Source organism: Cornus florida, unplaced genomic scaffold, assembly GCF_030987335.1.
Source record: "Cornus florida cultivar Cherokee Brave unplaced genomic scaffold, ASM3098733v1 CherokeeBrave_3.0.0_Hap2_Chr08, whole genome shotgun sequence".
Lineage (NCBI taxonomy): Eukaryota > Viridiplantae > Streptophyta > Magnoliopsida > Cornales > Cornaceae > Cornus > Cornus florida.
Window position 1 is genome coordinate 5,166,952 of NW_026775578.1, and position 59,172 is coordinate 5,226,123.

Genomic DNA, 59,172 nt, shown 5'->3' on the forward strand with positions numbered 1-59,172 from the left:
AGTCCTAGACAATTTCCCTCAAGTTGATGAAAATTTCTGGTCGGAGGTGCTCTCTGCTGAAAATTCCGGCAGCACCAGCGATTTTCCTGCAGTCACGGCGGAGGAACAACTTCAATTTCCTTTGTCACCGTTTCATGCCATGGAATATGTGTACGACTACAATTCAAGCGTTCATGATGGCATGGACTTTTGGTACAACCTTTTCACAAGAGCTGGGGAATTACCAGAATTACCAGATTTTTAATTAAGGATGCAACGATCATGTCAATGTAACTCTTTTTTCTTAATATTTAAGCTTCTGCTAAAGAGCGAGGTTTGATTTATTTGTCTCCGGATTTTGACCGTTAAAAAGTTGGGATGCAGAAAAATCTTTGTTAATTGGTTCCTCCGTGTAACAAAAAGAGAACGTGGCATTCATTTTATTCAATGAGTACTCATGAAGCATAATTATTAATTAGACTAGTATGATGGTGATTATTTTGCTTGCCAATCCATTAAAGAATGCAATTGGACACCAGAGCACAAGTGGCAAATAAAGAAGAATTTTAAGCCACGCATTTATATAACTTTGTGCATGTATATACTTGCATTCACTCTAGGTTTCACTTTCACATCTAAACCCGATAGAGGATCAGATAGGATTCGAATAAAAATATTTGTGATCTCATTTGATATTTTGATGATTTATGTGTCAATGAATCTATATCCAACACATTTATATTATATAAAATAAAATAAAAAAGGGGGAAAAAAAAAAAGGAAAAAAGGAAAAAAAGAAAGGAAAGAAAAGCAATACGAGAAGAATTAAAATTTTCAGTACCATACATGTTAAAACACAATGTAATCAATATTTTTGATTTATATATATATATATTTATCAACTTTATAACTATTGAATAACAAATAATATATGTATAACACATTACTCCGTATAAATTATGTCTTTATGCATATCACTGACTGTAATCCATATCTAATATATTAATTTAATATTTTAACAATTTTGAATCATTAACGATCAATTATTCAATCCATATCCCAATTATCATTCAGATTTAATCTAGTTACATGGAACAATTATTACAAAATTTTCTACCACCCCTCCCCTTTCTATAGATTTTGAGACTGATTCAAAGTAAAATTTATGAACACCACATAAATCTCTTCCTCTGTGTATTTAAATTTAACTTTATGGGGTCTACTAAAAAAGCACCTTTAGTAAGCATTGGATTTCATTGGGATTTAATATTAGATTTGGAGCTATCAACGTTCCTTTTTATTCAACAATCCTGAGTTGTCATGCTAATAAAAGAAAAGATTGCATCGGATGCATCTCTCCTCTTTTCCTCAATGTGATAATAGCTTCATCCATACTAATACTGCTTAGTGAATATTATGTGAGAGAGATAGAGATAGATGTTATCACTCCATAAAGCTGTCCCAAAAAAAGAGCTGTCTACATGGATTTTCAGCATTATATGACGAGATTCCTTTTTAAAGCCGGATGTGATTTCATATTATATATACACATTCTGTAATTGCTTATGTGTGACGCGGATTCATCAAATCAAAGGCGTTGTAGACTTGTAATTTAATGGTATTTCTTTCTTTTCTTCCGATCAAAGTGAATAATGAGGATTTAATTCTTTATGTGGACAAATGGGTGTATGAATTTCTTGTTAAAAAAGAATAAAAAAAAAAAAGGACATAAATGCACAGTGATGAATTTACCGTCGGCTTGATGGGAGTATCCCTTACTGATTTTTTTTTATTTTTATATTATATACTCCTGAATTTTTATTTTTTGTATTATATATTCATACAATTTTAAAATTATTCCCACTAAAATTACAGAAAAACCTTAGTTATATAAGTTTGTGCCACTGACATAATTTTCTATGTCCGTGGATGCATTGGGCTGGGAGGTGTAGACTGTCATTAAATTGTTATTAATTGAATATGTACACTGAAATCCAGATTTTTTTGTCATTAATTGAACGCTGAACACGTAATTTGAACACGTATTAGGATCCGAAATTCTGAATATGTACACTGAAGTGTGAACTCTTTACGGGACTAAAAAAATTGGACACTGCAATCCAGTCCAATTTACGCTCTAAGTCGGTCCATTTAACTTAACCCCATTAAAAAGTCGGTGGCCCAATAAAACGACATATTTATGAGCATGGGGTTTAGGAAATACATCATTCGGACCGTGGCCAAAATAGGAACCCCAATCACATTGGAGTGGCCCAGTGGGCTATGTCGGTTGTCCTTACCTTGAATCCTTGTCCAGAAACAAGTTTCAATCCATCAATCCATCGTTTATCTTCAATCCATCGTTCATAAAACAATATACCATCTCTCCCCGTCTTCGTCTCTCTCTCTAGGTTTCTCTTCTTCTTTATCTGGGTTCCTTTACATTCAGGGTTAAACATGGCGACTGCTTCAGGTATTTCTAGTTCACCTTTTTTTTTTTGTTCTATGAATAACTTTTTCTATGATTTTTCTTCATTTCGATTTATTTTTCTTCTAATTTTGATGACATGAAAAGTGATGAATTCGAGACACGCTTTGGTTATTCAGGCTTGTTTGATAGGACGGAAAGTTATATACTTTCCGGAAAAGTTTTCTTCGAATTGATTCGAATTGGGGAAATTTGTAAACATCTCTTTTAACTACCCTTTGGATTAGATCTTTCTTTGTCTTTGTTTTGGTGATTTTAGGGCCTTTTGGGATCAACACTGCGGTACTGTAGTTTTTTTCATTTATAATTGTGAATCCTTCTTATTGTTAGTGTTGATTACATCGCCTATGATGGAAATCAACCAGTGAACTCCTTGTACTTTCCAATTTCCTTTTATGATTATTTATGCTTCTGTTTTGGTTTCAATCTTTGAAATTAAGATAAGAAATTTGTGTTTATTGAGTCTTTTCTCATTAGAGTTGATTATATTAGTATGATAGAGATCAACCAGTGCAACCTATATACATTCATATTTCCTTTGATGATTATCTAAACTTCTATTTTGCTTTGAATTTTTGGAAAAAGAAATTTGTGTTTGTTGGGCCTTTTTATATTTATATAGATACTAAAATGCGCACAGAAATTTATATTATAGTAGTTGTTTCTTTTTATTGTTTTTTAAATTTAGGTTTTCCAATTCTGTTTCACTCTCATTCTTACCCTGAATGAGCATGCTGTATTTATCCTCATAGAATGAGCTTTTTATAGCCACATGTGGGATTTTGATTTTTGGTTACATTGTACTTGCCCTGTGTTTGTTTCTTAGAAAGATGAGGAACTCCAATTGAAAATGGTTGATAAAAAGCCATTTCTATGTATTTTATTTCAAGTTGAAATGCCTGAGAAAACAAATCTACTTCTATGCAAATTTATTTTCCCTTTGCCTTTGTTATTTCTGAGAAACTAAATGATCCTTAATATTCAACTTCATTGGTTTACTGAGTTTTGTTTGGTAAATGAGTATCTAGGTTTGTTGCTATTATTATGATGACGGAAAATGATTACCTTCCATTATGTTTGTGATACAATTATTACCTTCCATTATTTCTTCTGTTTGACTATATTTTTTTTAATTTTTGTTAATCATGACATTTTTTGTGGCTGCTTCAATGCACATCATTGTCTATCCTTTTAAAATTTTAAATTATTTACGTATGTCGGATTGTGGGGGTTGCAGTGGCATTCAAATCCAGGGAGGACCACCGGAAACAGCTGGAGTTGGAAGAAGCACGGAAGGCTGGCCTTGCTCCAGCTGAGGTTGATGAGGATGGAAAAGAAATCAATCCTCATATTCCTCAGTATATGTCATCAGCACCTTGGTATCTCAATGCAGAGAGACCGGTATGTCTACTTTTCACTGTTTGAGCACATATCCAGTTGTTTACAAGAGCTAGAAATTGAACTTTTTGGTTATTTTTGTGTTTGTTAGAGCTTGAAACATCAAAGGAAATGGAAGTCAGATCCCAACTATACAAAATCATGGTACGACCGAGGGGCAAAAATCTTTCAGGCTGAGAAGTTCAGAAAGGGTGCATGCGAAAAGTAAGTGAAAATATATCTTATTCTCTCTATATTTGAGTTATTTTTGTTCTTTATTATGGAGTTCAATCTTAGTAAGATGTAAATCATGGAATGGCTCAGTGTAGTCTTGTCTCGAGTACTACAAAGTGGCCCAACATAAAAAAAGTAGTATTTCTAATAGTAAGTAAAATTAAACAAAAGGACTACACTGGATATATGTTTCCTTAGAGATGGGGAAAATTTCAGGAAAAAGAAAATTTACCGTGATTGTATTGCACGTGGGTGTTCTAGTATCTCATGTTGTACAATAAATGACTAAAATAATGTGACATGCCACCTTTATGATAATTATGAAACTTGTCTCGTCCTGCAAAATATGGTATTTGTTTTTAGCTAATTTTTTGTTATCTCAACTTGCACAATAATATTTTCTCTGCACTTGATAGAAAATTGGGGAAAAGGTACCTGGTTAACTAGAAATGTATTTATTAGGAAAAATAAAGTCTGATCTATTGGAACTCAATACTCAGTGGCCCCATGTATAGTCTGGTATTTGCCATGTTATCACTTATTCCCAATACTTTTGGGAAATGTGGTTGAGGTAGTGAGTTAGCTTTCTCTCTCTCTCTCCCCCCTCCGTGTATCTTTCTTTCTGCACTATCATATTAGACACTTTTTAGTGTATAGTTGGCATGTTGAGGTCTGCATTTATTATGCATGTTCTAAATTCATGATATGTACTTTAGTAAATGGCATATTTGAATATTAAATTGTGGAGCATGCCACTTTTTATTATTACTTTTTGGTGGGTGGGGGGTAGCGCAGCTAACTGTGGCAACCTGGCTTATTATGGAAAATGGTAGAAGAAATCTAATTGTGGCAATGTGAACAACACAGTTCTTTTATTTTTCTTATATTTTTATAAAATCAGAAAAGTTTAGCTCAGTACTTATGAGCATCTTATGTGCTTTTCTGTAGCTGTGGAGCTATGACACATACGGCTAAGGCTTGTATGGAAAGGCCCCGGAAAGTGGGCGCCAAGTGGACAGACAAAAATATTGCACCAGATGAGAAAATCGAGACGTTTGAGTTGGATTATGATGGCAAACGTGACCGATGGAATGGTTATGATGCGGCGAGCTATGCTTATGTCATTGAGAGGTACGAAGCTAGGGACGAAGCTAGGAAGAAGTATTTGAAAGAGCAACAGTTAAAAAAATTAGAGGAGAAAAACAACCAGCAAAGTGGTGAGGATGGAGTTAGTGATGATGAAGACAATGAAGATGCTCTAAAGGTTGATGAAGCCAAGGTTGATGAGAGCAAACAAATGGATTTTGCGAAGGTTGAGAAGCGTGTTCGTACTACAGGCGGTGGGAGTACAGGGACTGTTAGGTGAGTTTTTTACATATATAGTTATCTAATGCCTACTTTTCATATTATCTTATGCCTCTATTTATTTATTTTTTTCTCTTCTGGATTACGGAACTTATTAGTGTTCATTTGTGCGTGCTTGTTGGTCTCTGTTTTGAGAAAGCTTTTTTAGCTTTCATACTTGCCACTATTAATGTATTTTTTGAATTAAATAAAATATCAGGAACCTGCGAATTCGGGAGGACACAGCAAAATATTTGCTAAATCTTGACGTCAATTCTGCCCATTATGATCCGAAGACCAGGTCTATGCGTGAGGATCCTCTTCCAGACATGGATCCGAATGAGAAGTTCTATGCTGTGAGTATCTTCAAACTTTTTGACATTGTATTATTTGGTTTTGCATAATTATTATCTTGTAAATTGCGCTCACTTTACATTACAGGGTGATAATCAAAATAGATTAAGCGGTCAAGCACTAGAATTCAAACAACTCAATATCCATGCTTGGGAAGCCTTTGATAAGGGACATGATATGCACATGCAAGCAGCACCCTCCCAAGCTGAATTACTTTACAAGAACTATAAAGTCAACAAGGAGACATTGAAGGGGCAGGTGAAGGAAACCATAATGGAGAAATATGGGAATGCAGCTGCCGAAGAACAGCTTCCTAAAGAACTTCTGCTTGGACAAAGTGAAAAGGAGGTTGAATATGATCGTGCCGGTAGGATTATCAAGGGCCAGGTAAGTTTTGGATCTGTCTACACTTGTTTTCTCTCTTTTGTGTACTCATCATAATTTTTGAGAATTCTGTAGTTTCTTCTTCTTTCTTGTTCTTTTAATCTATAGTTTTGAGCTTTGTATTAGGATTTAGGAATGCCAAATGAAAAGAAAAAAGAAAATAATTAGTAGGACACTGAGCATGATTTAGATAATGATTTGAAGTTTGAACAATGCAAAACTTTTTATGAGGAATCAAGATTGTGTCCCACCACAGGCCCAGGTTGCGGCTAAGACTTCAGCACTTAAATTACTGAGACAGAAAATTGTAGAAAGGGCATGAGATGGGAAAAAAAAAAAAAAAAAAAATTGGACTTTATTAAAGTTTGGTTAGCAAGAAAGGGATAAAATTTCAAAAATTAAGATTTCCATAGCTGCTTAATTTTCTTCACAACTTTCCTGCAAAAAACATGGGAATGTGGTATTTCTTGTAAACTTCTTTTTTTTTTAATAAAGTAAAATAAAATCATAGAATGGTATTATTCTAGAACTTTTTGGTTAAATATTTATTCTAAGCTCGAACTTATACATGACATAAAATTTGTTCTCTTCATTCACTTACACTTTTATTACCAAAATTGGGTTCTTCAAAACCAAGCAAAGCCTAAAGGAAATAACTGGTTCCTCATGCTACAACCTCTTTTAATCAGTGATCATAGTTCAATAGCGGCCGGCTTGAATTACTGTATAAACATCTAGTTTCAGTATGAGGCTAGAAGCAACAATATGCTACTACAATAAAGTTTATATGAGAAACAAAGATACAAAAACAACAGAAGTGACATAAACACAATGTACCATATAATAGATAGATACATCATCTGCAATGATTCAACATAACAAAGAAGATTACGATAGATGCTGTCACAATAATGCAACATAATAATAGGATGATATATATCCAATACAGTCACAATAATGCAACATAATAATAGGATGATATATATCCAATACAGTCAAAATATATTTAAGTGTGCTTTTATGCAAGTATAATGTATAAATGTAAATTGAAATATTGACTTTGTCGATACCACATTTGTTACACCACGGTAGTTGGATGATATATATCAAATACAACATAGATATTTATAAGTGTATGTGTGAGCATGTAGTATATATCAACAATTATATGGTGTGTATAAATGTTTGTTTATCAAAAATAAAAAGTATTTTCTATGCTCCTATCTAGTTGGACAACTAGGAAATCATGTACATTTCAGTGATCCCACAAAAAGGTGACTGTGTTTGCTAAAAATATGAATTTGCTTTGTTTGGCTATCTTTGTGATAGTTCCAATGCGTTCATTAATTTTTGGAACATATAGAATATTAGGAAAGCTGTTGCTCAGTTAAAGACTTAAGGTGTGTTTAAGAGGCATTTTGGGAAACCCATTTCTTTCATATTGAGGGACCTGGGTCACTATTTACTGTTTTACATTTTTATGCGAAGATATCATTGTCACTATATTGATCTTTATTCACGCTTCCAGAATTTATAATGGGCATGTAGCAAGGCTGTAGCTTAGAATAGCTAAATTAAGTTATTCATTGCACCGTTTTAATTTTAAAGTGATACTTCATGCTGCGCACATGGTTAATGAGATATGGCATTAATGGTTCTTGACATATGCTGTGAATTGTGTGGTGGGAGGAAAAAAGTTGATCTCAACAACAGGTCTTCATTGGAATCTTGCATTGAAGGATTTGAAATGAGCTGATCTATTTTCAATCATTTAAAAAATTTTAGCATAAATTTAGAGCCGGTAATTTAGATCGAAGTTTTAACAAATGTGTGTATATTGATTATGGAAATGCACATTAAAGTAAGATGGGGTAAGAAATTGTGTTAGAACTTTTTGATATACTTATCAAAAAAAGAAAAGAAATTGTGTTAGAACTTGTCGACCCCCATTGGTTATTGGAATTGCTTCCATGTGAACACAGGATGATGATTTTGGTGGAAACAAATTAACTCTCTAACCCTTACAGTAAAAAGTCAGTTGATATGCATTTGATTTCTATATGTTACTGTAGCAGATTTAACCTGGGGTACTAAATCCATTTACAGGAGACTTCCCTTCCGAAAAGCAAGTATGAGGAAGATGTTTACATTAACAACCACACTAGTGTGTGGGGTTCGTGGTGGAAGGATCATCAATGGGGCTACAAGTGCTGTAAGCAGATTATCCGAAACAGTTACTGTACAGGGGCCGCTGGAATTGAAGCTGCTGATGCTGCAACAGATCTAATGAGGGCAAATATTGCTCGTAAAGAGGCAACTGAAGGTTAGTATTATTACTATCTTGATATGCTGAAAGAGATAGGATTAAGGGTATGTTGTTGCTTCTTTCGTTGTCTGACTATTTCGAAGTATGTTCTGATTTATTGGCATCATCAATTTAGTGAATGTTTTGGTTTTTTGGCATTCTCAATTTTTGTGCATCTATTCAGTTCATTGCTCAATTACACTATTTTACTAGCAAGGTGGAAGATATTTTAAATGTTGTTAAATTTTATAACAATATTGGTTAAAATTTTGTGTTTTCTTGACTCAAATTTCATGATGTTAATGAAAGCAGATATACCTGCACCGACCGAGGAGAAGAGGATTGCTACCTGGGGAACTGACATACCAGATGATTTGGTTTTAGACCAAAAATTACTTACTGAAGCATTAAAGAAGGTAAACTTGAGTTACATTCTTATGTCCTCTCTCCCTCTCTCTCAAGGGTCCCACAAGAATTACAATCATAATAATTATTATTTTTGGATGTGGGGGCAGTTTGTTTATTGTTCATTGATCTTCATGACTTAGAACATTGAAGAGAGAAAATGACAGCATATCTGCTTTCAAGGGGGGCAAAGGATATTGACGGTCTCGGTGTATTATAGGATGATGCCCTTATTATTCATATAAAAAACTGATTGAGGATTATTTAAATATTTAGTTGACTTGGGTTTAGTTTCTCTGGTGTGACTTGCGCTTATGTTTGGTCTTGACAGGAGGATGAAAGAAAGAGAGAAGAGAAGGATGAAAGAAAGCGCAAATACAATGTTAGATGGAATGATGAGGTAATTTTATTTTATTATATTGTTAACTTAGCACTCAATTGTTTTTGCTTCTTTCTTGCAGTTTTCCTTACCAATTTTTGTATCATTTGCAGGTTACTCAGGAGGAGATGGAGGCATATAGGATGAAGAAAGTCCATCACAATGATCCAATGAAGGATTTCTTGAACTAAGCTCAGCAGCAGATTCCAAAACTTGCAAGTTTCTTTTTACTGGAAGCTGGATTTAGTTGTGTTGGCAGTTGTTCCTCAATAGTGCAAGCTCACCTTTATATGATTTCACTGTGAAATTGAAGAAAAAATGTCTGAGTGGTGGCACTTTATGTATGTAGCACAGTATGACTGATTTGTTATTGGTTGGGAAGGACCAAAAAGTTATGTTGTACATGTTGATATTTGGTGTGTGTTTTTGCTGTAACTATCCAAATTGATGCACATTATAGTTTAGCAGTTGTAGTTATGGCAAATAAACTTGCTTCTTGCAACAAGTTTCAATTTATGTCATAATGTCGAGCAATTTTTTTCTTAAAAGATTTGAAACTTGAAACCCTTCTTTTTTTCTTTTTTTGCCTTTGATGTTTTCCGAGGTGGGTGCAGGTTGTTCAGAGGGGGTGGTTATTTCCACTGACGAATTAGACTCTACAGCACTTTGGGATTAAAAATTAGCCAACCTTTGACATTGTTATCTGTAATATATGCTTTTGTATTCTTTTGGTTTGGCTTACTCTCTAAGAGCTCTCTCTCTCTCTCTCTAGTAAAGTCTCTATAAGCCCTTGCAACATAGATCTATATTGTTGGATGCTGCTGCTGTTACTAGCGTGAGTTGTAAAAGGGATCTTTCGTAACAACATTAACAAATCCAGTAGCAGCAATAGGGTGGGTATATTTTTTGATATAGCAGCTTTAATGAATTGATTACTTAGTTGTTTATTATGTGTAGTATTAAACTGCTACATTGTCATTTCTCCAGTTTCCTTGTTACTACTTGGGTGACGTATTCGTTTTACTTTTACACAGCAGGTCTATGTTGGGTGTTGATCTTTTTACTGGGGACATGTCTTTGTAAGAAAATGAAGTCACTTTTGGGATGGCGTAATTTAGCCCTTATCTTTGGTTTGATATTGCAGATGCAAGCAAAAAGTTCACCTGAAATTACAGAGAAACCCTCAAGAACCTCACATTCATGTCATTGATTACCATACGTGCTCTTTTCCAGCATCTTATTCAGAGAAAACAAAGGTACGTTCTGAACCAACCTTGCAGACATATCCTCTTCTTGGAACCATGCAACAGATGCTGATTGCTCGATTCTAATTCTGGTGATACTTGTATTATAACCGTGATTCATTTTCTTTCCTCCTGCTAGCATGGCATGGCTTCTTGATTATGGAGCTATATATTGCTCTTTCACAGTGAGCTGTTCCTGGACAGCCATTGGTTCTGTGCGATCGTGGTTAGTGATGCCTTATTTCCAACCATGATTTACGATTGCTGAAGAGCGTATGGAATCATAGAGTCATGTAGTTTCTTTCAAATATAGAGGCTTTGTAACAATATTATTGCGTAGTTTCTCGTGGCAAATTGGCAATCTTTACCTTGAGAGGCTTTTGAAACATATGATGGGGCAACTAGGTAGGTAATTAGGGGTAGTATAGTGCCGCAATAAGCTAAAACATAGCATGTGAGACTGTGTCCAACCGTTGCTGTTGAGTAAATCTCATCCAGGGAGTGTACAGACCAAAAGATCTGAGCTGATTTTGTTGTAAGAACATAAATACTAAAATTACTTTATATACATCGCAGACCTTCCTGTTTTATTGTATTTTCCTATCTTTACTCTTTCAACTTGATAGAAAACAGAGGAAAAGGAAATCCTAGCTAATAGAACATAACAGCTACTACAAATGACGAGCCATCGTCTCCTGAAGCTGCATCTCCCCACGGAATCTGGTGATGAACTCTTCTGCTCTCTCATTTATTTCATGCATTTGTGGCGATGCCAACGCTAACGATTCCCACATATCATCAGCTGTATGCATCTTTTCATGACCTTCTGGTTCCCTTATGCTTGTTCCTGGAACATCAGCTTGCTGGTTGGCGAGCTTAGTCTTGTTTGCACTTGGTGGTGTTTGCACTATGGCCTTCTTGCTTGCTTCAGCTGTGGTTGGTTGTTGGAGATACTCCTTCACAATTGGGACAGGCTCTATAAAGAGCTCATCAATAAATACTGGTGCCGGTTTGTTGTGGACGCGATAATGGTGGTGGTGGTGGTAACGTTTTTCGCGTTTAAAACGGGGTTGAAGAGAAAAGGCATGCCATAAAGCAGCTTTGTTGGTGGTTTTGCCGAGACGTTTCTTGGGTTTCTTGATAGCTTTGGATCTATGTAGCTTGTGCAGTTTGGTCTGTAATTTGGTGGTGAAGACCTTCCACGCCTTTCTAGCAGGTAGGAGCTTCTTTCCCAATTTCAGCCAAGACATGAGAGAGAGAGAGAGAGAGAGAGAGGAGTGGGTTTAGTTTAGTTTAGTTTAGTTAGCAGTGCTGTGAAGAGGGTAGGATATGAGTTTATAATATGGGCAGAGGATTGGTTCTCTGTGGATGTATGAAATGTTTATTATATTAGACTCATTTGCTTTGTCCAATTCAATGGACTTGGTTTTTACGCTACGTGTTTGACGCAAAAGGTTGATGACCATGAAGACCTACTTTATTTTCCATTTTCATACTGTATATTGTATGTACAGTCAATTAGGGCTTGGACTGGACTGGAGCTAGCTTTGTATCTAGGCTATCTTTATTTTTTAATTATCTGGAATATATATATATCTTTATACCTTATCCTTTCTTCTGAAATTCGAGTATCAATTTTGGGACCGAAACAATTTTATAAAAGAAATATTAGAAATTAAATTCCATTTCATTCCATTCCTCCTCTCCCCTTTTTTTTTTTTTTTTTCCTCTCCTCAAAATTGATTGCAAGCTCTTATTATATTTGATTGCAAGCTCTTAATTGTGGATGTATGAAATTTTTTGTTTTTCTTGTCTACTCATTTTTGTGAGCTAATTGGTGCGTGAAAAGTTAGGTAAAGAGAGATTCAGTGGAAACAAGAACCTTGAGAGGAGGGTTCTTGACTTAGTTTAGTTTACAAGAAACCCCACACGGATATGAAAAGCGGAGGATACCACCTTTCATGTCTTTATCTATTTCCCACTCAACTTGTAGTTGTAGGTGTGGTGGAGGGAAAATGGATTCGCCTCTGTGTTCGTCCACTTGTAGATTCTATCTGTACTTGCTTACAAATTAAGTTGATTATTTCTTTTGGATTGACACGGAGGACCCAACAAAATGCGATTGAAACACGTTTTGAGGTTGTTTACTAAATGCAATTTATCTATCTATATATATATATATATAATTGGTAGGAAGCAATGGGATTAAGGTTTTGGAATGTTTTAGCTCACAATTTTTAACGAGTACCCCATGTTTGCAATCTTTTGATGGTATGGATTATCGTAATCTTCATTACGGTCTAAAATAGAAAGAACATAACTTTTTTGAAAATTTTATATCCAATTAATTCATCTACAAAAGAAAATTAGATCCGGATAGTACTGCTACCAGAATTTTAAAAAAGAAGAGATCCTCTTTGGTATCATTTTCGTCCACTCTTTAAATCAATAGTGAAACAAGTATTTAAATGTGTTAAATTTTCTATTTGATGGATGTGATAAACGTTGCAACGTCATGAACTATATCACATGGGTGTCGATCTTCGATATAAATATGTTGCATACAAGTATTTTTTTTTGAATTGCAGCATAGATGTTACATTTTGTAATGTAATTATATTGCATTATGATATAGCTGTATTGTTCTGTGATATAATTGTACTGTAACAATTGTACTGTATGGAGTAGTGGACTCAGATCAGCGTTGGTGGATATTACGTCAAGCCTATATATGTTCTGATAAGAAGCCTTTGAGTGGACACAACTAATGCGAATCTAACTAGTCTGAAGCCCAACCCAATCAAGTGATATCCAGTTTAAGACGGTCACTGACTAAGCCCAGTTAGCTAACAGTAAAACTGGCCTGGCTCTCATCAATACTTTGTTTTTTAGTTGGTGCAAAGATGAGAATCCATGGGCAAAGTGTTCGGTAACACTCCCCACATCTACCACGTAGAGGATGCTATGGACAACACATACATGCACACACAGTGAGATGTGGCGCGCATTAGTTCACGTCACGACAATCCTCATGCAAAAGAAGCAGACTCAATTGCCACACGGCCCACCACATGTCATTACACCACCAAAACACCCTCCACTATAAATAATGGACTCAGAGGCCCAACCCATTTCATCACATAATAATCTCCATTACCGTCCTCCTCCTCCTGATTTGAGTGCTGGCCATGGCTACTAAAATAGTATTGCTAGCTATCTTTGTGTCTCTGCTTGCTTCGGCTGCATATGGGCAACGACTACAGACCCGACGAATGAGCCAAGCCCGCCAATGCCGCCTCAACCGACTCACGGGGAGCCAGCCCTCTCAACGCATCGAGTCCGAGGGCGGTGTCACCGAACTTTGGGACGAGTATGAGGACCAGTTCCAGTGTGCCGGCGTTGCTCCCATGAGGAACACATTGCGCCCCAATGCACTCTCTTTGCCCAACTTCCATCCATCCCCTCGCCTCGTGTACATTCAACAAGGTAAAGACACACAGTGTGTGTAGTGTGTGTTTTATGAAAGTGGTGAAATTGTCGGCCCATACATATTGTACTGGGATGTGCTAAGTCCAAGAATTCATTGGGCCTTTCGGTGGCCCATAGGCCCAAAGCCCAACACAACTTTAGAGAAATTTTCAAGAGAATTCATTTTTTCTGAAATTTCATGGCTTTGAGCCTTTGACTCCATGTGATTGTAAAATCGTGTCCAAAAAGTACATTTATTTATTTATATATATTTTTTAATTCCCCAAAAATTTGTACAATAACATGAATGAGTGAAATGGTACAGGTGAGGGGCTGTTGAGCATAAACATCCCAGGATGTGCAGAGACCTTCCACTCGGAGCCATCAATGGGGATGCGAGCGGGTAGAGGCCGTGAAGAAGAGGAGGAAGAAGAAGAACGGGGACGTAGCAGTGGGAGAAGAGACCTCCACCAAAAGGTGCTCCGCATTCGTCAAGGAGACATCATAGCCCTCCCCGCTGGTGTCTCCCATTGGTGCTTCAACGATGGCAACGAAGAGCTTGTTGCCGTCTCTATCAATGACCTCAACAACCAGGCCAACCAGCTTGACCAAAGATTTAGGGTAATCATACATTTAATAGTCACTTATGTTCCTTTTTTTTCAAACTAAGATACGAGAGTCATGTTCAAAGAGTTCAAGTACAAATAGATTCCAAACTCACACAGGTTTGCGTGAATTGGTAATAATTATATAATTTTTCATGTGTGCATGCATGTAATTGCCTATATAAATACATATATGTGACCGTGACCGTGACCATCTATGTACAGGCATTTTACCTGGCTGGTGGAGTGCCAAAGCGAGGGCAGCAGAGCGAGCAGACTCGACAGAACTTCCAGAACATATTGCGTGCCTTCGATTCAAATCTTCTAGCTGAGGCCTATAACATCCCCGAAGACTTGGTGAGGAGGCTGCAAAGAGAAGATGACCGAGGTCTCATTGTCAATGCCCGACATGGAATGAGTGTGATTAGGCCTGATGAAAATGAGGAGCTGGAAACCGACCAATCTTCTTCAAACGGTTTAGAAGAAACTATCTGCTCCTTCAGATTCCACCACAACATGAACAACCGGAGAGAAGCCGATGTCTACTCTAGGCAAGCCGGAAGAGTCAACATTGTCAACCAGCACAAGCTTCCAATCCTTCGCCACCTCGACTTGAGCGCCGAGAGAGGCAACCTTCTCCCTGTAATATAACTGTGTCCCTAGCTTCTATGTCTTTTATTCAGACCTAATAGTCTAACCGAGAAGGCAATTTCCATCCCTTCTCGGTTAGACTATTAGGTCTATGAATCATCATCTCTACTATTTTGATTACACAATATTTAATTTGTTACTTACATGTACATGTATTTTGCAGAGTGCAATGCACACCCCATACTGGTCGATGAATGGGCACAACATTGTTTATGTGATTCGAGGTGATGCACAAGTGCAGGTGGTGGGAAGCAACGGGCAGACAGTGATGAACGATAGGGTGAATCAAGGGGAGATGTTTGTGGTTCCTCAGTACTTTGCTGCAACGTTTAAGGCGGGAAGGAATGGGTTGGAATATGTGGCGATGAAGACCACTAGCTTGCCCATGAAGAACCCTCTTGCTGGTTACACTTCAGTGATCAGGGCCATGCCACTACAAGTCCTCACCAACTCCTATCAAATGTCTCCAAATGAGGCCCAGCAACTCAAGACCAACAGGGGAGGCCAAACTTTCCTGCTATCTCCAAGGAATAACTAAAGTTTTGTTATATATCTATATATATATAAGTAGTATATATTAGTATTTTACTAGAATGCTATCCTACGTAGGGAAAAGGCCCAAGTACTCCGTGTATGCATGTTTGGTGTGTGCTGAGAATAAATGTAAATAAGACTAATTTAGTCTTATGAATAAATGTGGCCTTTATCAATAAATATATTCCTCTCCTATTTTTGATGGTTGCTTTGTATGTCATATATGATATATATATGTCTTCTTTGAGTAAAACCACAAGACTAACCAGAGACTCCATGATGATGTATCGACAGTTGATAAAGCAGTCAATGATTAATTGGTGAAATAATTTCGGATGAATATCATCAAGCACAAATGCATATTGTTAAAAAAATAAATAATTTCGGATGAATATCATCAAGCACAAATCCTCCCCTCTTTTTGATGGTTGCTTTGTATGTCATATATGATATATATATGTCTTCTTTGAGTAAAACCACAAGACTAACCAGAGACTCCATGATGATGTATCGACAGTTGATAAAGCAGTCAATGATTAATTGGTGAAATAATTTCGGATGAATATCATCAAGCACAAATACTTGCCTTCTCTACGGAGTCAATTCTGCTGAGCTTACATGGCATTCAGGAACCAACTAGCTTTAACCAGGATTTTTTCTGAGTTTCACCTTTCCGTTTATACAGACATAATAGCTAGGTTAGATCCCATTGGGTCATATAAGTCAGTCTCTTCAATTAACAATGGCCAAATCAATAGCAGCCAGATAGCCAAAAATCTCCAGTTGCCAGTCTGAGTTTTTACTTGGGGTTAAAATTGTTAGCAAAATCCAATGATTTTAATGCATAATACAAGCCACATTTATAGGCTGCTTTGTCTATCAAATGATTAAATGGGACTCTTCCAATTTCCCATGGTTCAGTAATTTTGTATCATAATCTTATTAAAGTCGATCCATCCAGGACAAGATGACACAAATTCAAGAAAAACCAATTAAAGTAATTGGCTCAACCATTCAATCAACTGCTATTGACCAGGTCTCCCATTCCATTTATTCTCAAGAAATAAATGGCATCAAGAGAATTGGATTTGGTTAGAAAATGTTGGTGGTAAACAAGGAAAGGTTTTTTCAACAAGGCATGGAATGTATCAATCAAATATTCATCATGATTCCACAACATCTAATTTCGTAGCCAATTGAAAGAATCTTGTTACCAATCCAGAGATCACTTGGATTCCATTAGTACCATAACTTTATTCCTTTCAAGAATCTGGTAGTTTCCATTTTTTTTTTTTTTTTTTAAACAATGGTAGTTTCTATTTGTACATTCACAAATCTCAAGATTCTTCTCGATCCTCGGTGCCCAATAATTCCCACACCAGAGGAATAATGCCCCAAAAATATAACACATAAGGGAGAACAAGAAACTGCAAAATTCAATTAGACAAATACTTTCTTCAAAATGGGCCAGTGAAGTGTGTTTCCAGGTATCAATCTTTACAAAATAATACTTTTAAAATATCATCACATAATATAACTTGGCATGTAATTATGAATACTCCTGTAAAGGTTCCGATTAGCAGATGCTTATGAAAACAATGCAATGTTGTCTACCCGAACATTTATAATTTATAAGTGGCAACAAAAGTATAAAAGTCCAAGAGAAATAAATATCTATATGTATAAATAAATATAAATTATAACCCATTCCTTACTGGATCAAAATGAATAACAAAAATGGTCACTAAATTTTTTCCCTGGCAATGAGAAAACAAAACCCAGAGAAGGCAGACCCCAAACAACCATCCATCGGCATGAAAAGAAAATGCAAAATTTAAATTTAGATAAGGGCCTGAATGCCAAGTTGTTGCATTTCTCTAAGCTTCCAAACTGGATATACAGCACCTTCTCCAAGTTCTTCAGCACTGATTTGCTGCATAGCCCACGCATAGTATACAGTGTGGATTGTATCCTGATAAAAGCAACATATATACCCCCGAGGGTTGATTAATTTTTATAATGCGGAAAAATACATTACTGAATCAATGAAGAGCTAATGTTATTCCAGCAAAAGGAAGTTGAAATTTTCCCATAGAAAACCTATCATATAAAGCAGACTGAGCTAGTTTTGACTATATCAAGCAGTTCTATTAATGTGAGATCCAACAATCAAGTTGCATGGCTCTACAATTGACATGGATGATAAAACAACATAGTAAATTTCTAGCTAAACCACCTACAGCGCTAGTTGCATGTGTGGGCATGCAATTTGGACTGTTGTATAAATAAACTATTGAAAGTAAAAGGTACAGCATGTACCTTGCTCCCGTCTGTTACTGAACCTTGTCTATCACGTACACAGTACACCTGCTGTGTTTGGAACTGTGACAATTCCAAGGAAAAACGACCATCAGTATCAGCTTTTGGTTCCACGATTAAGAGAGATAGAGAGAGTCGTTGAGAGAGAGAGAGAGAGATGTTAATAATTAAGTGCCTACCACCACAATGATGATAGGAGTGTCTCCCATCATTTTGGTCTCCCTTACTTCTGCCTCAGATATGTGTAAAATCTGCATTAAGAAGAAGATGTGAAAAAAAATTCGACTTCAGATATCTAGATTACAACTCGGGTATGCAATCTGATATCAATCCAACATTAATCTGCTGCCTGATTTCTCCCCAAGTTCAATGAAAGGAAAGGCTTTATAACAAAATGCTATTCCAAGTTTTCCCTTCATGAAACAACCGAAGCACGTACAAATAAAGATTAGAACCCCAGTTCCCATTGGCCCTTTTAGATGACAGGCCTCCATTGTGTTCCTGTGCTACATCCTCTCTAGGAGCATTTTTGTTGAATTTTACTTCAAATACTTGAACAGGTATTAATTTTTATTATTATAGAACAAAAAACGTTGGTAAAAGTTGTAAGATATTTAGTTTTAATGATGTCAAATTTTGGTGTCAAGCCCTTGATCGAGTTGTATTTTAATTTCTATTTCGAGTCTCAATTGAGGGAGCTGAACAGCGAGTAGATATGGTGCGCTGCTCTCAACTAATTTAAGTAGTGCATTTTGATTGGTTGGGCATACCAATGACATGGTATCCCCAGTGCACCCTATATCTACTCCTGAACAGCAAGTGTCTCTATATGTTGGATCAAATGTAGACATCAATTAAAACAGGTATGTGAATGAGGACATCGTGCACTTTAGTTGGGTAGAACTAGGGCTTCGAAAAAAAATATTTTAAAAAGCTTTTTATATTTGTTTTTATCTTTAAAAATATTTATTAAAAGTTGGTTTTAATAATTTATTTTTATTTTTAGAAGTCCAACCAACAGGTCACGGCTTCGGAGACCTGCATTCTTGTATGTATGATCCCACCCCCACCCCCCCCCCCCCCCCCCCCGCCCCCCCCCCCCTCAACGGGTATTTTGAGTTTTCAAGGTTCAGTTCAGTTCCAGTTACAAATTGTCTAGGCTGTTCGTCACGAAATTGCCTAGGGGGGAGATTGTGAGATATTTAGTTTTAATATTAGAAAATTTCGGTGTCAAAACCTGAAGATTGGGTTGTAATTTTTTCTATTCTAGGTCTCGAACATGGAAGAAAAGCAAGTGCCTCTATACCATTGGATCAGATGTAGACATCAATTAGAACAGGTATGTGAGTGAGGATATTGTGCACTTTAGTTGGGCTGGAATAGGACTTCGGGATAAAAATATTTTGAAAAGCTTTTTAAATTTATTTTTACCTTTAAAAATATTTTTAAACATTGGATTTAATAATTTATTTTCATTTTTAAAAGTCCAACGGATTGGACTTTGAGAAATCTTTTTTTTTTTTTTTTTTTTTTTTTTTTTTGACAAAATTTCATAAAAGACGCTCAAAAGGGGAGCGCTCCCAAAGCAAACAACAGCCGCCCAGGACGACAGTATAGCTTTAAGCTATCATTAAAATCCAAAAGACAGTCCAATGAATTTTTTTTTTTATTTGTTTACCCTTTAGAAGTAACATCTCTCAAAGTCCAACTGGTTGGCCTTTCCACCAATCGATTGAATTGCTCTCAAGAGTTGTGGAATTGCATACCTGCAGAGTCTAACCGGTTGGGAATTCGCCGACCGGTTGCACTTGTCCTGATGCATACCGGACTTTATTTTTTGGATAGAGTTTTTTATTCCTTTCCCAACTAAAATTGTTGAGCCGTCCAATGGAATGTAGACAACACTTTTTCAACTTATATTTGAAATTTCTTGAGTATTTAAACGTCTCTTTTGCCTAACGTAGAGTTTTTGAAGGATACAAAATATTTTTACACACCATTGTTGGAGCTTAGAGAGAGATTTTAAGAGAGACATATTTTTGATAGCACACATGCACGATAGTGTTTTAGGATGGTGCTTTTCATCTAATCGAAAAGATTTTCATAGACAACGTCAGTTTACTCAATTCGATCGAAGAAGCATAATTTTCGTGAGTGAAAGGAAGACGAGATCAATCACTTGAAAAAACGGACTATCGTGAGCTGATTGCATTGGAGTGGATCAGCAATGCTGGTGGTTCTGAAGGAACTGAGATTGGAGGACACTGAGAGTCGGAGGTAAATCAATGGCAGATGATTTTGAAGGCACTGGAATCATAGACTCTTGTAGAGAAGACCAGTTCCGAAGGTATTGGGAATCATTGTACTCTTTCTTACCACAATGGATTGATTTGCTAGACACAGCTAGTCTCCGTGGTTTTTTTTTTTTCGCTAGGTTTTTCCCCGTTTAAAAAGTCTGGTGCGTTCTTTCCTTTACTTGCTTTACTTTATTGTTCATTTCGTGATTGGTTTAGATTTAATTGTTAATTTATGTGGGTAATTAATCAATCATAAAAATTAAGCAAGAAGACCTATTCACTCCCCTCTAGGTCTTAGGATCATTGTCTTTCACTAAATTTACTAACAACTTCCGCACCACGCAACTCAGAAAAGTGACCCAGTTAGTTCAAGCCATCTTTCAAAAGAAATGGCAAGAATAACTAAACTTTTGGAGAAGCGACAGCAAGAAATACATTAGTAGTTTGTTCTGCCTCACCTCGTTATCAACGAAGATACTTAAAGATAGTAATTTGTATTGTTGAAGAACAAAAGACCTTGGAATGAGCTTGATATTTTAAGCCATCTTTCAAAAGAAATAGCAAGAATAACTGAACTTCTGGAGAAGCAACAGCAAGAAATACACTAGTGACCTGTTCTCTTACCTTGTTATCAAAGAAGATACCCTGGCTTTCATAAGCCCCGTGCTCCGCTTTACACCGCTCAATCATTTCTTTACTACAGTATTTCTTCAAAACTTCAGTATCTCCCTGTAGTCAGTGAACATAAACATCTGTCATCCAATGAGTTGAACCCCCTAACCACATCCCCTCCCTTTTAGATGCCAGCCAAAACATTTACCATTGCACTAAAATAGCTTTGATATGTTATTACTTGTCAGATAGGTAAAAGACTCTAATAATGAACACGGGAATCCAGTCAATTATGACACGAGACGAAAATGTAAAGATGAAAGAAGATGCCCCTAAGAAAATCTTTCCTTCTGCTATAAATTCAAAAATTACCTTGAAGTAAGCATTAAGAACTGGTCTGACCACGTCCTGAACCTCAACTATGAATTCTGGCAAAGAGAAAGATCTGAACAGTAAAAATTATTACGTTAAATATGTAACAGATTGCTAAAAATAGATGATAAAAAAATATTGTAAAACAAAATCCAAAGGGCACATCATCTTACGGATCACGGCGTCGTATTTCCTTGAATGATAGTGCAGCAGATGTTTCTCCAAAGACACTTTCATTGATGCTGCAAAAAAGAGCATCATCAAACTATTACTTACAGTTTTCAGCTAATGATATAATTATGTGCAAAATAGGAGGTGAAATCAACTTGAGCAGCATACTCCTGAATTTTATGAACAACTGGATGATCACTTGTCTCCCATCTTTCCCGCATGTCTTCTGCAAGCTGCAAATTCCCACCCAGACAACAATTACAACAGATTTTGAGAGGAAAAATATAAATATGAACAACAGTACAAGATGATAATCATACTGCCAATCACAAAAACCAAGGAAAACTGAATTTGAAATAACACAACTATATGTTACTAGGACAGAAGATACAATATAGAATACAAGATATGCATAACAAAGTTTAGAAGACAAAACTATTCAAATAAAACAACATATAGAAAGAACATGAATTGTCTAAGAAAGCCAATCAAAATGCATCATCACAAATTCCAACAGCCTCCAACTGGAAGATAGCCCATGAAAATGGAAACAGTAATGGATAGTTGATAAAACTTGGAGCAAATGAATATACTTCTAGAAGAAAATATATATAAATAAATACTCCCTCCATCTCAAAATTCTTGTCCATCTTTCTATTTGAGATGTCCCAATATACATGTCCCATTCCAAAAATGGATGTACTATTTTTTATAACATTCCCAAACTATCCTTTTGACATTAACTTGATTAAACAAGTGGACTAATTACACAGTACTCCTTGTCTTTTAACAAGGAATAATTTTGAAATTCACTCTTATCAATACAATAAAAAAATTTACTAAAAACCCACAACCATAACAAGTTGGATTCTCCAAACACCCCAAGAATTTTGGGATAGAGGGAGTAAATAAAACAATATTTTCCATAATTTGCCAATCATATTTGGCTTTAATAGGTTATTTATTGTAAAATAACAATGCGTTCATACTACAATCAGCAAGAGATGATATATAGATATGTGGGAAAAAAATAACAACAAACAGGCTAAGCACATGCTGCTACTAAACCTGCAGTTTTCCCTTTTTCTCAGATAAATAAAAGAATAACCAAATAAAAAGCCAAGGGAAGCTGTATCAACCGTATGAGGGGTATAAAAGAGACTGCAAAAACAGAATAGCAAAAGAAAGAAAAGGTCTCATCCCTATTCACTACTCAAGCTACCTAGAGAATCTACAAAAGAATTAGAATTTAGAAGAGATTGCATATCTATATATATATATATATAGAGAGAGAGAGAGAGAGAGTAAATAAAGAACTACATGCTTCAACTTAATCCCGATTTCCATCCACTCACTATGCACCCATTCCACCTCTTCCGAAATGCTCCAAAGCAAAACACCTTCCCACCTCTGAGCAATCCCCTTCCCAGAACATTTAAACTCTACTCACTAAACTGGGTGTAACCCAGTAAACTTCAAAGGGTTAAAACTAAATACCACAAATCTCTAGCCTCTAATCAATGGACCAAAATATGGTTTACCATCCCCTCAGAGCACCTCATCATGCAAAACCAATTCAGAAGGATTTTTCCATTCGAAGCTCACACCCAAATATTAGTCATCAAAATCTTCCAAAGAAGTATCTACACAATGAATGCCGCTTTTTATGGCCCTCCAAATTCCTTTTAAGGTAACTGAGAAGCTCCTCTCCAACCAAACTCTTAATCTTAGACCCTTCTAAAAGACAAGGGATTCAAAACAAATCTTCTATCGGTAAATCTCGCATACTCCCCAGCAAATCCCCCTTGCTGTAATATCAAAAGGCTCAAAGGAGCTTCCCCCTCCCCCCCCCCCCCAAAAAAAAAAAAAGCTCAAAGGAACTTCTAAGCAACGTCATCAAAACAAACAATAGGCCAAAGGCACAACTCTCCCATCCAGCCATCCCCACTGGGAGACCATCTCCCTCTGAAATCCAACAACCCCCCCCCACCACAACCAAAACAACAAACCCCCCACCCCAAAAAAAAAAAAAAAAAAAAAAAACTCCAAATCCCTTTGAACTTGCATCATACAAACTTGTTACTTATTTGAAATTCTAGCACGACTATACTCAAAGATTCCCTGACCGCCATCCTTCTAATGAACTGCATCCAATTAAAGCATATCACAGTAACAATCATGCTTATCAAAATCGCAATCTGGATCATAGAATTGTACGATCCTATAATGGTCATATAAGAAAAAAGAAAAAAGAAAAAAGAAAAAAGAGGGTTTAGGATCATAGTGCGATTGTCATATGATCACTTACGATTGTGGAATCGCCACAGTACTCTAGTAGAATTGCACAGAATTCTTGAGGATTTCAGATGTATAACTTGTCATGGTGCTCGGAAGATAGTGTAAAGTGGGTTGGTCTTATACCGTTTCTTAATACTGTTGGTAATTATGTCATATGTCATTGGTGCTTAGAAGATTGTACGAAAGAATTTCTTCATTTGTTCCATTAAAAAGTAATTTAGGCATCACGAAATTTATATTTTTAAAAAGGAAAAATGCAAATGTAAGGATTTTAACCACGATCTCCTTATCACAACCTTAAAATTTGTAGATTTTATGGTGTTCCCTTTTGAGTTACATTATCAAATATACTTGGGTGAATATCTGCATACGCAAGTGTTTGATAAATTTATAATAACTTTGTTTATGTTTGCTAGTGATTTAGGCTGATTCTATGTCATTTCAACAATTCTTCTATACATATATATTTAGTCATTTCTTCCTTATTTTGGTAAGTATCTTACGATCCTTGATCCTATCCTAAAAACTAGTCTGTCCAATCAATCAAAAGCAGAACCCTGATCCTGAGAACCTTGGTAACCACTAACAGCCGAAGTTCCCTCATCACTTAGCCACCCTTCTTTCAACACAGAACTCAATCCACCAAATGATGTTTGAATTCACCACCATCCATAAAATTTCCTTCAACTCCTGTCCCTTTGGTTTAAAGGCTACTCCAACCTGCCAACATTTCCTCAAATTGCCTGATTATTGAATCACAATCCCAACTCACTTTCAATTGTGAGATCCCAAAGACCCATATATGAAGTGAACAGAAGTCAATCCTTAACTACAGTTAGAAGAAAGGTTTACTGCCCCAAAACCTCCCTAGTAGGAATCAACTCAGATAGGACATAATAACTCTTGAACTTGACTCAGCCTCGAAGCATAACAACACGCATTAAAAATGCATTCCTAACTGCAGTTCTCCATTGAGAGAGAAAAAAAAAAGGAATAAATAGAAGAACTCAAGTGGTAGCGAGCATAGGTTCAGGCAAGTCATTATATACACGTTATTTCCAACAAAGTACCAAACACACATTTTGCTATTGTAATCTAATATAAGGGGATTTAATAGACAATTTATGAATCTAATAAACAAAGTCCTCAAATTGAATCCCTCAATGTGTTTTAACTGAATATATTTCAATCACTTGTTATTTAGAGAAACATTCAACCTGACTTACCATACAAACTAATGATAACATAAACAGATAAAGTCCTTTAATTAAATTCTTCCATGCATTAAATTCCTCACATCCCAACCACATTTCGTTGCATTCAACAAAATCTAAACATATCAATATCTCACCATCTTCATCCACTAAGTTCCATATAGGATTTCTTGCATATGGCATTTAATGCCAAGAGCCTTGTCCATAACAGAGTATCCAGATATAAATGACAAGGAAAGACAAAAATATAAAACAATTATGAAATATAATTGCAGAAGGAAAAGGAACTTTATTAGGATTCTGGATTGCGATGTACCTCCTGACTTTTCTCCACCACAGGTTTACTTATCACGCCGATCCGCTTGAACATAGGATGGCCTTGCATCTAAAGGTAAGGAAACCATTTCAATTGGCAGGAAAAAAACTTAAACAAAAATAAACAAATAAATAAAATGTTATTTTCAGGAGAATTCGCAAGAATATTTCATTTACCTTCTCTCTTAGCGCCTCCCACTTCTTGCTCCACTTGGACTGCTTTGTAGGTACAAACACCACCTCAGTTCTTGTGCTTCTTTCTCCTTTTGATGAAGTAGTTGAGGGAGAAGCTGCATAATCAATGTGCTTTCTTCTACTTGATTTACCACTCAACTCATCCTTTACAATGTCATACCCTTTCTTAACAAGGTCAATGGGCTTTGCTTCTTTCAATTTCTGGAATGCAAAAGAAACCTTGGGGGAAGCATGAGACATGCCAGACTTAAACTTGCCGAACAATGTCTCTGCAGTGTCACTAGGCTCAGATTGCTGCTGTTTGTCTTCTCCAGTTGAAGCCTTACTTTCATCTTTCACATCAGCACCAAATTTAGCTGAAGAACCAGTAGAGTTTGAAGACTCTTGTTTTCCAATCCTGAAAGTCTCTTTGACCTAAACCACCAAACAAAATATAGACTACAGAATCATTTTAATGATCTTACCAGTTCAAGTTGAGGTAGTATATCACTGATAAGCTAGTACTACTACTACACATAAAAAAAGTGCTTACCTCATCTGTGGCAGCTGAAATTTTCTCCTTCACATTAGCAGAAACCTGCAAACAACAAATAACCAGCAAATATGATAAATATAATGTAATCGGAATAGCAAATACTGGTTTGTTTTGTTATTAGTAAAAGGCCTTTAAAAAAAGTTGCCATTATAACTGCTGCACGGAAGAACCAGAGCTATGGTAAGATTAGAAGTTACTAAAATGTCCGCATTCTAACTGGAAAAACAAAAAAAAAAAATTACAGAAGTTAAGAACTGCATAAAAAAAAAATTAAAATAAAAAATTAAAAAGTAAAAACAATACAAGCACAAAAACGTTTATCATCTTCATAGACTAAAACTAACTGCTTTTAAGCAATCACAACTTCCAAAGGGCATCACTATCAAAACAAAATAATAATAAATAAACATTTCTAGTAAGCAACAATGGCAAACTTCGATGATGTATTTTCAGAAAATCTTATTTGAATATTACGATCCACCAAATTCTGGATACCCACATGCATTCACAACCACTGTCTGAATTACCCTTTTTTTTTCATATAAGTCACAACCATTGTCTGAATTACATCTGGCAAAACCTGGAACTAACCTGCTAATCCGCTAAATAGGACAAGAGTCTAAGTCCAACTACTAGACCGAGATGATCAACAGTTTATAATTATAATATTTGAATCTTCTAATGGATACCCACATGCACTCACAACCACTGTCTGAATTACATCTGGCAGAACCTGGGACTAACCTGCTAATCCGCTAAATAGGACAAGAGTCTAAGTCCAACAACTAAACCGAGATGATCAACAGTTTAATTATAATATTTGAATCTTCTAATGCATTTTAATATTTGAAAAATAGATCCGAGTGTTCACTTGTTTTGGACCCACAGCAATTTGACATGACCCAACCCCACTTCTTGCCAACTCAAGCCCCAAGTTGCTGACTATTGAGATAACCAACAACCAGCATCTTAGAAATTGAAGAAATGCACAAGTTTATCAGCTATTAAGAGTTAAAGATGAAAAATGTGTAAGCAGTAACCAAAACAGAACAAAACAAAATTGGAAGTTTAAGTTGTAATTAGCTGAAACTAATATAAACAAAATTAATTGAAATTAAGAAAACAGAAGAAAAGTTCAAATATTAGCAAAACGGATGCAAAAGGGAAATGGCTTAAATATGTCAAAATCGTATATGAGGTGATAATGAACACCTTAATAATAAAGATAAAGATAAAATGACAGTTCATAAGCCCCATTTTTCTTCTTAAGAAAAAATTCCATTTTTGGCAATATATGACATGCACAGTTTAAATAAATATTTTTACGGACGCATGAATGCATCCATGTACGCACATTACAAATTTCTAAAACAAAGCATCGAGGGCTCTATGAATGCACACCACATAAAAACATTACAAGCTTGCAAATGAAGCATTAAGACCCTTCGTTATAAATGCTTACTGATTAAACAAGTTTGTGCCATGTAAATTCTCAAGGAACTAGATGGTGTAGGATTGAAGATGAAAACATGTATGAAATTATAATTTGTCCAGAAAAAATCGTTTGAGTTCAAGCTGGATGGTGATATGGAGTACTGCAGATGTTAGGCATATATAAGGACAGGTTCCAATCAGACCTTCTTTGCCGTGGCTTCAGCCTCCGTCCAAACGCCATCCACATGCTTGTACAGCTGCTCAGTTGTCTGCTTCGTTCTGCATTCGCCAGTTCACCATCTGAGTCCCCATTGGAAGTTTCTGCCCAGCCTTGACATACAGCAGTATGTCTCAGCCAATAAGCAAATAAAATAGGAATTACAGAATAAAAAAAGCCAATTTATCACACAAAATTTACCTAACTTTCAAATCTTCTTTCACCCCTTTCAGCTCTTCTGTTTTCTCCTTCAGTTCCTTGACTGACTGTTGGAATTCCTGATTTCTGGGACCAAATGAACTTGGTTAATGAGTAGAGATAGCATCCAAACAATTAGAGCATGGTTGGAAGTTCATGGAAATTGAGTAACCCCGTCCAAATCTAAAGTTAGATAGCATTTCAGGGTAAAAAACAACCATCTTGAATGATGCCAATGGGAAAAATGACAGCTATCAAATTAAAATTTTGACTGTTCTGAAGAAATCTTAAGAGGATCACATGTGACATGTCAGGAGATAGGGTGAAATATCCTATTTTGTTAATGTTCCTTTCCATGTGATGGATTTTTACAGCAAAAGTCCCAAAGATGCAACCATGCTGTTCAAATTCAAGGACCCATCCAAACATGCTAGTTGAAAAATCAAAAAGAAAAAAGAAATAGAGTTGGAAACAATGAGAACTAGCAAAATTGAAGAAATCAGTCCAAGAAAGCGCAAGAAAGGGAAGAATCAGAACTCAACAAAGCCTTCCCATCTCAAAAATTTATAATTCCAACAATATTAACATAACGAATAAGACACATATCACTAGAGAAAGACTGCCCAAAAGAAATACATAGCACCCAACCAAACTCAAGCTTCACAAGCAACCACTTAAATCAATAAAGCAGAAAGTTTGTTACATATTAACAAAGTTAAAGTTAGAGAGAACTATAATGGAAATTGGTTCCCAGAAAAAAAATAGGTACCTGGTAGCTTCTTTAACTTGCTTCGAGAACTCATTAAAGATACTGAATTGACGATTACCCTGATGCCCACTTGCTGATAGCAGTCGTAATCTTGTAGTTGAATTTGATAACTACAAGAAATAATCACAAATCCATAGAATAAATACAGGACTATACAAATACATATGTGTGCATATAACAAAAGATTTCCCAATATCTAGCGGACTTTAAAACCTAGGTTAAAAAATCACAAACCCATAAAATAATTACACGAATACACGTGTGTGTCTATTTCCCAAGTATAACAAATATTGCCCAATATATTAGTTGAAACTGAAACCTTTGAAAAATAATCACAAACCCATAAAATAAAAACAGTAGTACTAATAACACAGATTACCCAATACATTACTGAAGTTGAAACCTAGGAGAAAGAATTATAAACCCATTAAATAAATTCAGTAATATGCATATACATGTGCATATGTATGGAAAACATTGTGGATAATAGAGATTTAAGGTTTTAGGAAAACCTGTCGAGATGTTAGCAGGTGACGATGAAGGAACTGTTTGGAGAGAAATAAATCTCGAACCAGTTTTCGACTAGCCATTAGAGGAACAAAATCTCTCTCTTCTCTCTCCTCAACACAAAATAAAAACTCTCTTCTATGTCTGTATCGTATGTCTTCTTCTTGTTCCTCAAGGTAAAGAAGCAGTAGGTTTGAGACTCGCAAACCTATCCGAAATTTAGGGCTTGTTTGTGTCGCACACTATTTTTGGTTTAGAAAAAAAGGTTATATGTATATATACATAGAACGATCGTCGCAACTCACAACCAAACACGGCCCAAGCCCAAACAAACCCAAGCCCTAAAATAACAAAGGAGGACAAGGGGTCAGACCCAAGTTACATGAATCCAATGCATCTCAATTCTCAACCCACTCAAAAGTCTCAAATTGTATTAATTTCAAGGATTTCTCGAGGTACTCTGATTATTTAAAAATAATAATAATATGGTAATAAATATAATGTTACAAAAAAAAAAAAAAATGGTAAATATATGAACTAAATACTGCAACTTATATATATATATATATATACAACTGACTTGAAATAAAACTACTAAAATTTGTAAAATTCAACAATGTTCCTTCATTTTATAATTTGGAAAGAACTCAAAAGCTTATATTCTTTGTTATATTGTTTCTTAATTTAAATTAATATAAATTATTATATAATATTAGGAGTTAGGTAAATGACTACAAATAATATTGCGCATTTCGGGTTGCTGGGTCACTAAAACATTTGTTTAGATCCTTATTTTTGGACTTTGCTTCATTTGTTTTGAAGGTTTTAATATAAAACTTTTTCAGAGAAAATATATTTTTATTTTTATTTTTCGTTTGTTTGACAAAAGTATTAAAAATATATTTTTCATTTATCTCTCACGGGTTAGGCCTCACCCATTTCCAACACCTACTATAGATACTTGGGCACAACCAGAGGGATCTAAAATAAGTTTTTGCTTTATGGATATGATATATCGACCTTCTTAGTAAGCTTGTCACTTATTTTTCAAACTAATAATGCCACCATATTCAATCTTTTTTTTTTTTCTTTTTTTTTTTTTTTGGTTCCTGGCCACTCTAATAAATAGAGTTCAATTACAATAGATAAAAATACACTTGTTTTCTTTCTTTTTAAGTGTTTCTATCAAAGATTATCACAACAATTAATATAAAAAATTGATTGGCAAAAGAAACAATTTTTCTATCCTCTTATGCTAAACAAAAAATTAATAAGTAGAATGACATAACATGCCATTTTATCATATCCTGACATCTCAATTCACAAGCTTTCTTTTTCTTTTTCTTTTTTCTTTTTTTTTCTTTTTTCTCATGGCCAACCAAAGGATGTTGATGAGTTCTTGACAATTTTGGGCCATTTAGACCCGTTAGTTCACATTCTTGTCTTTGTTGGATGGGCCGGTTTCAGCCACCAATGAATTATAGACCAGACCCAAAATGGCACTCACCCTTTAGGCCTTTTTACTCCACGCATTGGACAAGGCACTATCCGGGATGACAATTGGATAGATTTGGACGGTTTTTTAGTGAGTTATGAATTATCAGGTCATCGTGACATCTCAGTTCACAATGCTTAAGCTGTCTTTTCTCCTGGCGAACCAAAGGATGATCATGAGTTCTAGACAAATTTGGGCCATTTAGACCTTTAGTTCACATTTTTGTCATTGTTGATGGCCCATTTCAGCCACAACTGAATCCTAGACCCGACCCAAAACGATACTCAGCCTTTTTACAACATGTGTGTCTTGTATCAACAACAATTTGAGTAAATTTAATGATTAAGAGCATGTTTGGTATGCATTTTATTTTAATTTAAAATAAAATAAGTACTTTTGTTATAGAGTATTTTGAATAGTAATTAAAAACATGTTTGTCCATTTATTGCAAAAATTTTGGAAAAAAAAACAAGAAGGCATGTTTAGTAAAAAAGTGTTGCAAATTTGAAAAATATAATGATTAGTTTTAAAATATCATTTAAGAGTTTTCAAAAAAAAAAATTTACAGATCATCAATACAGTACCAAACGTTACAATGCAGGCAGAAACATATAAAAACATGTTAATATAAATTTTTCGAACACTCACCATCCACTTTAAAAAGTAAAAAAAGATGCTAGCAAGCCACAAAACCCTTAGGCTCAGTTTGGTGCAATGGAAAAGGGAGGAAGGAAAGGTAATGTAGGGTGATTAAAAAATTATGTTTAGCATAAATAATTAGAAGGAATGGAAAGGAAATGAATGGTTTTGGAAAGATATCACAAGGCTTAAATAATAACTTTCTTATCTTTCAAAAACTGGAAGAAAATAGGAGGATAGGTTTGATGTAATCTTTCTCATGCCAAATTTATCCTAAACACAAAATCAAATTCACACTTGATTCTAGGGCATGTAATCAGTTTGCCGAAGGGGCACAAATGCGCCAAATTTCACTGATGGTGGAAGACAATGGCGTCAAAATTCACTGCTAGCTAAGGAGAAATAAGAGAGAGAGAGAGAGAGAGAGAGAGAGAGAGAGGGAGGAAGTGGGTTCATGTTGTGGTCTCGCCCAAGAGGAGGAAGTATAAAGATCTTATCCGTTTGGATGTTGGAACTGTAAGAGCTTTAAATATAGTGCTAATGGTGGTTTGTCTAGGGTACTATTGATCTTATTGGTGGTTTTACAGTGGATATATAATTTTTTTTTGGTCACAAACCAATCAAGACGTCGTTGATTTATCAGTTGTAGTTGGTTGGAGTTTTAAGGTAGATTTTTTGATATATCAAACAGCAATTGCAGCAAATTCGCTGAATGGTTTTCTTTGGGGTTTGAATTTATGTGTACTTAAAAATATGAATGATGATTGTTTGTTAGCAGTTATAACACATGCATTTATTTGTATATCACACAAATCTATAAATTTGTCTTTTTAAAATATAAAAAAGTATAATAGTAAATATATAAAAATAATTTTTTTTAATTTATTTTCCTTATTAACCTTTCTTATCTTTTCTTAAAATTATTATTCTCTTTTCTTTCTTTTCCCTCCTAACTAATTTTATCTTTTTTTTCTTTTTCACTTAACCAAACATAGCCTTAGCAACCGGAGCATACAGCAAAAGCCCAATAATTTGTCGAAGGGTACCTAGTTTTTCCTACTAAAATTTTCGTGAGCACTTTTAAAAGTGACAAGTGATATATTGGAGGAAAACTAAAAAAGTAGCCTGTCTGGATGCCTCATCAGTCATCCCTCCTTAGTTATTGGTCTAGAAATGCCAATCAAGCAAATACCTCAAGGTTTTATCCTTCAATTCCATGGTAACAAAGAGAAATAGTTTTGCTCCGGGCCTAGCAGTGATGGTAAGGTGTTGGTTTGGGTACTCACTCGCCCAGGTTCGAGCCTTCATTACTCCCTGCTAAAACTTCGACTCATCCGGTATTGTGACTATGGGGCTGGGCTGCAGTATTTCCAGTTTGGTGCCTTAAGGTAAGGTCCAAGGAGTCTTGGCTTGGGGCGTTCTAGGTTATCCAAAAAAACAAAAACAAAAAAAATTTTTGCTTGTTTGTTTAAAAGTTACAAGAAGTTGAGACACATGCAAGATGTGAAACCTACCACATCCTGTCATCCACATAAACACGCTAAGCGTACACCATACCATCACAGGAAAAAACAAATACTAAATACTAAGCTTTAATTACAAGCCTCATTGGCCTCGGAGAAGCGTTGGGCTTGAACAGTTGCGGCGTCTTTAGAGACTAGAGCTTGGATGAGCAGAGTCTTGACTTCCCAAGCAGTGTATGGAAATCCCTTTCTGGCGTAGGAGTTGAGCAACGCCGCAGTAGACTGCTTCACCAGATTCGCAAAGGCATTGTCGCCGTCGTCGTTCCTTGATGCCGCTTCCAGCAGCGTCAGGTCGTACCTGTACCGTTCGTACGCTCGAGATCCGAACACTTTCGAAACCGTTGATGTCTGTGGAACCATCCTTGGCCATGCTTCTCTTCTGCTGCTCCAAAACCTGCCCCCAACCGCAACTCAATCCACTCAGCCCACGACTTTATGACTCAACAGTCAACACAAACAATCACTGTTTACCGCTTTCCGTCTTCCTATTTATTTATTTTTACTCATTCTTTTAAAATAGAAAAATAAATAAAATCAGATTGAAATTAAGACTGTTTGCTAAATCTCCAACGATTTTATGCACTAAATGTCAAAAACATTAATACTAAAACGTTTTATTCTATTTCTTTTTAAAAAATTTAAATTGAAATGATTTTGCTAAAAACTCGAATGATTTTATTGAAGCTCGGTGACTCAGACACTTTGGGTAAAAATCGAGAGGATTTGGTTCCGATTTGAATTCAAACAAACAATATCTCTCCCTTATCTTCACATGTCTGAAGAAACCATACATTGATATAAGATTTAAAGCAGCTTTAGAGAGATGAGAGAGAGAGAGAGAGAGAAATCTTACTGGGGTGTGCACAGTCCTCTGTTACTCGTGTAGAGAAAACCGGGTCTACGCATCTGACCTGCTGCTGCTCCTGCTCCGCCCAAGCAAACAAGGAAGAGAAGAAGAACGAGTCGACTCAGCAGTAGAGTAGAACTCTCCATGTTCTTGTAACTCGGCCTAATTCCTAACCTTTCATTGTCACTCTGCACTCTGTCTGTCTGGGATTTGGATCTGATGAGTGGTCTCTTCTTCTCAAACGTTTTGGGTGGGCTTTAACTTTTTAAGATAAACCGCCTCGTGACTCGGGAAACTTTTTAAAATGAAGACAGCAGTTGTTCTGCTTCACCATCTGAAATAATAATTTTAAATTGAATTTTATAACAGGAGTACTTCATTGGATGACTGAGGCTAATATGCAACAGTAAATGACATATTGGTACAACTTTACTTTAGTAAATTACGTTGAACTTTAGTGAGGTTTTAAACAGCTACCCCTGCCTCAAAAATAAATGACTGTTTTGGGACATAGTTTTTTAAACGAGAAAGTATTATTTTGACATTCTCCAACCTATTGTTATCTTTTTTACATTAGACCAAATTTTATAAAATAATAATTTTGGTCTTTCTCTTTATATTATAAAATGTAATATAACATGTTACTATAATATAAGAGTATTATTAATTTTTTATATTTAAATTCACTTTTCCACAAGTTTAGGGAAATGCTTTGAACAATTTCCTTGTGTGTAAATTTATCCAAAACTTCGGTATAATTTACCCATAAAAATCTTTTTTATTGAGTACTTAACAATCCTTTAAAATACTACTTCTATAAATTTTAAGTTTTAAAAGATAATTATGTCATTTTTATGTTTATCTAGAAAAAATAGTTTATTTTTAAAAAACTAATGCAAACAACTCTTAAATTCCCTAAATTATGCTTGAAAGCCAGGATTTGCTCAAAGGGCAGCTGCCCCTTCAAATTTCCAAGGTGGTCTCTTGAAACTTTTTCCTCCCTTACCATAAATTTTTTTTTTTTTTAATTCATTCCCCCTTTATTTATTTGTTTATTACTTTTCTTCTTCACATTTTTTGATTTCCACAATATATATATGTGTGTGCGTAATTTTTTATTCTCTCTTTCTCTAATTTTTTATTTCTTGCACTCATACATATATGATGTATGTGCACTCTTCTTTTCTCTATTTTTTTTTTTTATTTTCCTTCAGTTAATTGTGCACCCAAAATAAATTCCAAATGAAGTAGAAAACTTCTCAAAATTAATGTGAATTTTAAATTTTGTTCCGTTAGTATACACTATAGAACCTTGAGATAAGGGCAATATTGAAGGAAAAGAGTAGACTAATACATGTCTAAGAAGTTGGGACACTCGAATAGAAATTTAATTTAAAACCGACTAAGGGTTAATTTAATAATATACGATGAGAATTTTAGATAAAGCATTATATTATCTATTCAAAATTAAGAACACCTCTTACATAGTTACAAAGTAGCATTAACGAAGGCATATGAATGCCTGTGTCTTATTCTCTGCGTACGTAGCAGCAAAAACAAACAAACAACAAACTAGTAGGTAGCCACATTTACATTTTTAAACAGAAGCCCTCCTCTCGGACCTAGAACCACCGAACAAAGTAGTTTCATCCCTTTCAAACTTGAGCCTCCGTGCTTCTTCCCGAGAAATCTGGTAAGCATTGGCAATAACATCCACGGGCAAGGCACGCAACGCCGAAGTCCGTCCTGCCAGAGTATTTATCATGGCATTGTCATTGGTCTTGAATGCCACCCATTCAAATCCACGTTCTCCGGCCTGCTTCACCACTGCAAAGTTCTGCGGCACCACCACCACCTGCCCCTCACGGAGATTGTCGTCAAACACTGTCTGTCCCCGGTTGTTGACAATCTGGCACCGTGCTTCACCCCTTGTGACGTATACAATACTGTGCGCATTCATGTTCCAGTGTGGTGCGAAGATACCATTCTGCAACCGCAATTTAAAGGTTATTTTAGTAATTTCATATTACTTTATGTAAATTGTTTTTGTTCTGATACTAGCAACTCCACGGCGGCGCGTGTAAATGACGCGCCTCCTTAATTAAATGGCTCACCCTGTGGAGGACACCTCTTTCGGCACTGAGTCGAAGGTGGCGGAGAATAGGAAGATTGAGGCTGTTGACGGTGCTGAGGCGTCCAGCTTGTGGGTTGTAGATGTCAGCGCGTGAGGGATCGTTGATGTTCTCTCTCAGCCTGGCGGAGCAAACGGTCTCTTCCAAGCCGTTTCCGCGTTCTCTTTGCTCCTCCTCACGCTGATCTTGTGGTGGTCTTACAACCTGAAGCCCACGTTCCACTCTGATAATGCTGCCTCTCCGATCATCTTCGCACTGAAGCTTCCTCGCCGTCTCTTGGTCCACGCCAAATGCCTCTGCCAGAACCCGAAGGTCAAAACCTCGGAAAATGTTGCCGCTCTGCCGTTCATGGCCTCCTCGCCTGCGGGCTTGCCCTTGCCCTTGCCCTTGCCCTTGCTGCTCTTGTCCTTGTGGGTTTCCAGCAAGGAAGAAACTCTACAATATCAGACAATTATATTTACTTTATTCACTTCTTTTGCAATTAAAAACTATAGTAATTAATACTACTTATTAAAATAAATTGTGGTAACAAAAATATAAATTACGGATATATAGCTAGCAAGCATTGAATTAAGTTTGTTGTGGTGCATGTGTTTGTTACCCTGGGATCTTGGTCAAGTTGGTTGGCATTGTTGTTAGTGTCGAGCAGAGTAACAACAACAAGATCTCTCTCGCCGTCATTGTAGACCCAGTGAGCGACTCCAGCCGGGATAGCGAAAACGTCGCCCTCTCGGAATTGTCGGATCTTCTGATGCTGGTCTAGGGATCTCGTCGGGCTTTGTTCTCCATGTCCTCGTTCTTCCTGGGATTGTTGAGATGACTGGAACGTTTCGGCACAGCCAGGAATCAAGGTCCCCTGAATACCCCTACCTGTCAATATATATAAGTACATGTTTATATCAATCATCCATCACATATAATAATACAAAATCAGCTCAATAACACAACAACGTACATGAATATAGAATATTGTTTACTGACCTTGGATAATATATGAGAGTTTTGGTGCATTGGAGTAGGAAGGCAAGAGAAGGCCTCGGGGTTGGATGATGCGACGAAAAACGGCCACACCGGCGCACTGGAACTGCTCATTGTCTGAGTCCCAGTACTCGGTTAGACCGGCTTCGGATTGGAAACGGTCTGAGGGTTCTTGAGCATTGAGGCTCCGGATATCGCACTCATTTTGTTGTTGAAATTGGCCGGCTTCTTGTTGCCTAGGGCTACCTTGTTGCCTAGCAATGCAGCTATGGAAGGACAGAACAAAGCAGAGAGAAAGACAGAGCAAGATAGACCTATTAGCCATGGCAACACTTGGGAGGAAGGATTTAAGTATTGCTTAATTGTGTTTTGTGGCGAGTGGGAAGTGAATGTATATATAGGAAATGTGGGGGGCTTGAGACTTGACACATATAACCTGGTTGGTGATGAGTATCGAGACATCTTGCACTTTGCATGGCTATAGAACCATATTCTTTTACACCTAATAAGGCCAGTTTGGGCAGGTGGCTTCATCTGTTTGCATATGGGCTTTGTCCTCCATGTCCTCGTTCTTCACGAGAAAATACTGAGAGTAACTCCATGTACTAACTCGTGGTGAATGATAATTTCCTATTCATTAAATAAGGTAGTAATACATTGTTTCTACTGGAGACATCTCTAATAATTTTTGAGATGTGATGGACAGCTCAAAATAAAACAAAAATGACGACGTTTTAAGCTCTACTAACACTATCCACTTCAGATAAGATTCGGTTTCTCACCCATCTTTAAACGTGTCCGTTCCCTCTTCTCATAATCCTCTTCAATTTCAATTCCATCAAGTTAGTGATGCAATTAAAAAAAAATGTTATGAGCTGAAAATCACCACTTTTTTATAGGGTGTTTCACTAATGGAACTACACCATTGTTTTCCTGGAGATTATTTTGATTCCTCTTTGTCCGACTCTAGTTCGAATCCCAGTGTTTCAACCAATTGAGACCTTAAATTTTTGTCCTCGTGCAACAAGTAATATTTAACCATAAAGAAAATCAAGAATGATGCAGAGGATTTTTTTCAATTTCTTTCAACAATAATTGATTTTGCAATGTTTTCTTGCAAAGTCTGAAATTTTCTGTTGAAGGTCCATTATTTTGTTTCGACTTTCATCAAATTTCATGGAACTAAAGTTCTTGAATAAATTATAACCTTATTGGGTTTCATAATTTCTGCCCATGGTTTCAAATAAGTAAGTAATTGTTTTGTTTTCTCTTCAACAAGCAATATTTTCTAGGGAGTATTATTACTTTGTATTTTCTCCCCTTTGCTTACTCTCTAATATTTTTGTGATATTTAGCATTTTTCATAAATTCCTGAGAGTTTGATGCGTATTATACATAAATGTTATCATTAATCAAGAGTATTTACAAGATTGATGAAATGTGTCATGCATCCTATTGTTTCTCCTGATTGCACAGGCATGGCTATTTTTTGTACGTGATTCCTCTCTATGAGCAGACTGGTTTGTTTTTTTACAGGTTCAAACCACATGCTGTATCACCATATTTTAGTTAATAAGCACAATAAACATATGTTAAGCACAGGCATCGTTACTACTCTTCTTTGTTTTCATAAAATACGTTAATTTTCCTTTCTTTATCTATTCAATTTTTCATAACTTCTTTCCTTATCTTTTCAGTTTTTCATAATCGTATATCTTCTTTTTTCTTTTCAAAGTATTTTTCATGGTGCTCAAATAGAATAATTTGATTGGTACAAAATCTAGAACAAAAATTACAATATTTTTGAATGCTTTGCATTTTTTCTTTAAATTTCTCTCTTTTTTTTTGTTTCTGGAATCACATAGATTATTAGTTTTGATCATTATATCAATGAACAAATGCCTATCTAATTATATATAGAAGATGCAATCTTCCGTATATACGTTAGAGATCGAAATGCAATTTGATATATATAAAACACATATATAATTTGATATACAAAACTTTAATAGTCAACAAAGATATTATATTAAGATGAAACTTTAAAAATTGATTACAATTTTTCAAATAGTTAATTATCTTATATTTTGAAATGTGTCCCATTATATTTGACACATAGGTAACAACATAGACTCAGTAACGTAATAAATTTTTATTTATCTGACTAAATAGCAATACTCTTATATACATTACATTATTTTTCTGCCAAGAAAGGATCCGTATCCATTATATTTGTCGGTATACACATTATTAATGGTAAGAAGTAAAAATTATCCAATAAAAATGTGGTATCCTAGTTTAATTGGGTTTGGCTCCAGTCCAAAGTTGCCTATGCATCCAATGAATTAGATTTGAAAAAATAAATAAATAAAAGAAAATTAAAAATCATTAATTAAAATGTGAGAGATTTCAGTAATAGGCCTATTAGTGACAAAATAAGATAATAAATGGACATGAGTGTATGATGACGGATAACGAGACTTGGGGGAAAAGAGTAGTTTGCATAAACGAAAACAGAAATGGAGAAAAACCAAAACTAATATGAAAAGAAGTAAATAAAAATATGATAAATTACTCACCTCTACTCTGATCTGACCCATTAAAGCAAAGTAAGACGACTTAAAATGACTCAATTATAATACTAATAAATGACCATTTAAACTAATTAAATTAGGAGAAAAAAAAAAAAAAAAAAAAAAAAAAAAAAAACCTTACATTATATGTAAGTGACTTAATCTTAATAATTTTTATAAGCTCACCCGTTCAGTCTCCTCTCCATTATTTCCTTCTCATTTCCTCCAAATTAATATCAGGTAAACAAACACAAACCCACGCCAAGAAAACCGTATGTATATTGAATTAAAGGGGAATACATTTTTTTTTTTTTTTTAAGGTAAAGTTATGTATTGATATGGTATAAAATTTGGTAATTAACATTGGGAGAAAGTTTCATTGATTCTTGACACTGAAGTTGAATAGTGTGGCTTCTGTAGAAATTTGGGTGCTTTGGATGAAAGTTGGAGTATAGGCCTGTCAGCAAGTGGTTCATTCTGTAGCCAATTGTCTCGCAGAGGTATGTTCTCTCCCTATTCCCTACCATCTTTTTAATCAGTTCGTATAAGCCGGATAAGCTTTCTCCAGTTCCATGAGCTCATCTGTAGAATATTGATTTTCCAAAAAATTAAGTTTCGTATGAGCTGCACTCTTACCCATAGATTACTCATTCTGTTTGATAAAATGCTCCATAGACGCTTACCTTTTTCATAATCTCAAGGTTTGGAAACCCAAGCCCTCCATATGGTTTAGTCCTGCATATCAAGCCTCCATGCTACCTTTGCACCTGTATGTTTACAACAAGTTTCACAGCATAAGAAGTTTCTCAGTAGCTTGTTGGGCAGAATGAACAAATTGCACCAATAGCTCATCATACTACAGAGGATTGATTTGATGAGTTTGACTCTCTCTGCGTAAGGAATACCTTTTGATGCCCCATCATCATTCTTTGGGTAATTTTGTTCACTGGACCTAAACCTACAAGACCAAAAAACAAGCAAGGCAAGGCCCAAACAGAAACAAGAAAAACAAAGCCATATTCAGCCCAAACCACGACAAACTGAAACAACTCTCAGAATTTGAAAACAGAGGACTGTTACTCTTGAGTGTAAACCCTGATCAGAAAGAAATGATTACTTGGAGCATCGATCATTTGAGAGGATGAGGGATGACCTCTTTGAGGAATGAATGAAGATTATTGCATTATTCGATTTTTACATAATCCATTACTTCTTGTAATTGGATGCTCTGAGTAATCATTTTTACCAAACTCAACTAGGAATCGACTCTCAGATCAAAACAAAACAACTAAGAGTACACGACCTCTAATCCGGGGGTGATTGAAAAATATTTACACAGTCGTGAGAATTGACCTCTTTGAGGAATCAATGACGGGGTAAGTCCCACTACTGCATTATTCGATTCGGAGATAAAATATTACTTGTAATTTGGTGGTGTATGCACAGAGAGAGAGAAAGAGAGAGGCGAAACATAAAACAGGAGACCTGGAACATGATGAACCAAACACATCATGAATGCTTTCTCTTATTATGTGCCACTAGCAGCAAAAACGAACAAACAAACTAGTAGGTAGCTATATTCCGCATTACTACGTGCTACATTTTTAAACAGAAGCCCTCCTCTCGGACCTAGAACCACCAAACAAAGTAGTTTCATCCCTTTCAAACTTGAGCCTCCGTGCTTCTTCTCGTGAAATCTGGTATGCACTGGCAATCACATCCACCGGCAAGGCACGTAACACCGAAGTCCGTCCTGCCAGAGTATTTATCATGGCATTGTCGTTGGTCTTGAATGCCACCCATTCAAATCCACCTTCTCCGGCCTGCTTCACCACTGCAAAGTTCTGCGGCACCACCACTAGCCGCCCCTCACGGAGGTTGTCGTCAAACACGGTCTGTCCTCGGTTGTTGACGATCTGGCACCTTGCCTCACCTCTTGTCACGTACACAATACTGTGCGCATTCATGGTCCAGTGTGGTGCGAAGATACCATTCTGTAACCATAATTTCAAAGTCATTTTAGTAATTTCATATTAATGATGTAAATTGTTTTTGATTTGATACTAGCAACTCCACGGCGGCGCGCGTAACCTCAATTTAATCGACTCACCCTGTGGAGGACACCCCTTTCTGCACTGAGTCGAAGGTGGCGGAGGATAGGAAGATTGAGGCTGTTGACGGTGGTGAGACGTCCAGCCCGTGGGTTGTAGATGTCAGCGCGTGAGGGATCATTGATGTTCTCTCTCAGCCTGGCGGAGCAAATGGTTTCTTCCAAGCCGTTTCCACGTTCTCTTTGCTCCTCCTCACGCTGATCTTGTGGTGGTCTTACCACTTGAAGGCCACGTTCCACTCTGATAATACTTCCTCTCTGATCATTTTCACTCTGAAGCTTCTTCGCAGTCTCGTGGTCCACTCCAAATGCCTCCGCCAGAACCCGAAGGTCAAAGCCTCTGAAAATGTTGCCGCTCTGCCGTTCATGGCCTCCTCGCCTACTGGCCTGCCATTGCCCTTGCTGCTCTTCGCCTTGTGGGTTTCCAGCAAGGAAGAAATTCTACAATATCACACAATTATTATTCACTTGTTTTGCAATTAATAATTCAAATAACTCCAATGAACATAAATTGCAGTAATAAAAATATAAATTATGGATATATAGCTAGCTTAAAGTTTGTGATGGTGGGTTTGTTACCCTGGGATCTTGGTCAAGTTGGTTGGCATTGTTGATAGTGTCAAGAAGAGTAACAACAACAAGATCTCTCTCGCCGTCATTGTAGACCCAGTGAGCGACTCCAGCCGGGATAGCGAAAACGTCGCCCTCTCGGAAGTGTCGGATCTTCTGATGCTGGTCTAGGGATCTCGTCGGGCTTTGTTCTCCATGTCCTCGTTCTTCCTGGGATTGTTGAGATGACTGGAAGGTTTCGGCACAGCCAGGAATCAAGGTCCCCTGAATACCCCTACCTGTCAATATATATAAGTGCATGTTTATATCAATCATCTATCACATATAATTATACAAAATCAGCTCATTAACACAACAACGTATATGAATATATAATATTGTTTACTGACCTTGGATAATATATGAGAGTTTTGGTGCATTGGAGTAGGAAGGCAAGAGAAGGCCTTGGGGTTGGATGATGCGACGAAAAACAGCCACACCGGCGCACTGGAACTGCTCATTGTCTGAGTCCCAGAACTCGGTTAGACCGGCTTCGGATTGGAAACGGTCTGAGGGTTCTTGAGCATTGAGGCTCCGGATATCGCACTCATTTTGTTGTCGATATTGGTCGGCTTCTTGTTGCCTAAAGCTATCTTGTTGCCTGGCAATGCAGCTATGGAAGGACAGAACAAAGCAGAGAGAAAGAGCGAGCAAGATAGGCCTATTAGCCATGGCAACACGTAGAAGGAAGATTTAAGTATTGCTCAATTGTGTTTTGATGTGAAGTGGTGTGTGGGAAGTGAAGGTATATATAGGATCATCATCTTGTTGGTGATGAGTATTGAGTATTGAGCCATCTAGCACTTTGCATGGCTATGGAACCATATTATTTTACACCTAATGGGGCCAGTTTAGGGCAGGTGGCTTCATCTTTCAGTAAAGAAGACAAACATATATGCAGCTTTGTTTGTTTGCATCTGATCAGATTGTTGTTTCAGGAGAAATCATTATCTGGATCATCGATAATGCCAGCAACTCGTGAAACATAATCTCCTATTCGTTAATTTATAAGACAAATAGTGAGTGTTTAAATTAAATGAGTACTACAATGTTACTTGTTCCTCCTAATTGTACACACATGGCTTTTTGGTGATTCATAGAGTAGTTTTTTATACAGGTTCAAACCGCTGTGTCACCATAAATGAAAATTATTTAACTAACAAAAGCGAAATATATGTTTATGTATGTACAGTATAATTTACGGTAAGTATGTTTATACGTTATATGCATTATTAAAAGTAATAAATGAGTGGAAATTAAGTTAATTAACCAATAAAAGTAAGGTAAAGCACCTATTGAAATCCTAGTTTAATTGGGTTTGGTTCCACAGTATTCAAAGTTGTTCCATACGTGTGTTTATTTCATCAACACTCACCAAAGGAAAAATAATGAGAGCTTAAACCGTGTTTAATTTGACAATAAAAACGAAAGAAGTGAAAAATGAGAGAAAAAAATAAGAGTTGGAAGAAAAAACGTAAGAAAGCATATGAGAGTTGGTTGGTTGATCAACTGCTGGAAAGCCTTTCCCTCTTAAGACAATTATTTACGGAGAAAAACCCCAAAAAATAGATGTAAATGAGGGAATGGCTGTCATTCTATCAATAATCCCTTCTAGAGGACTAACTACTTCTGTAACAAGTATGAAATTTAATAATGTTAAATAACTCAATTGCTCTTTTCTTCTAGCACAGTGAGCGACCAGCTCGAGAATGCAAAATAGATCAAAAGATTTATTATTATTATTTTTTCGGGGGGATAGAGGGAGACCAAAAAAATAAAAACAAAAACATAAAGATCGTCAAAGAAACATAAATAACCACCTCATTCAAAGAGAAGCAAACTATAATATCCTGGATGTAATGGGCTAATGGTTAATGAAGTATGCCCAGGGCAACAAAAACTACACAGAACAATACGTAGATATAAATTACATACAACCACTACTTACCCCCCACTCATTCAGTCAATACTTCTCTTGTCAATGACTGATTCAACTCTCTGTTCATTTGGAGAATTTTCCTTTTTGGTTTCACTGCTGGATTCTGTGCTCTCCTCCTCTTGGGAATTTCCCCTCTTCATTTCACTCCGGGTTGCAACTGGCAAAAGTGAATTGCCTTCAGTGGTATCAGGGTTTTCAGGCGGTGCACTTTTGGGCACTAATGCAGCTTCCATTTCCTCGTATCTGAAAATGACTTGTTGAAGCTCATCGTGAAGATTCAGAGCCTCAAAGAGCATAACCTCATCATCAATAGTGCTTTCAGCAATTCTCTGAACAGAAGGCAGCGACTGCTTACACTTCTCCAGCATGCTCACCATCAAATCATCCTGCAACCACACAAGAAGTTGTCTGTTACAGTTGCTTCTCCGTTCATAACTTGCTTAATTGGCAGAAAGTCCCAGACCAAGGAGGCCCCCGAGTAAGTCCAAAACCTTACCAGTGCCAGCTTGATTATGCATATTCTATTACTTTGATATAGAAAATCTTAAAATTCCAGTCATGGTCTCAACACATTTTATCCTATTCAATATGGTACTACTAAATACTTGAAATATAGATGAGATTGGTTTATTCAAACCCATGTAGAAAATTTCATAACAATACATAATAACCTAATGCTGTGAAAAAGAGGAACAAATCAATGATATGCACACACAATTAGAGGTTTGACCTAAAAATAAAAAAATAAATAAAAAAAGAAAGAAAGAAAGAAAAGAAATAATTTATTGTTGATGAAAGAAGTGCGCGTACCTTGATGTGTTTTGGTTCTGAATTCAACATGCTGGAGAACAAGTCAAGGCTGTTTCGAGTGATCAGAAGAAATTCTCTCTTTTCTTCAACAGATTGGTCACCATAGTTGTGTAAAGAACTATTATTATCTGGACTGTCCAGGCCCAAGTCAGGGACAGGGTAACTTCTAGGCGGTGACATAGGCTGTTGACGAATATATGACTCCAAGGAATATTGCATGGGAGGCGAATTCCCACCTTGCGGTGGTGGAGGTGTCCCTCTAGTCTGCACACTCTGCAAATTTAAACAAATGGAGCATCAGTACCTCAAAACCATCTTTTGGTGCCTGTAACAATGCTATACGTGGCAAACTGGAAGCAACAACCGACAAAAGGGTGAAAACTAGAATTAACTGAGATATAAACAAGGAGATTGAAAAGGGAATAGAAACACAATATTTTTATTGTGTGCGTCATTGAATCATTTCTACGAAGAAGTTTCTTCTCTAACGGGAAATAATGCAAATATATACAAAACCATACATTCAGAAAAATTGAAGTCGTACAAACCATTCTTATCCAAAAAACAAAAAATGTATTACAAACCATTTTGAGACAAATTACTACAGACAACCGCATTGTACATCATACACAATATTAGAACCTCAGCTCTAAGCCATGTTACTATATTAAATTTCTACGGCGAAGGAGTGCTGAAAATGTCCCTCACCAGTACCTAGTATATGCAAGATCAAAGTTGAAATCTACATGACACAAGAAAGATGCCACACACTTCTAGGTAATAGTTTCAGAGATGTTGTCACTGTTTAGATTAAACCTTGAAACATTAAACAGGATTAAAAAATAAAAAATAAAAACAAAAGAACAATTAAAAATTTTAAGCATAGCAAACGACTAAGGCTGTCCCAAGCCGAGTCATGTCCTCTTAATTTGTTGGAATCTCCCCCTAATCTGTTGAGATCTACTAATGTTAAGAAGATAGTAGCCATGCCTGTGGAATATTAATAAAAGGTCAAAAGTCATGTGCATTGAATTATATACTCCGCCTTGGATATTCCACTCTGTAAGGTACCCTGCAATTAAATTTCACAAATACATGGTCAAACAATACCGAGGCAACCAACTTTTGGTTCGACCATTTTGTTTTACATGTTTCAATTATATGTCCATTCCCCATTCCCAGAAAGCAGTATCTAAAAGGTGGACATGGACCTTCAGGTGTCAACAATAGTTTAAGGAACTACACATGAATTTTCTATCAAGGAGTTGAAGCAGCCACTTTTGGTTCTAACATCTATCTTGCATGTTATAATTTTATCCTCATTCCCCAAATTCAAACCACCAAGTATCAATATACTAACACAAACCCAAAAATATGCCTAACTTCACCCTTAGCTCCTCGTTCTACAGCAATAATGAATAGACAAGTATCGCTTCGAAAACCTAATCATTACCCTCAAATCAAACCCCTTTGAGGATTGTACTTGGATTTTCCTTATTTCGCTCTGTAGGATTCCCTACCGTTAAATTTCACAAATACATGGTTGAACAATACCGAGGCAACCAACTTTTGGTTCTACCATTTTACTTTGGAAAATGATTTTAAAGGCCGATGAGTTAGGCAGAATTTCTAAACCGAATGTTTTTAATTGGTCAATGCATGCCAAATATAAGAAAGTGGGACCTACCACTTCCTTATTTCTTACCTTAATGACCAATCAAGTGTATTCGGACAAAGAATTCTGCCAAACTATTCAGCCCAAATATCATTACTCTTTTACTTTACATTTTTCAATTATATGTCCATCCCCAAATTCCCAGAAAGCAGTATCTTAAAGGTGGGGGGTGGGCACTGACCTTCAGGCATCAACAATTAGTTTTTGGAGCCACAAAGACACACATTAATTTTCTATGATGAGCTGAAGCAGGCACTTTTGGTTCTGCTAACAGTTTTACTCTACATGTTTCAATTCTACCTTGCATGTCCCCAATTCAAACCACCAAGTATCAAGATATTAACACAAACCCAAAATACGTCCAATTTCACCCTTACCCCCTCTTTGTACAGCAATACTCATGTATGACTTCAAAAACCCAATCATTACCCTCCAATCAAACCCCTTGTTGGTTCTAAGGTATCCTCTAGTAACAATCATGCTCATCTATGGCTAGCATTCACACAAATTAATCAATCAATCAGGAGCCCGTGTAGCTCATCTACGATTCACCTTATTGAACAAACTATATAAAATGCATAAATGATAGAAACAAATGGAATTATAAAATAAACCACAAAAGCTATATGCATAGAGAGAGATTCACCATATAAGTTTGATGAAAGACAGGCAAATACTTGAGATCCTCGGACTGGCCCCAAGCCCTAATCAACTGCAAAGCCTTGTCTCTGTTCTCGTGATCGGACCGCGGATCATCGATCATCCTAACCATCTCCTCCAACACCTTCTCGGAGGCCACCTCCGAGAACACCTTCTCGCAGTTGGACGTGCACGCCTCCAACAGATCAAAACTCAGCCTCTGGCTCACCACACTTCTTCCCGATATCTTCTTCTTGATTGCCTTCACGATCTCCGAACCGCTCAACTCTTCGCTGTTGATCATCGCGCAAATCCGCAAGTTCATGCCCCAGTTGGGCTCTTCCATATTCTCCGACGTCGCTTCGTCCACGAATTTGGACTCCGCCGTTGGGGCTTGTAAGATTTCCTTCATCTTCGTGCTGACGATTCGGCTCATCTGAGCTCCACCGGTCTTCAATCGCTCGCCCAAAGAAGATGAAGCTAGTTTTAATTTGTCCATCTCTGTACTGTAAAGGAAACCCTAATTCGATGAAGAAAACACTAGGTTGACACTATTAAACCCTAATTTTAAGTTCTTGAAGGTGGATGTTGAATTTATTGTTGGGTTGTCAAAATAGAAGATAATTGTGGGCTCTGATTTGGTCCCTGTCCTGTGTGATCGGTGACGCTGAGGCAACAAGAGCTGCGCGATTACTGTGAACTGGGGTGGGTCCCACTAAAGATTTTTCCATGACAACACAAGCTAACACCACAAAAGATACTCGTAGGAAGATTTGGGTTTGTGTTCACGTCGTGATTGCTTTGACAGATATTGATCCGCTAAACGTATTGTATTTGAATTTGACCATATAAATATAATTATGACATAATTAACTTAATACGTGTAAGATAAACGCATCATGTTCGTGTCAAAAATGACTTAAATATGTCTTTTTGTGTTGTGTCAAGTCTTGACTCATTTATTAAGCAGGTTACGCATAGCGTGTCGTATTCATGTCAAGGATCTTATACACAATTAATAATTGTGTCACGAACACGAACACGAACACGACACGACACGCTAACACGAATTGTCACCCTTAGGCTTGTGATAAAAATCTCCTTATTACATTTTATTTCTTTTGAGATTTTGTAGAATAAATTATGCGTTGAAGAAGTGGATGGGCTTATATGAGTTGTGTCTTAATCTCGTCTAATAATTTAAGATTTTTAGTTAGATTGCAAAGCATCCAGTATATTATAATTGGTATTAGAATCAAACTCAGTATTTGCTGGTCGAGATAGTACGAATGTGTCCCGGGTAGGTAAAATGACTCGATCCCAACGAAAGCATTGCAAATTCGGGTAAGGGAGGATGTTACAAGGAGAACTTGCACATCAAATTCGAATGGAAAAATGAATAAATACATATGGATGGATTAGACGTTAGTATCACTTAATAGCTTAAGTTAGCCTATTGTAATGATTGTTTGTGATGATATGAAGAGATCGTTCCACACGTGTCAAGAATGCTGAGATCAGTATCCAAAAGGGAAATCGAGCTACACAAGGGATTCTCCTCTAAGAAATTAAGAGAGAGAAGGTAGTTGTTCAGTACATTAGGTAGCTCGAGCTCACGAGTTGTATCTGTTTGTCAATGGTTTAGTGTGTGTTTGATGGCTAATTACTACTTCTATTTATACTATTTTTTACTTGGTCAAAGATCTTCGATTACGAGGATAGGTTTTTCACTTACCCGATGGACCGAAACCTCTTTACAGATGGGACACCGGTAGGTGGCTCGAGGCAACTCGTGCCTCTAATCGAGGTGGTAATTGTATCTTGCATTTAATATGTGTCTTGTTAATAAATCAAGGCATTTAATGTGCTGTTTATGATTGTTCTATTAGCTTGATCAAGGGTAATGAACATTCTCTTCCCCTTCGTGTAGACCTCGAGTCAAGGCGGTTCCTTGAATTCCAACCGCCTGTCCAATGTTTGTCATATTCCCAAAACAAAACAAAAAAAAAAGGGACTTATCAAGGGCCTTTTTTTCTAGAGTCTCGGACTTTCCTTCTTTGCCAATACCTTGAGCTCTTTTTCTGCAAAGGTGCTCGATGTGGAAAATCTCTCTAATAAGTAAGTAATAAGCTTCTTCAAAAAAGGATAGAGAGACCCATCCGACTAGAGCGGGGTACTTCCACAGGAAAGCGTTGCCCTTGCAAGCTCAACATTAGCTATTTCAAACCTAGTTGCCCAAGACTACTGCTTCATCAAGGAGGTGCCAAGTAGGACTAGAGACGGTCCTACTAGAGTTATCAAGTATGCCTCATTAACAGAAAGTGTTAAGCAGAACATGACATGGTAGATGGTTACCTACACCTATCAACTTTAAGATGATGGTAAATCTTTGAAAGATATATATATATTGTAATAGCAAGAAACACACTCACTTGTTCTACAAATACTTAAATCTTCAACTTTTTTACTTTTAAAAGGTGAAAATATATAACTATACTATAACTTTTGGTAGGAAATGAATGTTTTGTTGTGCAGATAAAGATGACTATATATATATGTTGGAACGTGTTTTAAAATATATGATTGTTTTTATAAAGGTTTTTAAAATATTCTTTATATATTTTTATTTCCTATTTTATAACACAGTCAACAAGTTGCCTAGTTGGTAGATGGAGATTAGGAGTTTCAATTTTTGCACAAAAGATCTCAAATGTGACTGATCATTTTATTGTTCAATTACATGATTAAAAGATCATAGCCGTTGGATCTCACAAGACTCTTAGATTGCTCAAGAAGTTACAAGATCAAAGCGATCTGGGCCGTCCATCATTGGTAGTAGCAAATGGAGCGATCTTGGCTGTCGGATGTGGGAAGGTAGTGGCCTTCTGGATTAATGGTTACATTTAAGCCCAAATTTTGATGAAGGTCTGATAAAGTTTTCGGGCAATAAATCAGGTACAGGTGTGATACCCCTGGATTTCCAAATGCGGGTTGGCCAGGCCCACGCCCGAATACCCAAGGATATCAAAACAAATGGCAATAATCGAACATAGAATACAATATGTCTCGCCGATGTATCCTTAAATGAAGTTAAGGTCTTATTCTCTCTTTATTTTGAATGACTTGATAAGGCTAATTGCAGCTGTAAGACAATTGTTAGTTGGTATACTTATTTGAGTCCTCCTCACTATATGTTCTATCGCTTTGGCTGAAGAATAATCTCATATAGCTGGTATCCTTTTCATCCCTGGTGAAAGAGTCTGACCTCTTCTTGTCCTCTCCTTCCTTTCCCTTTCGTGCAATCATGGAGTCTTCAGCGCTCATATGTTTTTGCGCTCTGATCAACAACTATGTCATGCTGGTGGGAGGTTTTTTGGATAAAGCGAACAAGAATCTGGAGGTTTGGAGTCCTCCTATGAAAGCGGTCAAAGCCACCTTGTCGTGCACCCCTTCTGCCTGCAACCTCTCTGTGTTGAATCGGGTGATGTATTCCCGGATCGACTCGCCCTTCTGTTGTTTCACGGTCAGTAGATAGGTGGCCGACCTCCTATGTCTCTGACCTGCAATGAAATGGCTCACAAACTGCTTAATCAGTTCTTCGAAGGTGTTGATGGTTCCTGGCCTCAACTTGTTGAACCAAACTATTGCCAATCCCTTAAGTGTAGTGGGAAAAGCTCGGCACATGATTACATTTGGCACGACGTGCAAATGCATAAGAGCTTGAAAGGTCTCTAGGTGATTAAAGGGATATTTGGTCCCATCAAAGCTTTCGAACGAGGGCATCCTGAACTTGTTAGGCAGGGGGCATTTCATAACGGCGGGGCTGAATGGCAGGTTGGTCCTTTGCACCAGGCAGGACCTTTCCCTTTCATAGCCAACATTACATCTTTTATTTTCACCTTGAGAATCTCAATTTGTAGGTCGAAATAGGTAACTTTCTCTGTCTTTTCCTTAACATAGAAGGTTATGCCTGTTTGAGACTGGGGATTTCGTGGAGGCGGGGAAGAAGGTTCTCTGTGTCGGTTTCCGACTTAGCTTTGTTCTGCCTCGAACTTATGACAAGGATTGTTTTCTCGGTCCTCCTCGTGTTGTCCCCCATCATTCAGATTGGGAGGACATAGGTCGGACAATTCTTATTGAGGTGGTGGTCCCGCTGGGATAAGATGTCATAGGATCTCTGCATTTTGTTGGATCAACTGGTCCATACTCTGACGCAGAGTTTGGACCTGTAGTTCTAATGTTGCAAGCCGTTCCTGGTCATTTCGGGACGTATGGGTGCTCACCCGATCCTTCTCTTTAACTGGATCCCTGCAACGATGTTTCTGTTCTAGTTACCATACCGGACCACAAGTGCATATACCCAACCGAGTAATTGATTTAAGGGAATCGTCGTTTCCCACAGACGGCGCCAACTGTTGAGGGTGAAATCCACGCTGTCCGATACGGCACCGTTTTCCTGCAAAGAAGAGAGTAAAAGATCGATGAATCTTGACGACACCAGTGTGGTGCCTGCCAAGAGCTCTCCGACGATCAAGTCAGTCACCAGAGGTCTAAAAGAAAGGCAAGAATTTAATAATAAACTTTTTTTGTACCTTATTCCCGAGTCGTCTTCCTATTTATCGTCACTTCCCCTATTTTTTATAAGGGAATATCATAATCCTTATCCCATAGAAATCTTATTCTTAATAAGATTTGTCATTATCCCATGAAACTTATTTAATGGAAATCGTTATGCGGCTGGTCAACACTTAATTGCCTTTATTGTTTGGTCAAGATAGGTTAGGTTTATTTTTTTCTATCAGTTAGTGAAGTATAAGAGCTTCATGGTTGCACCTAAAGAGAGAGGCAAAAAAAAAAAAAAAAAAAAAAAAAAAAATGAAACTTGAGAGGTCTTATTATTTTCTACTTTATTGGATTTGATTTTGTGTTATTTGCCATTAGTTAGACTGAATCTGTTGGTTGTCATAAGATACTAGAGCTGTTTAAAATTGATCAAAAAATATAATTTATTTTTTTTGATAAGTAAGGTACTCGATATAAATATGACACAGCTTTAGCAAGAAAAGAGAAAAAGATGATGGTTGGTTCCTGTTGGATCCCTGTAAATATGAGCCTCAAATGTAAAAATTGAGGAGAGTTTGTGGAGGCTCGCCTTTAAAGAAGTGGTTTGTTCGGTTCTATTTACTTGATTCTGGTTAACCCTTTTGCTTTTAACTTCGTAGATACTCTGTTGCTCATACACACTTATGGTTGTGGTGGTGGATTTCGGACCTACTTTATTTTGAGATTGTCCTGACGTAAGATTCAATACGATGCAGAGCTGTGAACAAGGTCAGATCACTAACAGAGGAGAGGCGATTGATACAATATGGAGGCATATGTTTCAGGCGAAGCTGACATACTTGCATTGGAATAAAGGTGAAGAGATGGCTCCGACAATAGCGGAGCAGGGAGGAACTCTTCTTGTTCGGAAAATACCACTCGATCCAAATTAATTTTACAATAAACCAATTTGCAATTTTACTTTAACATATGCTCTTCATATTTTTAAGGAAATATATTTTCATTTGTTATGAGATAGCCCATTGGAAAAGTTGCAGTTGATGTTGGGAAACGTGCAAGTTTTTAAAACTTTTTGAGGGATTTGCAATCATAGATCTTGATTCATTACATGGAGACAAGTTTTATGCAAAGATAAATAAAAGATGATGCATAATTCAATAAACAGATTGAATACTTACATCAAAGGTCTGAGTAAACCTTTTGAACTTTCCTCTAAAGTGAATGTTCTCACTTATTGTAGATCCCTTTAGCAAGATCATTTCTCCTTCTTTTTGATTATTATCTTCCCTTTAGGAATCACCAATATGCCTTGATGAATGACCTTGGAATCTAGGCTGGTGGTAGCCTCATTTAGAAGAGAAACAAAACCTTAAAATCTAGAGAGAGAAAGTGTATTCCTTTTTCTTGTTCTCCAAGTCACACCTAAAATATACATGAACTCATGTATATATAGGCAAAATAAAAATAAGAATAAGGAAACAATAAATCATTCTCCATCTCTAATTCAACTTTCTCAATCCTAACATGACTCCAATATCAACTTGGGCTATTGGTGAGAATCCTTTTGGGCTTACTATTTTCTTGGCTCTTATAAATTAATAATTGGTCCGGTCCATTAAACCATGGACCCAATTCAATTAATTCATAAATTAATTTCTACTCCACTAAAAGAAATTAATTGCACTCCAATTAAATAGTAAATAACCTCTAAGTCAATGTTGCACTTTGACCCCTCTATGCTTAATTATTTATCGGATAATTAAAGTCATCAATCCGACAACATAATTAATATAATTATTTTGTTACCTTTGATTATTTCCGACTCGATCACAATAAAATATTTATTTGACAAAAAATAATAACAATTTATTAAATAAATATATATATAAAACATTTGTCTAAAACATACGAAGGCCTTCGAATTTAATTTGTGATCAACCATAATCAAAACAAAATAAATACAAATAGCACTGATGCAAATATTGAGAATATAGACCTCTAATTATTAATTACATAACTACCCAAAGTGTCGATCTAAGGATCCCGAGGTATCCGCCGAACAAATCAAAGTAATTATTAATTAATAAAAGAGTCTATACTTCTCTCATGCTTGAGAGCCAAAAGCCATGACTGTGATAGAGAGTAATTGCATACGACAGCTCTCGCAATATATCTCAATCTATCGTGGACTCGGTTTAAGTCTTAACTAATTAAATGTCCATCCATAATTACCGACTTTAAACCATTTATGATTACTAATTTATATCATAGTATTAATTGCCATTACATACATATATAAATATATTTTGTAATCAAGCGGACACCATCAATTCCATAAAGAATCGAAAAATAATACATTCCATTCACCAATTGTATAATGCTTTAATAATAATATCCAGACAAGAAACTATGACTTTTACAATCCAAAATTAGAATTTGCTATGTTAGGGCACACATATCCTAACAGCTCCCACTTGCACTTATAGCCAATTCAAATCACATCTAACTCCCATGTTCTCCATATGACGATCAAACATCTTGATCGGTAAAGCCTTTGTGAATGGATCAGCAAGGTTATGTTCCGATGCAATCTTGGCCACAAGTATATCTCCTCGCTTTACTATATCACGAACAACATAATGTTTCCTCTGAATGTGTCTTGTTCCTTTATGAAATTTTGGGTCCTTGGTTTGGGCTATAGCTGCACTATTATCACAATGAAGCGTCATAGGCCGATCTATATGCTCCACAACCTCCAGTTCAATTAGAAAGTTTCTTAACCAAACAGCTTCTTTTGCTGCCTCAGAGGCTGCAATGTATTCTGCTTCTATGGTTGAGTCAACAGTATAACCCTGCTTGACACTCTTCCAACTAACTGCCCCTCCATTGAACTTAAACACATATCCAGATGTAGATCTCCTGGCATCTGGATCTGATTGAAAATCAGAATCCGTATATCCGACTGGAACCAGATCATCACCTCCATAAATGAGCATTAGATTCTTAGTTCTTCTAAGGTATTTTAAGATATTCTTCACAGCTGACCAATGATCAAGTCCAGGATTGGACTGATATCTACTGACAATCCCTACCGAGTAGCAGATGTCCGGTCTGGTACAGACCATGGCATACATGAGACTACCAACTGCCGAAGCGTATGGTACCCGCCTCATTTGCTCAATTTCCTTATCAGTCTTGGGAGACTGGTCATTAGAAAGAGCCAACCCATGTCTAAATGGCAAAAACCCTTTCTTAGAGTTTTCCATTCCAAACCTGATCAGAACTTTGTCAATGTAAAACTCTTGAGACAAGCCTATTTTCTTTTTAACCCGATCTCGCATAAGCTTGATCCCAAGAATATAGCTTGCTTCTCCAAGACCTTTCATCTCAAATTTATTGAACAACCACCTTTTAACTGATGACAATGCTTCTACATCATTACCAATGAGCAAGATGTCATCAACATATAAAATGAGAATCATGATGACATTACCCTTTTTTTTCTTGTAAACGCAAGGTTCAAACACGTTTTGTTCAAAGCCAAATAATTTGACTGCCTGATCAAAACAAATGTTCCATGTGCGTGAAGCTTGCTTAAGTCCATAAATAGACCTATTCAACTTACATACACAGTCCTCACGACCTTTAACCACGAAACCATCTGGTTGCCTCATGTAGATGTATTGTTCAAGATGGCCATTTAAAAATGCCGTCTTAACATCCATCTGCCATATCTCATAGTCATAATAAGCACTAATGGCCAAAAGAATGCGAATAGATTTAAGCATTGCAACTGGTGAGAATGTATCCTCATAATCAATACCTTTACGTTGAGTGAAGCCTTTGGCAACTAGTCTAGCTTTGAATGTCTCAACATTCCCATCCATTCCTCTCTTTCGTTTGTAGATCCACTTATAACCAATGGGCTGAACCCCACTAGGAAGTTCTACAACATCCCAGACTTTGTTAGAATACATCGATTCCAACTCTGATTTCATGGCATCTTTCTAACGATTCGCATCTATATCGGTCAACGCTTCCGCATAGCTTACTGGGTCTGACTCATGCTTATCGAGGACGGCCTCATAGACCTCACCCAAAAGTGTGAGTTTTTCGGGTTGGATGATAGTCCTCCCACTACGCCGAAAGACCGGTGCAGGAATCGATGTACTAGATGATGGTAATTCAACAGGGACTTCTTGTGTCTCATCATTCTCAGTATTTATATTAGGTGTGTCCACTGGGGGTATCTCTGACGTGCTAACCATCTCCTCTAACACTATCTGGCTACTAGGTTTGTGATTCATAATATAATCCTCCTCCAGGTAAACAGCATGAGTGCTGACAATAACCTTATTGTCCCTGGGATCATAAAATAATCCACCTCTAGTGCCCTTAGGATAGCCAACAAATAAGCATGCATCTGATCTTGCTTCCAACTTGTCTGCCTATTTCTTTCGCACGTGTGCTGGACACCCCCATATATGCATGTGATTTAAACTAGGTTTATGTCCAAACCACAGCTCATATGGCGTTCCTGAAACAGACTTGGATGGAACACAGTTCAAAATATACATCGCTGATTCTAAGGCTAATCCCCAAAATGATAGAGGTAATGTAGCAAAACTCATCATAGATCTAACCATGTTAAGTAAAGTTCTGTTTCTCCTTTCTACCACTCCATTCTGTTGAGGGCAGTCAGGTGCGGATAACTGGCGCACAATACCCTCATTGACCATATGATCCTTGAACTCCCCCAAGAGGTATTCACCTCCTCGATCAGATCGAAGTGTTTTGATAAGTTTACCTAATTTACGCTCCACTTCCGCCTGAAACTCACGCAATTTTCCATAAGCTTCTGACTTGTGTCGCATTAGGTAAATATATCCAAAACGTGAATAATCATCAATGAAAGTGATGAAGTACTCAAACCCTCCTCTCGCTTGGGTGTTCATGGGACCACACACGTCTGTGTGCACCAACTCTAATTGTTCTTTGGCTCTATCTCCTTTGGCTGAGTAAGCCCTTCGAGTTATCTTTCCTTCAATACAGGATTCACAAGTTGGCATAGGCTCCTCTGCCTCACAAGGTAATAAACCTTCTTTAACCAACCTTTGAATCCTATTTTGATTGATGTGACCCAATCGTAGATGCCAATGATACAATGAGTTTGGAGAAACTGCTTTTCTTTTAACATTCAATCTAGATGAAGTTGCATTTAATTCATAATTTTGCATTTGATATGAGTTAGGAGTTAAAACATATAGATTATCTTTCAATGTACCAGAAGTTATAACACAACCATTTAATTTAATTAAAACATTTTTTCCAAAAGTAAAAATATAATTTTTGCAAACCAACGAAGAAACTGAAATTAAATTGTGCCTAACATTTGGCGCATAAAGACAATCTTCTAAAATAAGACTCCTCCCAATATCAAACTGCATATGAACCACTCCCACTGCTTTAGCTTCCACCTTGGCATTAGATCCCATATGCAAGTATATCTCTCCTTCATTGAGGCTTCTGGACTCCTGGAATCCCTGCAATGAATTGCAAACATGATTAGTGGCTCCAGAATCTATGCACCAGGAATCTATAGATTCAACCACATTACATGCCTCAACAATGAATATACCTTTTTCCTTTGCCTTGTGTGCGAAGTATTGGGCAGTTAGGTTTCCAGTGACCCGGTTGACCGCAATGGAAGCAGTTTCCTTCGCCTTCAACCCGCACTTTCTTCTTTCCCTTATCCTTTTGGATTACTTTGTTTGGCACAACTACAGTTTTGGCACCATCCTTCTTCTTTTTCTTGCCCCTCCTCTTGGGCCTAGAAGTGGATGGTCCAGCAGACTGAGTGTAGTTGATAGATACACCCTTGCTTTTGTTTATCCCTTCAAAGGTTACCAACTCATTCAATAGTTCAGCGAGTGTGTACTCAAGCTTATTCATATAATAATTAACCCTAAAAGAGTTAAATGAGTCTGGCAATGAAGCGATAATCATGTCAACCTGAAGTTCACCATCCAAGTTGCATCCAAGGATCTCCAGTTCATTTAAAAAACCAATCATTTTTAAAGCATGTTCCCGAACTGAAGTACCTTGGACCATCTTAATGGTCATCAAATTTGTCATAGCATTTTGGCGTGCGCTCTTACCAATTTGCCCAAACATTTCCTTAAGGTTAAACATGATGTCTGCAGAAGTGAGATATTGAAGATGTTGACTTTGGAGTACATTCGAGAGTGAAGCAAGAATGTAGCACCTAGTCATCTCATCTGCTTTATTCCATTTCTTAAATACTTCATGCTCCTCAGGAGGATCCTCAGGCAAAGGTGGAGAAGGTCTAGGAGTAGTAAGCACATAATTCAACCCCTTATATGTGAGTACAATATCTAGTTGCCTTTTCCAATCGATATAATTAGGTCCAGTTAATCGATTTTCTTTTAGTATGTTTGCAAGTGGACTAAATGGACTAGTCATGATAAATCTGAAAATAAAAGCATTCATACAATAAATAAAGTGAATAATAATAATCATGCAAGTATAAAACAATTAATTAATTGTGGGTCCCTTAACCACATTGCATGAAAAATCGGACAATCAATATGCCAATAACTTATCCGGTTAGCGGAATTCATTATTGCTTATTGACGAGAATAACTCATTATTTCCATATCTCTTTAGACAATGCCTTATCTAAATATGAAATAATTCCCGATTAGATTTAGCCTTTCTGAAATCACCTAGTATAGACCACTCCGTTGGGGAGCTAATACTATTGATTTTAGATTGAGTGTATAACATAATTAATGTTCCAACGGAAAAACAAATATTAAATATATTGCCATTAATAGCTTAGACTCTTTAAATCATGCGTAGGGCCTTATTTTTAAAGATCTAACTATAATGGTTATTTAATAAATATATTTTTGTGAGACAACCATTCTTGTAATCTAGACTCTTTAAATCATGCGTGGAGCCTTATTTTTAAAGATCTAATCATAATGGTTATAATTACGAAGGCCATGGGGTAATGTATAAAAAATCCCCGCTCCCACTCAATTTTTAATAATGTAAAACTAGGGTTTTCAATTCATGATTTAATGCATGCAAAACGCCTTAATTTTAATCCAATTAAATTTAGAAAATATATGGATTTTAAATGATTCACTAATATTTAATTTGAGTCAAAAAATAATTTACAAAAATAATTTTTCTGTTTCCCAATAAATGCTCTCAAATTAATTAGCAATCTAATCCAATTTATCTTCATAATTTAATTAATATAAATCAAGCCATTTAATTAAAAATCATGGATCCAATGCATGAACAATTATAATAAGCATTAAATTATTCCATGCATCAAATAATAGACAGAAGCAATATAAATGGCCAATGGATTCAGCTTTTAACATTTAAAAACTATTCTTGCT

General features: G+C 36.5%; 9 protein-coding genes across 9 annotated transcripts in view; 3 read left to right on the plus strand and 6 right to left on the minus strand.

Annotated features, from left to right (window-relative positions):
- LOC132269037 (transcription factor MYB14-like) overlaps positions 1–427 on the plus strand; it is a 1,756-nt gene extending 1,329 nt beyond the window's left edge. The window contains exon 3 of the mRNA XM_059770033.1: positions 1–427. This exon is cut by the window's left edge and continues 258 nt beyond it. Coding sequence (XP_059626016.1) covers positions 1–244 — 244 coding nt within the window. The 3' untranslated portion in view covers positions 245–427.
- Positions 428–2,320: 1,893 nt separating this feature from the next.
- Positions 2,321–9,797, plus strand: LOC132269038 (pre-mRNA-splicing factor SLU7-A-like). The gene is made up of 10 exons (XM_059770034.1): positions 2,321–2,452; positions 3,705–3,868; positions 3,957–4,069; positions 5,027–5,440; positions 5,643–5,778; positions 5,864–6,163; positions 8,267–8,483; positions 8,778–8,881; positions 9,202–9,270; positions 9,363–9,797. The coding sequence occupies exons 1-10, from the start codon at positions 2,437–2,439 to the stop codon at positions 9,438–9,440; spliced, it is 1,611 nt and encodes a 536-aa protein (XP_059626017.1). The 5' UTR covers positions 2,321–2,436; the 3' UTR covers positions 9,441–9,797.
- Positions 9,798–11,164: 1,367 nt separating this feature from the next.
- On the minus strand, positions 11,165–11,743 carry LOC132269618 (uncharacterized). Its single transcript, XM_059770874.1, has one exon. It carries the CDS (start codon positions 11,741–11,743, stop codon positions 11,165–11,167), a length of 579 nt encoding a protein of 192 aa, XP_059626857.1.
- A 1,938-nt stretch (positions 11,744–13,681) lies between these two features.
- LOC132269040 (11S globulin seed storage protein 2-like) lies at positions 13,682–15,790 on the plus strand. The gene is made up of 4 exons (XM_059770036.1): positions 13,682–13,979; positions 14,287–14,582; positions 14,792–15,208; positions 15,381–15,790. The coding sequence occupies exons 1-4, from the start codon at positions 13,682–13,684 to the stop codon at positions 15,753–15,755; spliced, it is 1,386 nt and encodes a 461-aa protein (XP_059626019.1). The 3' UTR covers positions 15,756–15,790.
- Positions 15,791–17,338: 1,548 nt separating this feature from the next.
- LOC132269039 (mitochondrial import inner membrane translocase subunit TIM44-2-like) lies at positions 17,339–29,439 on the minus strand. Its single transcript, XM_059770035.1, has 14 exons — positions 29,210–29,439; positions 28,698–28,807; positions 27,932–28,015; positions 27,717–27,792; positions 26,077–26,121; positions 25,527–25,958; positions 25,351–25,419; positions 21,691–21,755; positions 21,525–21,593; positions 21,352–21,424; positions 20,992–21,096; positions 18,250–18,321; positions 18,071–18,133; positions 17,339–17,723 (listed from the first exon to the last, which is right to left on the minus strand). The coding sequence occupies exons 1-14, from the start codon at positions 29,285–29,287 to the stop codon at positions 17,592–17,594; spliced, it is 1,473 nt and encodes a 490-aa protein (XP_059626018.1). The 5' UTR covers positions 29,288–29,439; the 3' UTR covers positions 17,339–17,591.
- Positions 29,440–32,777: 3,338 nt separating this feature from the next.
- LOC132268354 (uncharacterized) lies at positions 32,778–34,029 on the minus strand. The gene is made up of 2 exons (XM_059769211.1): positions 33,715–34,029; positions 32,778–33,255 (listed from the first exon to the last, which is right to left on the minus strand). The coding sequence occupies exons 1-2, from the start codon at positions 33,852–33,854 to the stop codon at positions 32,931–32,933; spliced, it is 465 nt and encodes a 154-aa protein (XP_059625194.1). The 5' UTR covers positions 33,855–34,029; the 3' UTR covers positions 32,778–32,930.
- Positions 34,030–35,142: 1,113 nt separating this feature from the next.
- On the minus strand, positions 35,143–37,164 carry LOC132269042 (11S globulin-like). Its single transcript, XM_059770037.1, has 4 exons — positions 36,822–37,164; positions 36,442–36,710; positions 35,823–36,275; positions 35,143–35,695 (listed from the first exon to the last, which is right to left on the minus strand). Exons 1-4 carry the CDS (start codon positions 37,141–37,143, stop codon positions 35,306–35,308), a joined length of 1,434 nt encoding a protein of 477 aa, XP_059626020.1. The 5' UTR covers positions 37,144–37,164; the 3' UTR covers positions 35,143–35,305.
- A 3,720-nt stretch (positions 37,165–40,884) lies between these two features.
- Positions 40,885–43,791, minus strand: LOC132269043 (11S globulin-like). Its single transcript, XM_059770038.1, has 4 exons — positions 42,461–43,791; positions 42,081–42,349; positions 41,502–41,942; positions 40,885–41,385 (listed from the first exon to the last, which is right to left on the minus strand). The coding sequence occupies exons 1-4, from the start codon at positions 42,780–42,782 to the stop codon at positions 40,996–40,998; spliced, it is 1,422 nt and encodes a 473-aa protein (XP_059626021.1). The 5' UTR covers positions 42,783–43,791; the 3' UTR covers positions 40,885–40,995.
- Positions 43,792–43,908: 117 nt separating this feature from the next.
- Positions 43,909–47,898, minus strand: LOC132269044 (TOM1-like protein 2). The gene is made up of 3 exons (XM_059770039.1): positions 47,181–47,898; positions 44,860–45,132; positions 43,909–44,435 (listed from the first exon to the last, which is right to left on the minus strand). The coding sequence occupies exons 1-3, from the start codon at positions 47,670–47,672 to the stop codon at positions 44,070–44,072; spliced, it is 1,131 nt and encodes a 376-aa protein (XP_059626022.1). The 5' UTR covers positions 47,673–47,898; the 3' UTR covers positions 43,909–44,069.
- Between the last annotated feature and the right edge of the window lie 11,274 nt (positions 47,899–59,172).

Coding starts and splice junctions, on each gene's coding strand:
- LOC132269038 (XM_059770034.1), top strand. Junction 8,484..8,777: donor TCGTAAAGAGGCAACTGAAG/GTTAGTATTATT, acceptor TAATGAAAGCAG/ATATACCTGCACCGACCGAG. Junction 8,882..9,201: donor TTACTGAAGCATTAAAGAAG/GTAAACTTGAGT, acceptor TGGTCTTGACAG/GAGGATGAAAGAAAGAGAGA.
- LOC132269618 (XM_059770874.1), bottom strand. CDS start 11,743: ATGTCTTGGCTGAAATTGGGAAAGAAGCTCCTACCTGCTAGAAAGGCG.
- LOC132269040 (XM_059770036.1), top strand. CDS start 13,682: ATGGCTACTAAAATAGTATTGCTAGCTATCTTTGTGTCTCTGCTTGCT. Junction 13,980..14,286: donor CCTCGTGTACATTCAACAAG/GTAAAGACACAC, acceptor GAAATGGTACAG/GTGAGGGGCTGTTGAGCATA. Junction 14,583..14,791: donor AGCTTGACCAAAGATTTAGG/GTAATCATACAT, acceptor ATCTATGTACAG/GCATTTTACCTGGCTGGTGG.
- LOC132269044 (XM_059770039.1), bottom strand. CDS start 47,672: ATGGACAAATTAAAACTAGCTTCATCTTCTTTGGGCGAGCGATTGAAG. Junction 45,133..47,180: donor TCTTTCATCAAACTTATATG/GTGAATCTCTCT, acceptor TTAAATTTGCAG/AGTGTGCAGACTAGAGGGAC. Junction 44,436..44,859: donor CAGAACCAAAACACATCAAG/GTACGCGCACTT, acceptor GTGTGGTTGCAG/GATGATTTGATGGTGAGCAT.
- LOC132269043 (XM_059770038.1), bottom strand. CDS start 42,782: ATGGCTAATAGGCCTATCTTGCTCGCTCTTTCTCTCTGCTTTGTTCTG. Junction 42,350..42,460: donor ACTCTCATATATTATCCAAG/GTCAGTAAACAA, acceptor ATATATTGACAG/GTAGGGGTATTCAGGGGACC. Junction 41,943..42,080: donor AACTTGACCAAGATCCCAGG/GTAACAAACCCA, acceptor GTGATATTGTAG/AATTTCTTCCTTGCTGGAAA.
- LOC132269042 (XM_059770037.1), bottom strand. CDS start 37,143: ATGGCTAATAGGTCTATCTTGCTCTGTCTTTCTCTCTGCTTTGTTCTG. Junction 36,711..36,821: donor ACTCTCATATATTATCCAAG/GTCAGTAAACAA, acceptor ATATATTGACAG/GTAGGGGTATTCAGGGGACC. Junction 35,696..35,822: donor AAAGAGGTGTCCTCCACAGG/GTGAGCCATTTA, acceptor TTGCGGTTGCAG/AATGGTATCTTCGCACCACA.
- LOC132268354 (XM_059769211.1), bottom strand. CDS start 33,854: ATGGAGAGTTCTACTCTACTGCTGAGTCGACTCGTTCTTCTTCTCTTC. Junction 33,256..33,714: donor AGAGGACTGTGCACACCCCA/GTAAGATTTCTC, acceptor GGTTGGGGGCAG/GTTTTGGAGCAGCAGAAGAG.
- LOC132269039 (XM_059770035.1), bottom strand. CDS start 29,287: ATGGCTAGTCGAAAACTGGTTCGAGATTTATTTCTCTCCAAACAGTTC. Junction 18,322..20,991: donor GTATCTTCTTTGATAACAAG/GTAAGAGAACAG, acceptor TTCTTAATGCAG/ATTTTACACATATCTGAGGC. Junction 17,724..18,070: donor CAGTAACAGACGGGAGCAAG/GTACATGCTGTA, acceptor TGCTTTTATCAG/GATACAATCCACACTGTATA.